Source organism: Eufriesea mexicana, unplaced genomic scaffold, assembly GCF_001483705.2.
Source record: "Eufriesea mexicana isolate 0111107269 unplaced genomic scaffold, ASM148370v2 scaffold484, whole genome shotgun sequence".
Lineage (NCBI taxonomy): Eukaryota > Metazoa > Arthropoda > Insecta > Hymenoptera > Apidae > Eufriesea > Eufriesea mexicana.
The window spans coordinates 190680-261044 of NW_016908637.1; the positions used below are offsets into that span (position 1 = coordinate 190680).

The following is a 70365-nucleotide window of genomic DNA, read 5'->3' on the forward strand; positions in this document are numbered from 1 at the left end:
GAAGATCGAGGAGCTCACTTCCGCACGAGCTCTGAGAGACACGGGTTCTCTCCTAACAGTTCTATACGAGATCTGAGAGACACGGGTTCTCTCCTCAACCACTTCCATACGAAAGTTGAGAGACGTCGGGTCTCTCTAAAACACTCCGTCTAACCGATTCAAATCAAGAACACGCCACGGTTCTTTTCGAAACGTCGACCGTCATAGATACGACTCTTTTCCGCTCGTGCAACTTAAACAGTTGCCCAATATTAATTTGGCGGGCAACACGTGTCGTAGTCGCGAGACGGCCTTACAATCCGTCGGAAATACGAGAATTTCGATCGCGACGCGACGCAACAGGCAATGTATCATCGAATCGTTCGTAGTCTTCTCTAAATTGGCCTACACCTCTCCGAATATGACGTATAGTGCAGAAAAGCATTGTGTTACAGAGTTCGATCTCGCAAATATGGAGATGAGCGTTAACGAAGTTCTTTTAGTCATTCGACACCTAGATGCATTAAAATACTCTGGCATCGATGGTATCTCTCCAATTTTTATTAATGTTAATCCGTGAAAGGTCGTTTTCGGCACTCCGGTCATCCCTTTGTTTAGGACTGTAAATCTAAAATTGAGAGCTCTATTTTATGTCCTTACTGTCAGCGTCCCTTGACTTTTCTACACTCGTTACCTAAGCCACCACTTGGGTAACCGTAACAAGCAGTTATATATCGCCATTCAAGACGACACGCACAAGGTCCTAGAATGTTTAAACAACCACCACCACCGAAATACGCTGAAGCTAGGATACACCCCAAATAGTACTCGTAACCAATCAGCATAGAGACGAAGATTATATAACCACCGACAGAGCAGTCACGAGATCAGATAAGAATAGTCATCCGCGAGTGCAGAATAGTTATCAGAGAGATCAGAAGAGTTATCCGAGAGTACTACCTAAAATACAGTCCACTATACACAACCTTCCTCAATGAACCGTTCGTCCATTAACCGTCGCCAAGTAAGATCGACCTAGTGTCGATATTCAATTAAAAACTGCAAATTTATCTTATCCAGACCATGATTATCCAGGTAATTGGAAGCAATTATCCAAGTAAATAATTATAGATTAATAATTATATCGATACTTGAAGCTTTTCCTAAGGTTGTTGACAAGCGGAAAGCTTTTATCAAAAACTTTATGTCTGTAAGTGAACATGGTTCTAGTCCGGGAAAATAATTTTCAACTCGTACGTTGTTCGTGCGGTTGAGGAAGGACTATGGTGGAGACTAAATTGGGTTGCGGTGTAGACTGATTTTAGGAAGGTATTTGATTTGGCTGATCTTTATGACTGTTCCGTCCCGGAGAGCGAGTTTATAACATAATTTTATTCTAAGGCTTACACTTTTGCCAGACCTAACGGTTTATTTTATATTTTATACCGCGACTGCAATTCCGGAGGTTCGATGTGCCTCAACGCCGTTCTAGCGGATTAAGCTTACAAAGGTAAAGCAAAATTAGGAATTTTACTAGTACCAGACGCGACAGATGGGACCCACTTGTGACAGACCCAACAAGCGACGGACGGACGGCACTTATAAATCACGTCATTGACCATCAGAAATCGGCTCCTTGACAGTTTCCTACTCCTTAGCCAAAGGTCCTTATGTCACACCCTCTGTCCAATTAAAACTCTTTACCTTTCCACCACCAACATCTATTTTACCCAATCAGAACTAAACTAGAGAAAACTCCGGACCGAACACGACGAGACAGGACATACAGCAAAATCGAGAAGTCAGTTCGTCTTCGGCACCAATCCTTCAAACATCTAAATTGCACATACAAACGCGTGTTCGAAACGGTACTCCGTTAACGTCTACATTATAACTATTCTACGCTTTTCTGTAAATAAACACTCTCTTTGACCACACACATTCTGCATTCTTATTATTGCAACTAGTCACGCAATATTAAATTGGCGCGTGATAAGCGTTCTTGGAAATCGAAGAGATTCGATACCGTAGGACGCTACAATGACCGTGGATTTCGAGGTAACTTTTTGATTTACAAGCTTCGAGATTATGTAGCTAATCTAAATATTAGGTAGGCTTCAGGCTTGGTGCATAGACAATAATTTGAAACTCGATATTTTTAAATGTTATTGTATTGCGATTTCCAGACGTCTAAATGTTATTTTATAACATTACATCCTCGATCGCTTGCCTTTGTCCTTAGTGTATGAATTTAGAGAACTCGAAGTTAGATATGACGTTAAACTCTCGTGCGTGAAGCACATTAAGAAAATGGTGAATATAATCGATATAAAGCGAATCGATCACTTGGTTTTAGAAATTGTGTTGTACCGCGTGGGGTTGAAAGATGAGCTCCATGCGGGTGTGGATAGGCTTTGATACTGTTGCTACCCTCTTCTCAGTGTGTCGCATCACTTACGAGGCACTGAGCACTTCGGTGGTGTAATAAAGCGCAGTTTCGTTTCGTATTTACAATTTATTACACTTTGATGAGTGTATGAATGATTTGTGTGTATAGTGTATCTTCTCCGCCTTTGCCGTTTTACGTCTTGTTTCGTCTTCCGTTTTCTTCCAGCTGCCGTTTTGCTGTCTTACGTCTTCTCCAACCGTCTTATGTGTTCTGTGTTACTTCTCACTACCGTCTTGATGTTTCCTGTCTGAGTTTTCGATGCAGTCCGATTCAACATTTTTGGCTACTGACTGTCGTCTCGTCTTGTCTAGTCTTGGTTTGCGGTGATTGGAGGAAAGTGATTGTAGGAGGAGGAAAATTAGAGTTTTTTCATTGGACAAGGAGTTTTGGCGGGCTCTTGGGTTAGGAGAGGGAAGCTGACAGGGAAGTTTCTCTTTTTGGTATTGTTTCGTTTTAGATTTATAGTTACGTCTGTTTAGCGTTTCCGTGGGTCAGTCGCACGTATGACCCGTCTGTTGGGTCCGGTCTCAAGTATTACCGTCCCTAGTCCTTGTCTTGATTTATAATTTGTCGATTCTAAAGAGGAACGGCTAGGCGCGTTTTCTACCTATTATTGCCGTCGCAACAAATTGCAATTTAGAAATTGCAAAGACATCCAAAATCCATCTACTATAAAAACACTTTACAGCTCGCTATTCAGATATGCAATATGCAAGTATAACATGGAATATACAAGCATCTCACTATCACGCTGAAAAGGATATTCAACCAGTACAAAATTTGCCGATTTTGATGAAATTTATGTGAGAGATAGTTCTCAAAGAAATATTTGACACATATTTTTTCCTCGGCCATTGTTCATATCGAGGGAGTGAAATTAGCCCTCAAAAACGGGAATCGAAATCATATTTTTTTTAATATCACGAAAATCATAAGGGTCAGAGTAAAATATTTTATTGAAAAAATATAGTATTTTATATATGCAATGTATCTGTGTAGAAATAATTGTGAAAAGTTAATTTGTTTGAATAATATATTAAAAATTCAACTTTTTTTATCGTTTCTCATCGCACATTATGAAATACATCATATTCACGTAAATGAATACACGTGATCTATAAGTTAAAATACTCAAAGCAAGCTAAAAACGTGCTTTTGGAATTTTTTATTCTATATCAATAAATAATAATTTGAACATAAGTCATTTTCTGACATTCCGTGCGATGAGAGAAGCATTCTGGTCACACGAGCATAGCAAACTTTTTCAATGTTTTGATTAATTGCTACTAATGTAGGATATGTTACTCAGTGTTTTTTAATTAGCCATCAGCGATACAACGTGCTGACTTGCCACGTGGTACCTGTTGTATCACTTGTAGCGTCCTATCGTATCGAATCCCTTCGATGTCCTAGAACGCTTATCACGCGCTAAATTAATTTTGCGTGACTAGTTGTAATAATAAGGATCCAGAGTGTGTGGTCAAAAAAGAGTACTTATTTATAGAAAAGTATAGAATAGTTATAATAGAGACGTTGAACGGAGTACCGTTTCGAACACGCGTTTATACGTGTAAGTAAGATGTTTCAAGGATCGGTGTCGAAGACGAACTGATTTCTCGATTTTGCTCTATGTCGTGTCTCGTCGTGATCTGTCCGGTGTTTTCTGCAGTTTAGTTCCGATTGGGTAAAATAAATGTTGGTGGTGGAAAAGTAAGGAGTTTTAATTGGACAGAGGGTGTGACGGAAGGACCTTTGACTAAGGAGTAGGAAAGTGTCAAGGAGCCGATTTTTGATGGTCAATGACGTGATTTATAAGTAGCTGTCCGTCCGTAGCTTGTTGGGTCTGTCACACGTGGGTCCCATTTATCGCGTATGGTACTTGTAAAATTCCTAAACTTTGCTTTACCTTTATAAACTTATTCCTAACGCCGCTAGAACGGCGTTGAGGCACATCTAACCTCCAGAATTGCAGTCGCAGTATAAAATATAAAATAAACCGTTAGGTCAGTTAAAAGTGTAAGCCTTAGAGTAAAAATCATGTTATAAACACGCTCTCCGGGACGGAACATCGCTGTTGTAAGGAGTATAGGCTTGCGCATAGGCACGGTCCAGTCTATATACTACCATCCATGTACTAGTGCAGGCCCATTGTTAGTCGAGTCTTGTGTTAACTTGGTTAAATGAATTTGGTTAAAAGAATCATATTGTTAGATATTGATTGCTGTTTGTGTCCGGTCGTTATTCGATGCAATGAAAGAATATTATCTAAAAAGCTAAGGTAAAAGGTAAAGGAAAATGTAAAATAGGATATTCCAATGGTCGAATTATTTTGCCAATTGATACCGGGCAGTTAGAAAATTGTAACGAACATTTCTGTGCCTTTTTGTGCCGCGGTAGTATTTATTAACGACACTGTCGTAAATATTTTGATAGAAAAGTACAATTGTATAATACATCATTTAGACTATATACACGTAAGCCTATGCTCCTTACAACTGTAATAGGAACTGCACCGCAATTCTGCACGCTATAGTGCGCTATGTCGCTAATGGCGAATTAAAAAACAATAAACAATATATCCTATACTAGTAACAATTATTAAAACATTGGAAAACATTGAAAAAGTTTACTGTGGCCGCAGATCGGATCGATCTGGCATGCTTCTCATGGCACGGAATAACTTAAAACCATCTGTGTTATAATTATTATTTATAATGATTTTATAATGAAAAACTAAAATACTCCAAAAACACGTGTTGATCCTTGAAACAGGAAATACCATATTGCCGACCCCGTACCTCAGGTAAAATACGATGGCACATTGACGCTTGTCCATCATATAGGTCAAGTACCTGGACTATGGGGCAATATTTCAGTTCGTTTTTCCGAAAAACCATTTTTAACCCTTACCCTTGCACCTGAAATTCGGAAATTCTATTATTTCTACCAAGGGTCCATATAAATGCTAGACCTGGTAGCACGCGGACAGTCTACTTACTATTCGAAACTATACACAATTTCCTCAAAGAGCCGTCCGTTAATTAATATATCAACTAATGGTCGTCAATTTTTGGTTATTTTGAATGCTTTTAAATTAATTTACAAAATTTAATTATTTAATTATCAAGCATTAGCATACAGATGTATGACTTAATAATGTATTAATAATAGGATGTAAACTGAGGATAAGAATAAAGCGTTGTTGATTAGGTTGGTATTAAATAACTTTTTATGTTTTTTAAGATTATGCTATCAATATAGTACTTTTTTTAAAATTAAAAAACAATGTTTTACTATTTCTGTTGCGACGGCAATAATGGAGGTTAGATTTGCCTTACCGTCTTTCTTGCGGATTAAGGATTTAAGGAAGGGTTTAAGGAAGACACAGACTACGGACAATACCATTACCTATGACCAGACCCTACAGACGAGACGCATGTGTGACTGATCCACCGAAAAGTTAGACCAAAATGCATGACCAAAACAATACCGAAGGAAAACTTCCCTGACATTTTCCCACTCCTAAGCCAAAGGTCCAAAACACCCTCGTCCGATCAGAAACTCTATCTTTCCTCCGCCCACACCACTCTAAACCAATCAACACAAAGCTTGAGGAGACACCAGACAAAACATGACTATTATTGCATGACAGAGTAGACAAGACGGATGTTAGTTAGAACTCGAAGATATCACATCAGATGAAAACTAGAATTCAATCAGTACACATTAGAAGACGTAAGACAGGAGGCGAAGATAACACACCAAAAGACACCAATTATCCAAATCGTAATCATCGGTGTAATAAAGTGTGTGTAAACAAAGGTACTCTTTATTATACACTCAAGTGCTCAATATCTCGATAAGTTCGGCATACTGAGAGAAAGCAACCACCAAGAGAAACCCACGACTGTCTTCGTGCAACAATTTTGATATTAAAAACTATAAAAAAAACTATTCAGTTTTTATCCTAAACATTTTTATGTCTTCTGTAGTTTTAAAGATACATATATAAAGACGAATTGTAACGGATGAAAAAAAGGATAGTTTACAATATTTCTTGAACACCTCGATAAATTCACAAAATTAAGAAAAAGGGTTAGGATTTTAGAATTAGCTAATGTCTCTTAGAATATTAAGAAGAATATTCGATGTAGAACATTTTGTTGCTTCAAATATTTACATATGGTTAAATACTTATTCGGAAGAGTAGGAGATGTCAAGTCAATATAGGCCCAATAATTATTCCTGTTGACGAAAAATCGGCTTTATTACCTGTGCATATTTGAGAAAAAGAGAGTTAAAGTTTATATATAACTCTATACTTAAAGTCCTGAAAGTCTTGAAACACTTTTTTCTAATATCCTATATGACGTTACACGTAGGCAATTGCGTGTCAGGAACAAAATGATAAATGTAGTATTTTATTTTATCACAACATATAGAAATATAACCAAATAATTTGTATCCATATAATTAAAAATTATTTATTTAAACTATTTAAATATGATGTATAAATACGGATATTGATATATCAAGGTTCCATGATACGATCATTTCTGGTGAAATTATCAAACTATTACATCCTCACCTTTCAATGGTATACGCTGTATACAGTGTATTTATTTTGAACAACTTTCTTTCCTTTGAAAGAATTGCTGGGTAGCCGTATTTTCCGAGGTATTAATTTGTGTATCCTTGAGAAGAAAACAAACAGGTTTGTAACTTGAATAACATAAAATATTTAAAATAAAGATATGCAGAAATTAAAAGTAAATTAGATCAAAGTTTCTAAGGTAATAATTCACTTTAGTGACTTTGCCCCAAATTAACTTCTTCTTTTTTAAAAAAGTATACATGCTATATTTTGTAATCAATAAAATAGAAATATAGCCTATATATGGACTGAAGAAGCCTGAAAAAGTAATGTGTTTTTGCCATTCCTTTGCAAGAAACAAAATTTGAAAAACTGCAAAATGCGTGGACCGATCTCAATGACTTTGAAGCGTCATTGAAAGTGTCAGTGAAATTCTGAATAACTTTTATTTGGACAATAATTGACGCTTAGGTTTAGTTTTGGAGATATTTGTAAAAATTATTGGTAACAAAATAACAAACATTGTTAGTGATATATAAAAGAAATAAAATTAATAAATATAATGGTATTTTATGAAGAATATACAAGTGAGAAAAGTTTTTAATTTGCATCATATGCATATTTTACATATATATGCAAAATTAATTACATATAAATATACAAAGAATATGCCATAAAGAAAAGGATATCTTAATTTATTTATTATAATAAATATTATTTTAATTTCACTTTACATGTATCACGCCTGATGCATAATCACATTGTGTATATGCCTTAATACGCAATGAATGTATTCTATGAATTTAATTATTCTATGAATTTTAATCTGATGATTTATAAAAGTCAATAAATTTGTATTGTTCGACATAATATATTACATGTTTTGCATAGTTATATCGCCATACTTCTTTAAAATACATATTCATTATCCATTTGTTTCTAAAATAAATTAATATTGTTTATGTTGGTTATCTTAGAAATATGAAATTACTTTTCTATTAATATCGTACCAATATCAGTAAACTATGCAATGATCAAATACTTTTTCAATTAAATAAAAAATCAACATTAGCTCCTTTTATTGTTTTGGCAACCATATTATACAAATTTAATTCACTTTGTATTAAAATTTAAAATAATTAAAAATTAAAATAATTAAATTGAGTTATAAATCTGAAGATTTATTATTTAATGCTTTAATTTATTAAAATTGTTCTATAACGCAGTTCGGCTCAATTTCTTTGAAAATTTGTGCACACACCAATAAAATTAACTGATTCGTAGAAAAAAATTTAGGTTGTCAACCCTGTTCGTAATAAGTTTCGACAGTTTGTAACTATGTTATTGAAAGCAACAGTATATAAATTGTGCAAGCAATGATAATTGTGACAGTAATATTTTTGTGTATTGCTTGCTTGTAATTAGTTTTGGATAATTAGTGTAAGATTCAATAAATTAGAAGAAATTATTTAACTTTCGTTACGAAATATAATAACGTAGTACATTTGTATATTAGAAATTGTTTGGACTATCATGAACGTTTCCTAGTGTACCTTGTATAACCAAATTTCCACATGTTTTTTTGTTTACTAAATTATTAGGTCGTAATAATTAAAAATTTTAATAATTACATTCGATGCAGTTTAAAAATAAATCGAAATGAGCAAAAAACGTAATCGACAACCAGATGCAAATGGAGAATTAAGTGAAGGTTCAACTGATTCTTGTAATGAACCTAATAGTGCAGGTTAGAATTAAATTTTTTTAGGAACTTGAGTTGTAAAATATTATTCGTTTTGGCATAAGAAAAAGTATATGTCCTAAGAGCTAAATTATAATAGTTAGTTTTATTATCAGAACTGGGAAATGACTTAAGGAACTAATTAACAAATTATGCTATAACAATGATTGTTCAGTAAACAGTTTATTAATAACTAAAGTAACTAAATTTTATATTGTAATAATTTAATATTCATTTTTATCCTACTTTTTTAATTTGTCTTATAAAATTAAAATTGTTTGCAAAAATTCATAATATTATAAATTAATTAATATATGTAATATAGTATTAACATATCGATTGCCATGTGAATTTTGTGTGCGTTATCTATTGCAGTATTTTAGCAAATTACATTACGATATAAATATATTTATATTACAATTGATATTAATAAAATGCATATTATAAAATGTAAGATAAACTTTTGTTCGAGCATTTTATGGTATATTTAATGTCTTACATTTTTAACATTAAAACTATAAAAAATGTTACAAAAATATTACAGATATATTTGTTAATTCAATTTCAATACTTTAATGAATTGTGGTGTCATTGGTCATCAATGAACATATATTATTGGCAAATTTAGTGTCTGTAAATGTGTTAAAATTTTGTTACCTTCTTTTTACTCATTTATTAGGAAATTTAACAAATTATGTTAATAATTGATAGTATGATCCAATTTTCATAAAAAAGAATGTTCTCTATAATATATTTGATTAATAAATCTGAAGAAATAACAATTACAAATGCAGCGTTAATGTTTATAGGTGATAAATGTCGACATGTTTCAAAAGCAGTGAATTTTAATAAAATTAAGAAATGTATTAATAAAGTGGGAGTTAATACAGAATGTTCAACATGTAAAAAGTGTAAAAATAATTTATCAAAAATTAATGGAGAGGTATAGATTTAAAACAATTCAATCATTTAATTTTAACTTTATTCAATAATAAAGGATATTTTCAAAATGAAAATACTTAAATCTTTAGGAATGTGAAACAAATCCAGCAATATTAATTTGTTTGCAATGTGGACATCAAGGTTGTGGAAGGGAAGAAAGTGGACATGCTTTAGAACATTATAAAAAACCACATAGTGACTGCCATTTTATGGTAGTTGATAGTCTTTATTGGAACGTCTGGTGTTTTCTATGTGAAACGAAGGTTAATATTGGATGTAGGTATGTATAAATATAAATTTACAATTATATACAAATATATAATATAAATAGAATAAAAGCATTTAAAAAACTAATCGTATATTCCATTTTATGTTATGTAACTCTTCTAATTTTTATAATAATTATTATGATTTCATAAAGAATACCTATTTACTATTTTTATGTAATAATAGGTGTTAATAATTCGAATAGTGGAAAGTATATAATATAACATTTTGATACAATTGATTGTTCAGTAAAGAGCTAAAAAATTAATATTGAATTTCATTGTTTATGCAACTCATATGTAGTATATTTGAAATATATTTCAAATATAATATGCACTATCAATTTAATTGTATACAAATATACACTATGAAGTTAATTGTATATAAATTAAAACATTGATTGCAGTTAATCATTATATTTTCTTGTAATAACAATAAATAAAGATAAGTAAGTTAGAAAGTATTGAGGAATATTTCATAAATAGTAATATATTTTAGAAATAAGTTTTAAGAATTATATATAGTTTGATATTAGTAATGAACTTGATAATGGAATTTAATTATTAAATAAATACATAAATAATTTATTTCTTTTATCTTAGATTTTAATATCTGTCTTAAATTTTAATTACAATATCAAAATTGTTTATAGCTACATGACAGAAATATTGCTTACAATTAGAAATAAAAAATCTGTAATATATGTTCTTTTGGCATTTTTTATAAATTAAATAATAGTCTTTAATTTTTAGGAAAAAGCTCCAAGAAACAGTGGATTTTATAAAAAAATCTACTACAAAAATAAGTTTATTGCAAACTAAGACATTAGAGACACTATCCCAAAAAGAAACCATAGATGTAGATAAGATAGAAAAAGAAAAAAATTTATGTAATCTGCCTAAAGTAGGGGTATGTATATTGATTCTTTTAGCTATTATTTTCATTAATTTCAAGAATTTGAAAAAGTCGTTTATAATGTATATTGATAAATATAAAGCATTTTACTACAGAATAAAGTTGTTAATATTCGTGGTTAATCATCTAATTACATGATATGCCAGTTTTAAAGTTCTTGATAGATCACCTGGTACAGAGAAAAACAGAAAAATATTTAAAACATTATTAAAACTTAGTATTTAAATATAAGATAATTACGTAATTAATTGGTATATAATCCATGATAAAAGTAACACTTGTACAAACAATGTTAATTTTCAAAATTTCCTTTTAATTACGAAGTTCTTTGATTTTTATCTATAATTATTATATATGTGTATTGAGTTAATTGCAGAATCATTACCTATTTTAGTTCCTCAGTCAGTCAATCTACTCCTTAATCTCTTACCCATCAAAATGTCCCATTGATATTTATCAATGGAATGTATGTCAAGCCAAGGGGGACAAGTTCCCTGTTTATTGATTATCGACATACCATATTATAGGTTTACGATATATCTATATTATTGTTTTACTACTTAGTAATTTCTTATTTGGTCCTCAAATATGTAAAATTTATGTGAGTATAAAGTAATTTTTAAATCTTGATTCTGGCTTTAATGGTATGTCGGATAAAAATTAATCAGTAAAAGAGTAGCAAATTCCTTACAAATGACAATACCAGATATTTATATTGTAAATCCAAGCAGTTAAGTTTAAATTAATAACTAAAAAATAAAATTCTATCTGTTTTGTAGTCTTCCTTTCGTTCGAAAGAAATAATGTTGTTTAATTTATAAATGTTATAATATACATTAACTTTTGTGTCTCTATTGTTACTGAAAGATCAGTAATGATGGAAAAATGATGATGAGCCTTTTAATGGTTTCATTTGCTATACAAATGAAGATAACTTAGTCCACTAGGTTTTTATCAGAATTTCGCAATTGTTTCTATTGTTTCCATTGTTTTCATTTTCATCTGAGAAAAGAAATGTTATTGGCACAGATTATAAAAATTATTGGATGTGTGCATAGCGAGTTCTTTTGTTAGTTCTGGTGATCTCATTTATTAAGATATTCTCCATGTCATAATTTTCAGGATTATTATATCATATATTGGTGTAATTGATATCTATTTTGCTGACTAATTTTTAAGTACAATAAATTGTGAAAAGGCTGTTATGATATTATTGAATGAAGAAATGGTCCAGACATCAATGATATCAAGATTTTAAAATTGTCAGATGGAGGGTAAAGTGAGCAAATGTTGAAGCAGACTAATTTATCTAAGGACTGTGTAAAATTCTTTGAAAGTTAAACGTAGATTGTCTATGTATCGTTTTGAGTATTTCTTTATTGAAACTTAGTTTTGACTTAGTTTTCCACAATCCTTAAAAGTGAAAAAGTGAATATGAGGGGATAAGTTGCCATTCAACTTGCTTTCAATTTAAGATTCTTTGAGCTTGATTGTTGTATTTCTTGCTATTTAATAATTTCTCTAATTGCTTGAGTTCATTTTTAACACTGGTAAAGCTTATTGAATTATTAGTAATTTAATCTTTCCTGGCAGATAAAAAATAGATAATTGGAAGGTCATATAAACTGAGGTTTGTCAATTCTACAGCGTATCACATTTAATTGAAAACACTGTAATATCTTAAAAACCATTGCAAATATGAAAAAATTGTTTTAATAGGATAGTGAGGAAGATTTCAAAATCAAGTTAATTTTTTTTTAAATGGTATCCAATGTCTCTTTATTCTTAATACGATAGCATGTGTTAAAACGAATTTAACAACTTTCATATTATATCATTCAGTAGACTTTTTAAATTGGATCTAGAAGTGTCAGATCAATATTTTGTTGAATCACTGCGTGACAGCATTAATTGACAGTATTGAAATATGTAGCATTTAACTAATTGACGAGCTGTTTGAGATTACCACATTCCTTGAGATCTCGCTAATTTATAGTCTTCTATAGCATTAAATGACTTTTTATAGCTCACTATTATATTTGTCTTGATAAACATTAATTTCTACTTAAACCAATTAATTTCATTTTAAAATTTCTTTACTATTTTACTTATAAAAAATTATGTAAACAAAATAATATTCTACTGTATATTTAAAATAATATTATTTATATTTACAATACTTTCTATGTTCAATTAGAGTATTTCTAATTAAACATGACACCCTGTATATGGATTATTTTTGAGCCGAAACAAATAAATATTTATATATAAGAGAATATAAGAGAATGGCTTAGTTTACTCTAATTGTATTGTTAATTTATTAGTTTTTGTTAGTTACTTTCTTGTGATTAAAAAGTTTAAGTTGAAATCCAAATAGAAGTTTCTGAATATTTATTAACTTCTATAAGTTTGTTTAATCTCAGATCATAATATCATGGGTTCAAAACATTTGTATATTGGAATATTAACAATATTCCAGATATTTTTAGTATCCCTTTAAAATTTCTAATCTTCATATTTATCAATTTATTGTCTAGTCAGATATTCCCACTTGTATAGAATTTCTCAACATCTCATTTTTCATTTTCTTATTGTAGCTAAATACATGATATGATTAATAAAAGATCTAACCATCTAATCAATTGTCAATATCTATTCTAACTTTGTTAAATTTCATTTCTAAGGATAACTGGTCTAATTTGTCAGAACTAGTATAACTTTGACTGTCAATGGAATAAGCATTATTTTAAATAAATGAATTTTACCTTAAATGCTAAATGAACAAATCTTGTTCTAAACAACAACCAAAATAATTATAATCAACATTATTTCTTTGGAATATTGGCTTTCATGCTGGGTACTTACTATTGTTGCCATGTATGACAATAGAAGATATCCTAAAGAATAGTTACTATTAATCGATATAACACAAAGGTTGGCTTTACTACAAAAGAATTTAGAATTCTGGTTTAGAACAAGTTAATTAAAGTACTATATCTTTTTACTGTCCTAAACTAGTAACTATTTACCATTTGGATAACTTATCAGATTGTAAGAGAAATTCGTATATATTAATTAGGCTCTGTTGTTGTTTTAATTCCAATTGTACAATGACTGTTAAATTAGAAACTTTTGTATAAATAATATACCATAAATAATGTGCAAATGACGCATTTGCTAAATTTGATATATAAAATCGATAACTTATCTAAAGTCATTTATGTTAGACATAGGTAAGATTAGGTTTAAAGAATATTTTTTGAAATTTTCAACTACACAATTCCATATTAAAGAAAGAGGTGATAAATCAAAACTTTTTATTACAATTGCACAGAGCTCATTTTCGTCAAATGCAACATTACAAATAACAGTTACAAAAAAAGTATTAAAAAATCGGACAATAAAAACAAAATTATTCATATCCACTAATCTGTCAATTTTATTTATAAAAATTATATCTAATGGCCCATGCGGTTTTAAGTGAATTAATTGCGAACACAGATAATTATTTTGTAACGTGAAAATTAATTCAAGAAAGAATTAAATTATCTCAGAAAAATAATTTAGAATCTTTCAAGGTTTATTTAAGTAATCTGAAATTCTGAAAAGCAATTACATTTATATTACATATATAGGTACCTAAATTGAAAAATTGAAACTAATCACGAATTAAAAAATTCAGTTTTCGAAATAACTACAACAAATATGGTTTAAAACAATATATGTATGCTATTATATCTCAAAATAGCATCATATCTTGTTTTATGTTAGAAACAATTTCGTACGAACAAGATCAACTACAGTGGTATCAATAGCATTTCGAAGATTTTCATTAGAAACGTTTTTAGCCAATCATAAAAGATGTAATTGTCAAGTATCTTAGCTCCGGTATCCTGACGTAACTTTATAACCGAAAAATTGATCAATGTTGTCGAATTATCAAAATGGTATTTCGTAGAATCTACTTAGAAAAGAAATATGGTATAAAATATGTGTAGACGTACAAACGAAATCAAAAGATGTAACATTATTAAGATTCATTAAGATAATAACGTGGAAATTTCTATTTGATGTTGCTGTATGTTTCACACAGTGTCCAATAAATATAAATACATTTATATAGAAACAATGTCCACACTGAAATAATATAATCTGAGAACCCTTTAGTTTTTATTTCAATTTCTTGGCGATAATGCACCGTAAATCAAGTGACTAAGTGTTTAAGCTAGAAATGCGTTTGTTCTTATTGATATTTTTCATTGATTTTTATCACTTTGAATAGAAATTGGCGGCGACATTTGTTGTTCATACCGGAAACACAAAGGAATCTAGAAAAGCATTTTCAGTAATATGTGAAGATTTTTTCAAGATATATGGACTAATAACAAAATGTTCTTTGTTATCATTTAACATTAAGAATTTTGTGTTTAACGTAATCTTTTGTACATGGTCGGTTACCATAAGTCACCACCATCGCATACGATATATTAATCACGAAAAACTGTTAATATGCGAAATAGTAAATAATTTTGACTTTCGAAGATTTTCTGTATTTGTTATTTTTACATTTATAAGTTACACGTCCATGAATTTCTGACGTCTTTTAAGATTTGGTTGACTCTACGTTTTGCATTCCTTTTTGTTTTTAATAACTGAGATACTGATTATTAAACGATGAATGCTGTAGATGTAAGAAGCAACTTTTCTTTAGTTATTATACACTAGTAATTTGGAATAAGTAAATTGTTACATATACCAGTGGATAATTTGTTTCTAGGTATGAATGTCGCTTTGGGACTAAAGAAGAACCTAAATGTTCCTTTGATTACGTTGTTTCAATGTAGACAAAAGTTTGTATTTGTTGGGAAGTGTCAGGGACATACAGTAATAACAGGTGATAAAGAGTTCGACGTTGTTGTGAAAAATATCTTTATTACAAAGTACTAGTCATCAAAAATCCAGTTAAATGTTGCAAAAGATGTTGCAAAATGCCAAATTGTAAATTACTTCTTTAACGCATTCTTATATACCTTTGGAATTAAAGTTGAACATCAATTACATATGTATTTAGAGAAAAATTACTCAGAATGTTACTGTTGGTAATATATTTCAAGGTCATTGAAACCTCTGTGATAACAAAACGGAACTAAATGAAGATTAATTTTTTTTAGAGGGTTTCAAATACAAGGTATTGAATTTGCATAACATTTAGCTCATTTTATATATTTTATATAAAATATACTTTTTTATATACATATGCAAAAATCTATCGAATATTCCATTTATATTCATCACGTACAGAACGAGTGTTTTATCTGAATTTTCTGGAATATCTTGAAAGAAAGTGATAGTGAGAAAAAAATGTTCTTACATTAATTGTTTGGTACAAAGGGATACATAATGTTGTTTAAGTATCTTCTTTTTGTGGAAAGTGATGGATGAGATACCAAGGTCCAGTTATTTTTTAAATGGAACGTTATATTTTTTTATAGATAGCAAGAAAGCGTATATTAACACTAGATTTACGAAACCCGTCAATTTGACGGATGGGTTGCTCCAATTATGCGATGGTAACAGATTTAGTTAACTTATATTAAGACTGTTAATATTGCAATTGCTCTTAAATTAAACTAATCGTTAAGAAAAGAAAAGACACGTGGTTTCCTTTACCTGTCAATTTGACAGGTGTCCGTAGAAATAGGTATACAGATAGCGTCAGTAAACCTAGTGTTAATACAAATTTAACGTGCTGTTAATAGTGCCATTTCATTCTGTAGAAAGTTATAAAATCATCGAAGAATTACTGCCATTGTCCTTCTGTTACTCGACTATATTTATATTGCAAACGATGGATACTTTTAATATCTTCGTTAAAAATTAATATTCACGAAGTAAAAGTTATTTCGTATTTATAGGAATGGCAAAGCGATGCAAATTAATTAGCTTTTGTCTAATCATAGTTATCCGTACGATAAGCTGGAAATTAAATATCGTTCTGTCGTTGATCAAAAAACTAAAAAATACCGTCGCGATTTTCTAATAAACAGCTTTCACGTGGCTAAATAACTCCACTCTTGGAGTTTCGTGCTTTACAATTTCTTCGATGTACATTTTAAAAAAAATTTCTTTTTAGCGTATCGACTCGATCGAACGTTAGCAGCAATTCAATACCTAATTTCGTTTTAACGAAATTAAACAACGGCACTTAAGACTTGGCTATCAATGGGCCAGCAGGATCATCGGGATCAGTGCGTGAACAATGGTTCCCATTAGTCCCTAGTCATGGGATCATAAGGACCATATACCGAGAGTATCAACGATATTCAGTCATTATTGAAAGCGGTCACCAACATGCGGATTGCACCTCACTCTAAAAGAGGATTTTTTTCCACCACCGAGGTCGTTTAGAGGATATTACTTCTTCTTCTTCGGGGTGACCAATTCACGAACCAAGGGTACGCTCTTTGTAAAATCAGATGCCAGTTAGGGAACGGCTGCGATTTGATAAACTCGCGACGTTTTCTAAAACCGTTGTGAGAAAAATTGCGGAGTTAGTATCTCTTAGTTTCTTCTAGACAGTTTCTTTAAACATCGTTTAACCTGATAACATTCGTTGTCGGTCACGAGTAGCTGCGTCTACAGACTCATCCGATTCTTTAATGTTCGAGAGAACCGATCGTCCCGACGATACTTTTCTAACGATCCAAAAGTCTGTCAAGCTTCTTGCCCGTGTATCGCAAATTGCTACGAGATAATCCATACAGATAAGAATCGTCGAACAAAAGTAGTTTGACGAAACGTATTTGAAACAGTTGTCCAATATTAATTTGGCAGGAAACATTTCAAGATTGCCAGACGGATTTACAACCCGTCAGAATTCGTCCAGAATTCAATTGTGGCACGACAGATATCATTTTTAGACCTTCCTTCAATATGTCCTTCATCGTTGAAACTGCCACTAATCGTGTAATAAATTCTTCTTTAACATTTTTGAAGGTTTTCTCGGTTATTTATGTACATATTATGTACAATGTATATTCATAATTCGATAACATTTTTGACAGGTGTTTGCTATACTGTATTTGTAAGATATCCCCATAGGAAGAAATCGCACTCTGATGAATCAGGTGATTGTGGGAGGCATGAAATACGATGTTAAATCCACCTATTTTTCAAATTTTGGTTTGGGTTTGGATTTATTTATAAGACCGTACTGGTCTAACGTAATGAGGCGAAGCATTGACGTGTTGAAACCATAAACTAACGTAGCAATACACTAGATAAATGTATTTACAAAAATTGTAAATATATCTGTAGATTAATAGCTTAATCGAAGGAATATGGTACAATTATTTTACGGTCGTGAATACTACATCGTACTATTTGAAAACTATGATATTAAACATTATTTTCACGAATTCGTTCAGGACTGCGTTTAGTCTACGTCCTATCATTTTGATAACAAATCAAGCCATTTGTAAGGGAAATACATTCGTCGGTAATCATTAAATTTTGAACAAAGTTTAAATCTTTGCCAATTTGTTCCAACATCTACGAAGTAAATTCAACACGGCAGTCGACAAGTCAAATGATTTTAAATCATTGCTTCTTAATATCTTGTGTATCGTCCACTTAAAAATTTTACTATCATCTTATAATGTTTGGATAGATATTCGTGGATTGTTTTCAACTGCTGTTAATACATTCATTTTCTGAGCATCTGATTTAATAGAACATTGCTCTTCTTCTCTTTTGTAACACTTCCAGTTTTAAATAATGTGACTAATTTCCTAATGCTTGGTTGGTATTGGTCTTCATTTATCCGGATGTCGTTTATAAAATTCTTCAATTTCTTCACGGTTCAACAAATAGCCATCACGTGGAAAAGGATTAGTTCAACTTCTTTTTTTTAAGGGTCCAAAACATGATTTTATGTTTCACAACGGTTTAACGATATTATAATAAAACTCTTTCGCGATTAAAAATTCAACGAGAAAGTGAATAAATTTCGTGCTTAATTTTCCGAAGCATCGAATAAAACTGAAATTTAATGAAAAATACTTAAAGTGTCCACATGCATGGTCGAGAGATGTAAACATTGACATAGAAACAATCGTAAGAAACGTAGATATAAACATTGCTCGGAGCAGCATTAGTCAAGTTATTACGGTAGCTGCTGAACGAACGCGTGCCACAAATGTTTACATGATTATCCGGTGATTTTACGACTTTTCGTTCAACGAAATGTAACAATGATAGAGCTTTCTGTCTTTAACCATAATAATATTTATTATGTATAAAATATAATTCAAAATCGCCTGTTCAAACTAACTCTCGTGACTAATTCTCTGAAACTATTCTCAACGACTCGCCAATACTGTGAAATGTTTCGATACTCGCCAATACCACAGGAATTACACTGTTAGCAGCTCATGGGATTCGTATTAATTTATGCTTTCTCATTACGTATAAAGAATATAGCATTCCAATGAAAAGAAATAACCTGTCGATATCTCATCAACGGCTTGCCCCTCAAAGAAGATATTTCCACTGCATTATGTCTCTTCGTATCAAACAATTTTTCTTTCAACATTCTTTTTCTACCTTTCGTCGTTTCCGAGATGTTCCATCGAGATAAAACAAGCACCTAGAATACAGGCTGGGTCACTTGAAACTTTCTACCTGGATACTTCGCTCGTTTTCAACAATAAAAAAAAAAAGAGAAATATCAGTCAAAAGTTGTTTGGTTCCAAGGGGAAAATAGATTGGTGGATAATAATTTTGTTACGAGTAACTATATATTCAAATATTTGACGTGTATAAATATCTGCAGTTTAATAATTATTTTTTAACCATTCTGAATCAGATGAAAGATTTCATGTACGGTGTCAAATAGGAGCCACAATTTGAACCAAATTTGATTAAATTTGATTAAATTTGCCATACATAAATGACATTGATTTTATACATCTCGTACAGGGTATAATATATCGCGAAATATTTGTGCTAATGTGTTTAGAAAATGTATCCTTTATTCTATTCTTCTATTCTACGGGATGAAGTATCAGATATTGTCATTTAGATTTACATGGTTATTATCATGCGTAGGGAAAAATGTTTCTCTTTATAAAGTTGCAATGATTATTGAAACATTTTTCGCTGTATAATAAATCTAGATGGCAATATCTAGTATTTCACTCTGTATAAGGAATATGTTGCGTCCAATCAAATTGAATTCCTTCAATTTTTGAGAACGCAGCACCCGCGTCAACTTAATATTGCGTGATTAGTTTATGTTTTTACGGATCGCGAGTAAGTAGATTATTTATTTGTGACTAGTTCGTGATTATTTATTGTAACTAAACCGTACAATAGTTAAACGTTAGCGGAGTATCGTTTTGGATACGCGTTCTACAGTATTTGTAAGATGTTTCGGTGATCGTTGTCGAATACGTATTAATTTTAGATTCCTGTAATGTCTCGTTGTGTCCTGTTCGGCGTTTCCTCGAGTTCGTTTTCATTGATTAAGAGGGGATATTATATTAACCCTTTGCACTCGACGATGTTTTCGTTACAGAAAAATAGTAATTCGAAGATTTTCTGTCATAAAGTCGAGGATATTTTTAAAATGGCAAATAAGAAATCGCATGGAAATTAAAATGTAGAATTATTTTACTTCGACATTGCACGCATCGTTAGGTAATTTTGAATTTGATATATTAATTAACATCGATCTTAAGAATGTAATTAAATGGTGACTGAGAGGCGTCTCTCGTGAGACATCGAGAGCATCATCTTAATTCCTCTTATATTTCTCTTTTCATTTCGAGTGCATTTTCATGCTTATCGGATAATAATAATAAAGCATCGAGTGCATTTATTTGATTTTCATTTTCTTACTGCCGATACATACAGGAAATGGTTTTCTTAAAAGTTTCCAATATAATAAATATTAATTGTTTTACAATTATAACAGGATACTTGCGACCACACTTGTGCGATTTATTAGCAAAACTATACGAATCAATATTTCGTAGAACAGATCATTATTCTCTGAAATTGAGTGTTTAACACTCGTATGAATATAGAAAAAATAATTAGCCTGGTCACGAATCCGTGCCTTATTTATTGCAATATTTATGCATGTAAATCTTTAACGTATCATATACCTGTTTCACGCATTTGTTAAAGAATTCCAGAATATTAATTTTGTTTTAAATAATTTTCAGTTTAATAAAATAATATACTTTTGCTACGATATTTTTGATATTGTAGATAACCTTTACAAGATAGCCGATATATAGGTCTTAAAAGACCCACCGATTATAATCCACCGGAATGTGATTTCATTAAAATAACTTCTTCGCTATTCATATATTTAATATCTATTACGAAATATCGTTGCTTACACGTATTCTTTCTACATCGATTCGTACCGTCCTATACTAATTAGTGAAGAAATGAATTAAAAACCAGTGATCTGACTAATCGAACAGAAAAATTTGTTGACCACGCCATTCTATAAGCTTTTATTTGAATTAAAAGCAATTTAACGAAATGTCTCTGTAGATTGTAAACACTCCGAAGTGCGTAATTATTTATTCAGAAAATAATTGGAAGTTATTAAAAATGCGCATAAATATTGAATATTATCAACATCATAGATTAGTATGCAACATAGTCGAAAAATCATCAAATTATCGTAACATGAAAGAAAAAATGTATACAGAGCGTGTCTGAAAGTTAGGTATAAGCGGATACCGGATGATTTCGTATGAAAAAATATGACAAAAATATAGAGTAATATTTTTCTCGTTCGAAATTCAGTTTTCGAGAAAATCGAGCTTGAAAATCTGCTTTGCATATACAACTAACATACTACTTGTCGAATGACGTAGCGCTATAACACATAAAAACGTATGTGGAAGAAACACATACACATGCGAGCGCGGTATGTACAAGTTACTAGATTTGAAAAAAAGCGCGACAAAATATTTTACCAAAAATATTTATCGTGACAATTACAGAATTTGGATAAGATGCATTTGAAAATCAAAAGAGTTAAAACATAATATCTAGTATATATAAACGCGTTTGTAATTAAACGAATAGAACTTTGTACATAGCAATGCGAATGCAATTCTCTGTATAACAATCAGTTTGAACAATTTTATAAAGATATAGTAAAATATTCTTTATAAGATACTATATCGTGTTTGTTTTACTGTATTCTATCGGTAGTAAATGCTTCATAAACATCGGTTATAAATATTGTAATCGTTGCATGATCTCTTCCATGAGAACCATATCTTACAATTAACTGTGTATACTAAGCTGTTTTTCAAAATCGACTTTTTCAAAAACTAAGTCCGAATAAAAAAATATATCGTATATCTTTTTCATATTCTTTTATAAGGAATAATTCTTTATTTTAGTTTTATTTACTAATTTCAGTTTAAGCGGTATAATTTAGTTATCTTTAATCGAACCTGGTTATTATATGATAAGGTGTTAATGATAAGACGTGAAAAATATTTATTTTCAGAAATAAAAAGGTTTATCTATTCGCATATAAATTCATATAATTGTCCATATAAAACTTCTGTTGAAATGTCAGTCCTTTGCAAAATAGTTCTTACAAAAACATTAATAAAATACTTATTTATTTGTTTGACTGCTTTTGTGACATAATCTATGTGACATGTCTTATGGGATATTATAAACTTATCTATACCCCATAAATTCATTAACAATTCGGTAAGCAAAGTTACTATGAGATAATTTCAATTGTCCGAGTGTCACCCAAATAAGGATTAAGGCTTATGTAATATATGAAATATTAAAGAAACCTACTATTTATTCGCGAGAAGAAAACGGGCGAATGTTTACATCTCCACTTGAGTTACAGTTCACTACCCTGTTCATTGTCATGGTATTGGTCGTTATTGATCGAAGACGGTGATAAAATAACCGCTGTTGATCTTCGTCTTTGGCTTCTTGTACGAGGCTCTATGTACGTTCTATATATAATAATGATGATGAAATATGTATATTACGTGAGTTCTTCAAAACAGACAACATTCTAAAGTTGGAAAACGCAAATTCTGAATGAAAATTTTCAAGAATTTAAAAATTATATTAACATATTGTATGTGAAAAATTGTGATTGTTCATTTGTGAAAGATACTTTTTTAAAGCGTTAAGGTAAACAGATTACGAGATGCTTAGAAAATTGTGAAATGTATCAGTTCCAGTATTCGTACTATGACCTGAACGCAATTCATTGAGTTTGCTAGAGTTTCTAGTAATAGAAATTGAAAAAATATCGAAATATGTAATTTATAAAAGTATATTTCAAATAATTTGTTTACAGCGATGAACAGGAGTGATTAAACATGATAAGAACTGTTAAAAGAAATATCGTATAAGATGATTAAAATTACATCATTGCCAATTACTTGCTTATTATCGTAGTAAACGTAATAAACTTTTTAAATTATTGCAACGTTTTCCCCTTCAATTGCGATAATAAAAATTCGCGAATCACAATTTGATTCTGATTCTGATTTGAATAAAACTTTATGGAATTGCACAATAGGTAAAGATACTATGTATATTTTTAGTTACTACAATTCAAGTTTTCGAGATAAAACCTTGTTTCTAAGGTCGTAAGATTAATCCAAAATACCAACTCGAAGAAGCTATAAATAGAAAGAAAAAGATACTTTTGTTTAAGGAAAATTTACACTCGTTATCGAATGAGCATTTTCGTAATCAATCATTCATTTCTTGAATTCAAATTACAGCAGCTGATGTATATATTTAGATATGTATGTGTATGTCGTATATAAACTTTGTCTGTTGTTCAATTCTTTCAATTCTACAAAGTTTCATACAGATCGGATCTCCTTTATAAAAGTATAAAATTGTAGTTTACGAATTTTTATTATTTCAACCAACGAGAAATGCATTTTAACAATTTCAACAACTTCGTGAATAATTATGATCCTAAACAAAGAATTGGTAATGTTGATTTTAATCACTTTGTCTTTATTCGATACTCCTTTTGACAATTTCTGTCGCGCGTTCAGTTTTGTTCGACAGTGTATACTGTAGTATGAAAACTAATATGTGCATTTTATTAATGTATGAAATTCATATTATTTTAGGGTTTAAGGAATTTGGGAAATACCTGCTTTTTTAACGCTGTTCTACAATGTTTAGCGCAAACACCTTTCTTAGTAAAAGTTCTCGATAATCTAAGTTCTCCTGGACAAAAGTTCATTTTACCGGGAGGCAAGCATAAACTTGCTAACAGCTCGGAAGAAATTGTTCTAGTAAGTTTATTTTAATAATATATCGTTAATATATATTAATAATATAATCTCCAAAATCTATCTAAATATGAATTACAATTTAGATCAAACTGTAAACACGGTTAGATCATACGTATCGTTTATTTTAACGATAACGTTTAATTTTCGATAAACGTAATTATTATAAAGAAAAATAAGTATACAATGGGCTAAATTATATTCGTTTAATACATTAAAATAGATTTAAGTTGTGTCAAATAATATTTGTAGAAATACTTTAATATATACTTTGTCATATTTAAATTAATCATCGTTCTTAATATTTTCACAAACTATAATTCTTTCGTTAAATTATAGTTAGTTAATATTAGCACAAGATTACGTGCTTTTCTAAAATTAATTGTCTAAGACACTCTGAATGAATCATTTAATCCTGCTATCGGAATTTATTTACGCAATTTATTTATATAACGCAAAAGATATTTCAAACTGAAATTGCTATTTAACACTTTTATCAAATTACGAGCATCGTATTGAGCTTTTTAATTGTAGTATATCATACTTGATCATATGGTGTGAAAAAGTATCGAATGTTGAGTAAAATACTATTATACGTTATTAATTATCGAGATATTCTTCGATTGATTTTTACTTTAGATAATACCTAAAATGTTGTCCGTTATAATCGATTCAAGTACATAGGTGATGGATTAATATTATCGATACATAGACAAGTGTTCCCAGAATTATAGATTTCGTGTTCTAACCATAATATCCTTCGTCTCTTTAGGTATAATACATAGGTACCACAGGATAACATTTATTTTTTATATGTCCCCAAAGGAAATAATTATGTGGCGTGATGTAATGAAAGTGTACCGTCCTGGAACAAAGATAGGCTTGGAAGATCTCGTTATGGTCTCTCAACGATCAAATCCTAAATACCAGAATGACATGTCCATTGAAATTTTCTAGCATGTCATGTCGTCATTGCGTATCGTTAGGAAGCTTTCTGTTTATTGCTTCGATTGGTCTCAGGTACGCAAAACAGTGTAACCCTAATTCGACAAAGTTAGGCAACGTCACTTGAGATTTGGCTAACGAAGGATCTGCAGGGAGTCAACACGAGTCCGCATGCGTGATACCCTTAGACCTTGGCGAACTGAGGGACCATAAACGGATATTTTCCAGACACGATCATTTTCAATAAGTCATCAACGCGCGGGTAATCTCCATGCACGTCACCTCTTAGGGACGCTTCCTCTTATTAAAGTGACCGATTCGCCGATCAAGCAAACGCCCTTGGTCTCATTTAACCGATCAGAGTACCTTTAGCCCTTTAGCGAACTCCCGATTTTCTTCAGTTCGATCGTTGTCTGATTATCTAGCATTCGACTACCTTTAATTTTCTCGTTAACCGTTGCTACCGTTTGTGTTCGACTCGGCTGTAGTCTAACGTTCGACGCTATCTTGAACCTTCACCTACAATATCGTGTGAGAAACGTAGTACATCGATCGGGCCAAACGTAAACAACAAGTGTGAGACGTGATACGCCAATCGGACCAAACGTAAACATAACATCTGAGAGACGCGGTATGTCGGTTCGAGCTACACGCGACAAACAGTTCCTAATATTCTTGGCCGCATTCGGACGCGTTGATATATTTTCTTGAAAAGTATTAGAAAGATACCTTTAAAAATGTCTTTAAAAAGAATATTAAGCGTCGATGAGGATATTGAAAGTTCTGCTAACATCGCAAATAGCGATTTGGTAGATATTATAAATAGCGATAGTGATAGTGATATTTTATCACCTGTACGAAAACGTTGCAGACGACTGATTATCGAAGATGATACCGACGATGATGTCTACATCGATGATCAACAATCAGAGCATTGGATTTGGAAAGAAGAAAGTAATAAACCAAAAGTATGGAATTATACGGAGACTCCTGGCATAAAAGTGGCAACTTTAAATCAGTTAGGTGCAAATGAAACAGAATTGGATATTTTTAATATAATATTTGATAATACGTTTTGGGAAAATATAGTAACGGAGACAAATCGGTACGCAGAACAAATAATAAACATTAAAAATGAAAGACGACCAATAGACGAAAGTTGGTTTCCCGTAGATTCTGGGGAAATAAAAATATATCTCGCATTATGCATAATAATGGCTCAAGTTAAGAAACCAATAATTCAAATGAATTGGTCGAAGAGGGCCGTTATCGAAACGCCGATATTCAGAAAAACGATGCCATTGAAAAGATTTCTGCAAATAACTAAATGTTTGCATTTTGCAAATAGCAATACAATCGACAATACAGATAAATTACGGAAAATAAAACCTGTGACAAATTTTTTAAATCAGAAATTTAAAGAAGCGTATACAATGCAGGAAGACATTACGATCGATGAATCGCTAATGAGATATAAAGGGCGTTTATTTTATAAACAATTTAATCTATCAAAAAGGGCGAGATTCGGTATTAAATTTTATAAATTATGCGAGTCAGCATCCGGTTATTGCTATGACTTCAAAATATATACAGGTATTGACAAAAGAAATTCTAATGACAGTGTATCGGAAAACGTTGTGAAAGAGCTATTACAGTCAGTGTTACATAAAGGACATACTTTGTACTTAAACGATTGGTACTCTTCACCAAAGCTGTTTATAACTTTGCTTAACAATAAAACTAATGCCATTGGGACGGTACGTTTGAACAGAGAGAATATGCCAAAAGATTTTGTTAAAGAAAAATTACAAAGGGGAGAATGTATAATGAGGAGCTGCAGTGGAATACTGGCATTAAAATGGAGCGATAAACGAAACGTTTATATTATTTCTACGAAACACGAAACAGCAGAAATGACAGAAGAAGGCAGAAATCAATTCGATCCCACTCTGAAACCAAAATCTGTCATCGAGTACAACAAAGGAATAATTGGAATTGATCGGCAGGACCAAATGCTAGCGTGCTTCCCCGTAATGAGGAAATGTATGGAAGGATACCAAAAAGTTTTCTTTTACGTATTTGATATTGCGCTGTTTAACTGCTATGTTTTGTTTAACAAGCTAAATACTGGAAAGCAACAGAGTTACGCCGAATATAGAATCGAAATAGCAGAATCGTTAGTGAAAAATATCCCGTTTCCAGAATATAAACAAAAAGGACGATTATCGAGCGGAGATTTACCAGAAAGACTGCACGCGAAATATTGGGGTCATTTTCCCAAACATATAGACCCAACACTATCGAAATCGAAGCCAGCGAGATCCTGTAAAGTTTGCACAAAACATACAAAACGTAGCGAAACAACGTGGGAGTGCAAAAGATGTAAAGTTGCGTTACATGTGCCGATATGCTTCGAGAGATACCATACGATCGAAGATTATTAATTTCCTGGAAATTTTTTCCAACACGTCAATAATTTAAAATATATGCTTCTTTAGAAATTGTAATGTTATAATAAAATGTTATTGATTTATTATTCCCTTTGAGATAATAAATCTTTCTTGTTCGATAAACAATTGGTAGTAATTATCTATCAAATATCTTGGAAAATAAAATTAGCTGTACCTTACACATGAATTTACATATGAAAAGACATGTGCAACTTGGAATGCTCAGTCAAAGCGTGGAATGGCTCGACGTGTGACCGACTTTGCGATCGTTTATTGCACGCTATTCGAATTTAAATCGTACGTGGTTAACCGAAGAAAATCTCGATAATTATTACTTTTTCATCCTGTATATCTTAACAGTTTTTTACTTGATATTCAATATTTCTTATTCATCTGTCAAATGTTATATGCTACAGTTAAAAAGCTAAAGATGATTTTGATATCCCGATAAAAAAAGTGCAATAATTGAAAATTAATTATTATATTGCAAGTTCTTTTTGATACCAAAACAACATTTGTTTCTTTAATATTGTTAGTACCGTTTAATAACATTTGTATTTATTGATTATGTACAATTCTATCGTGCATATATCTGTATATGGTATCTGGTTTAAATCAACCTGTTAGCATTTAGAAGTTTGGTCGTACAATTTCCACAGGATTTACATTAATTAATCCCGATAATATGTATATTAAGTCTGAAAGTTCGTACCTGGAGAACAGCATATGTAAAAGATACAAGTAAAATATAGTTCTAATTTTTATAGAGTTTTGAAAGTCACCGCAGTTTGAAATAATTCTCCATCTTTCATATCGTTCAAGATATTTTATCGTTTTTGTTTAAATCGAACACTTTGTATATACATGGATAAACATAAATTTATATTTTACACGGATAATGCTCTACCGATGAAAGTTTGAGCATTTAGTAAAAATATAATAATTTTAGACAAGAAATAAGTGTAGGGGACATGAATTGAGAAAGAAAGTTATTAAATTCTAAAATGTATTTATTTGAAGCTAAAGTGAAATTAAAAGTAAAGTAATACTACGACTAACAATTCCACTGACTCTGTTTACATTGCTGTCCTGTTCGACTGTATGACTGTACCACTGTATGTTCCTTCGACTGTTCTGTATCATTCTCTTATTCTTCTTCTCTGACTATTCGACTGCGTAAATTTTCATCTCTATGACTGCCCTCGCTAAGTAAATCAGTCTCCTTTTATTCGCTCACACGCACACACACACTCATACAAATCATGCCAAACATCTCATGTACATTTTGAGAACTCATTCGTCTTTATTATGTAATCTAACAAACATTCGCTCGACCCGTTTGTCCTTCGTGTCGATAATAATAGTTTAGATTTATCCGTCATTCGTACCAGCATTTATCTTAAATATTCTCACCACTACATAAATTTTATGTTCACTTTAATAACAAAACAAAAGAATTATAGTCAAATACGTCTACGTCGATGTTCTTGAAATAATTAATCTTGAAATATTAATTAATTAATAAAATTAATTTCATTATATATTTATTAGCATGATATTACTGTTATATGAAACGTCCCAATAGAATCTTAAATATGTTTGTTTCTGTATGAAAAATATTAAGCATACGATATTGAATGGCTCTAAAGAAGGAATAGCATATGAAATAAAATTTGTTTGAATAAAGGTAATTATATTCAAACGTGCAAAATGCAAATAAACATTAAGGAAGTGATCAGTTTCAAAGTAATTAATCATAATATTGAGATACTGTGCACATATTTACACGAATTTGCTGTTTATGTTAATGTATATTTAAAGTGATTGCTATCAGAGACCATACTTTGTGTAAAATAAGTAATAAGGAATTCTAATGCTTTCTCAGTTTTCGCTGGTGTAACAACAGTATAAGCTCTATTTTTAGAGGTGTTAGAGAAAGTAGTTGTTATTGTTATTTAGTCATTATTGTTTCGAGATTCTGGTAACTAATCACTTTTTAAAAGTCCGCATTTACATTCTATATAACACAGGATTACATGATTTATACAGGACCATATACAGATGTGCCAGGATTCGATGATTTCGAATTACATAGGTTATTCAAGTGCTATTAACGACATATTTTTCAGCCACCCATAGAGGGTACTTTAGAAGGTTGGGGTTTGAGTTTTACCTCAATTTTATGTAAGACTCTTTTAAAAATGCAAAATACCGATGGTCATCAATCTTACCTTCCATCAGAGTTATTAGATTCTTTTAAAAAGAAAACAATGCAATGTATGGATGGAGGGCAACATGACTCGCATGAACTTCTTAGGCATCTTTTAGAAATAGTACGAAACGAAGATCTCAGGGTGAGTATGGCTACTTTGTTTAATTTTGTATATAATATTTTCAACGTTTACTTCGTTTAAGGAATGAAACTAGAAAATATGAGAAAAAAGAACTCAAGTTGCTGCATAGCAAATAATTTCATAATTGAATATAATTATTAAATAATAATCAAATAATAATGTTACATTAACAAGTAATATTGTTACGAATTTCTTATTTATTCTTAAACGGTAGAATAGTGCTTCGCTTTAAAATCTATCCCGAATACTATGCTAGTTATGCGATAGCAGATCTTAATAGGCGAGGGATCATACTTTTTGGAGTTGTCATACGAAATTGTTAATAACTCGATATTGAGTTTATTTGCATTAAAGATGTTAATAATATGAAGATAGATATAAGATAATAATAATTTTTATCACTTGTATTAAATTTTCTATTCTACAAATTTACTACTTCCTCGTCGTATAGTTTTTTCATTATAACGAAAAAGAATCTATGTATACTAAAAAAAGGTGTAACCGGTAAACGATAAAGAAATATCTACTTTTTGAAATGCGTGATACATAGTGTATCCATACATAGGCAGAATTTTTCAACTACTTGCGACAACCCGACAAAAAAATGTTTTGAACACAAGTTACTGTATTTTCTGTATTATTTAGAATTCCGGAAAAAATTTGTTTTTCCAAAATTTTGATCAAATTCGTTTTTTCAAATAACACCGTATATTTTTTATTTAATATTATCGTACCGTAATCTATGCCTTGTTGAATTAATAGTAGTGGTATGCTTCTAGCATACCATGATCTTCGCATAATCTTGAAGGCAGAGATAAAAATTGCAACAAAAAATGAGACAATCAGCACGAATGGGTGATAACTTGTGTCTATTATTAAAACTTCAAAATTACACTCACATCAGGAACGCCGAGTAAATGTTGTATTACTAGAAACTTATCCAAGAACTGATCTACGAACTGTCGACAATTCGCAATGAATTGCCCTATTGCTTAGCTACTGCGATTACCACCGGATTTCTCATCGCTTCATTTTTTCTATGCGGTCATCTGCAGTCGATAGTTTAAATAATAATTGAATAATAATATTTAAGGTTATTTAATAATAGCATTTAAATGCTCCATATTTTGTATTGGAATAGCATAAACTATTGACTGTAGATAACACCATAGAAAAAAATCAAGTGCTGACAAATCCGAGGATCATGGTGCATTATGGCTCATTAAGCAATAGGACCATATGTGGCTCGTTTGTAAAGTGCTAAGCTAAGCTGTCACAAGTTAACATTTTTTCTTTGTTGCGAATTGTCGACTTCTGAAATAAGTTTCTAGCAATACATTTATTCGAGGATTCTGATGCGAATGTAATGTCGAGTCTTAATAATAAGCAGAAGTTTTCATTCATTAACGCTGATTGTCACGTTTTGCTGTAATTTTCATTTCTTTGCCTGCAAAATCATGCGAAGGTCATGGTATGCTAGGTCGTTGAATTCGGCTAGATATGAGCTATAATAATATTAGGTCTAAAGTGCTATTTGAAAAAACGAATTTGACCTACAAAATTTTTGAAAGAAAAAAAATATATATATAAAAAGAAAAACTTTTTTCAGAATTGTATAGAAAACAGAAAATACCAAAAACTTGTGTTAAAAGTATTTTTTTGCCAGATTATTGCAAATTCTCGAAAAGTCGTACCTAACGATCCATGGACACCCTGTATAAGTTAAAAATGACTTCTAATATAAAAAGTTTGGAATATTAGATTTCTGTTTATTCTTACTTATTTTCAGACATGCTAATACGTGTTTCATCGCTATTAAGTTTATGTTAATAATAATACTAATACACTTAGTATACATTTGAATATAGTTAGCAATTAAAATAACGTTAAATCAAAAGTTTTTTGCGAATATTATGAAAAGTAAGGCTGTAAGGGGGTTAACTTTGTTATGTATATGTATATTGAGAACTCATTGTCAGCTATTGGCATCTACCAAGAGTTGTGGATTCTTGCCCCGATTGATGGTGGTGGACCGTCCCGGACTAATAAGTCATATTATTTCAATCACGAGAAAATGAACGTCGTTAAAATAGGCAACTAGTGCGTTCAGATGAAATTATCTAGCCCACTTGTTTAATTATTTATGCAGCAATTATCTTTTTCGGTTTTTGAACAATTAAAATGCCAGCTTTGTCCACATTCTAAATATTTGACAGTGACATTGTAATATTTCATCGATAAATTTCCAAACTTTGAAAAGAAATGAAATCTACATTTTGTTTGTAGTAAGTCCGTATCCTAAAATACAACAGGAGCTATTTCACGCATGACAATTTATGAAAATATCCTGCTCATTTCATCGAAATAGTCTAATAAACGTTATACTTGTTTTTAACTGTCATTTGATCCACAACCACGAAACAATTAATGATTTTGGTATTAGGTAATCTAAATAGACTAAAAAATAAGGTAAAAGTTTATTTTAATGCCTTTGTCCTAAATTTGTTTATTTCTTATCGGTTTCTCTTTTCTTTTTTTTTCTTTCTTCAAAAAATGCTATATTGTAGCATCGTAAAAGGAATTGCAGAATACGTTGATTGATCCCGATGATTTTGAAGTATGTTACAGAGGACGAAATTCTGAACAACCGTTATTTGAACAATAATTGTCGTTCGACCTTAGTTTTCGAGATATTTGCAAAAATTGTTGGTAGTGCTACATTAATGTCTTTCTTCGCATTAAACAATATTTAAAATGCGTTTTTTCTACATATTTTAATTCAGTTGCAATTTTCTTTTCATTTTACTTTACCATTTTCTTCATTTTTCCATGTCCCTAATTCCTCTTACAAACATATGCTAGACCATGTCTTTTCGTTCATGTTCAGTACTTTTACCAATTATTTGATCGCTGTAATTCGTGTAATAACTTATAAGGCTTCTCTCTCGACGTATTTCTATTTATTTACAAATTTACTAACAAATTATTAACAAATTTCTCTTGGATCCTTCTTGCCTCGTATATTTACCATCATAAATTGTAGGAATTATGTATTCACGGAATTCAGACTGTTTTAAAAAACGGATTCGAATGGCTAACACGATTGCGGCTGATCTGGTTATCGAGAACGGACGAATCAAAAAGAAAAATTCTGAAAAATTCTGAAAAGGAAAAATTTCAAAATTTAAAAAAACGACGATACTTTGGAGTTTAATATTTTCTATTTAATTTAATTTCATTTCTTTATTTACCTTTCAAGTTTAGAAAAAGAAATAAATAAACGCATTGGATTTTGAAATACAGGTAGCCCTCCTACAACACGGCATCCTATAACACGGTTTCGCTCTAACACGATAAGAAAATTGCAAAAACCTTTGTACAACACTGTACTTCTACATGAGCAGTGACGACAAAGAAATTTATTAAATTAAGGTTTCGTTAAATTAAAATAATATCTTTGCTTTTCTTTCCTTTTGTGTTGTACATACGTTTATATTTTTAATAAAAATTAAGTTGTTTATGTAGAATTAAAAAAAAAATTGTTTTTAGTAAGTTTTCGAAACGTAACCTTTTTGTACTGGCTCTGGGTCTCATACAACACGGTTTCACACAACACGACATTTTCTAGGAACCTATCTACCGTGTTATAGGAGGGTTACCTGTACACGATAAAGGCATATTTACCAGACATTTCATGTCAAATTTGAAGTTAGTTTGTCGAAATGATGTTTGTATGTTTATATCCATACGTCCTCATACTTAATCGATTTGCTATTTCAGAACTGTACAGTACACGATTCTTGAAAATTGTTAACGAAGTAAATTCAGTATAAATGGAGAAAATTTCAAGTAACCACGAGTACTCGAAGTAATAAGTTTCTTGCTTGTTATGTTCATGTCTTTAGACGTGTATTATTTCGCGAATTTTACGAATTTCATTAAATAATTTTGTACGCAGATTTTTCGTATCTATCTTTTTTTTGTGAGGATTAGTAGAAGACCCCTTGAGATTTTGCTTTTTGCGCGTCTTTGGTACAAAACGAAACAAATTAACCGTGTTGTAGGAGGGTCGACTGTATTTGTCATTGTTTTCATCATACGAATTTAATTACACGTTATCACACGAATGCGGTATGTTTAGTTATATATTTCAGGTTGGTACTTTTTTATTAATAACTTTGATAGAAAGTTTGTGGAGCTTTTATATATTATCTGTTGCTAAATGACAGTCGAGAGACAATATACATATATCGAAATCATTTCTCTACACAAAAATCAAATAATATTGTAGAGACATGGTTGGTGGTAAAATAATATAGTGTCTATTTATTAAATAACAAATAATAATGAATTAAATTAGCACTGTGCGGTGACAATTAGGCTTCGAATTTATAACTACTACTACTTAAGATTACAACACAATTACAACTGTTACAACTAAAACACAACTAGACGACTAACAACTTCTTTCTTCACAACTCTACTACGAACTGCGAACTGCCCCGACATACATACTTTCAACATACTTTCAACATACTGCAACATACTGCCCGCTTCACGCCCTTGTATCCCTATTTAAAACCATACACTCTATCCTCTTTCATACCTATTCTCTCTTTCCCACGCACTCCTTGCAGCCTTGCCCTCAGTTGGTCATGTAGCCCAAACACTCAAACGCATTACTAAAGACGTTCTTCACTTTCATCCGATACATTCATAAACATCCCATGCACATGATCCTAGAGCGTCCACGGTTATTCGTCCTTCCGCACGCACTGCAGATAATACGCTCGACCCACGTATCCTGCGATACCACAACATAGTCGCTATATGTTCGTAACAATATTATTATATTATCAGTAATTATGTATCCATTATATTTGTATGAATGTTATCTAATTATATTTGATTAAATTATTTATCTTATTACATTTAATGTTAATTTTTTCAAAAATGTATAATCGTTACCGTTTCTAGTAATATTTATCAGTGAATGCGAAAACATTGTTTCTTTTAGAGATATCAAAGTATAATTCTGAAAGAAGTAGGTTTGAACGAAAAGACTAATCCAGGAGCTGTAGAGGAAAGTGTTAAATCTCGTGCAAAGTTTTATGGAAATCAGGCTAGTTCGAGATTACTCGGAGCAGAACCTGTTTTTCGTGGGGCTTTAGTTTCCACGTTAGAATGTCTGGAGTGTCATCATACTTCACAGAGTACAGAACTCTTCTTAGATCTCAGTTTACCTGTTATGGCAGATAAACCACAACCACCAGCTTTAAAGTAAGAATTATTCGCTAAAATAATTAAGAAAACGTGTAATGACTTAGAAAAACATGAATGTCTCATTTAACCTTATTGTCCTAAAATATTCTATGTGCTTTTAGAAATTAGAATATGAACATTATATTTCATCTAAATGTTTTATGTGGCATCTGATCGTATGATTCTTCGTTAATGTCTACACGTTGAAAATATGAATAAATAAACAAAGCGATTAGAAAGGTCTTATTGTAACAGAATTTAACGACATCTTTAGTTTAATTGTATCTATATGAAATATATTTTATATATCATTCGAAGAGTTTTCACATATAAATAAGCTGCAAAAATTCTTTGTTTGTATTTATTAAGAAATTGTTTTTACTTAAAGAATCTTCAATTGTATTATAAACTATATTAGCCACCTACTATCTTAATTTTTCAGCAGCTATAACTACGTGAGAAGAAATTGTAGTAACATTTGTACAGTTAATATAAAGGGCAAATCTTATATTTTCACATTCCTAGATTGAATATCTACTTAAATGTTTTTATAGAAAGAGACAAAGACGGTTTTCCATTTAAAAAATTATAAAAATTTAGTTTCCTTAAAATATTCTTTTCGGGGTCCAAATTACTAAAAATATTAACAATAATTTAACATATAGCAACATTCAGGACTGACGTTTTGTACATGACTAAAAATTGGATACATTCAATATTGTATTACAATATAATTTACTAGTCTGCGTTGATAAATCTGAATACTAATTGAAAAAAAAAAAAAAAAAAAAGAAATGGTTACTTTTCAACTTTATTTGAGTCTTATGAGCATCGCAGAGAATTCAGATGAATTTATTAGAATGGAGAAGTGAAATAATATTTATATTGTAATAACTCTGAAAAAGAAAAGGATACGTTACGCCATGTATAAACACAATAACTGTAAATTTTCAAAGAAAATAGTCAATTATGGCTTTTTTTATTTCGAAATGAATAATCCTGTCTAAAATAACTTGTACTTAGAAGCAGCAAAAATATTTTAATCGATAAGGATAAAGAGATGAATATATCTCATATCGGCAAACATGATTAAATGAGACAATTCATTGCATTAATAAAAATAAGTAGTAGAGTAAAAAAAATGAATATCAGTTCTTATTAAATTTGTTATAATTGTAGCAGTTAGAATTTTATAAATTACTAAGGCGATTAAAATATGTTGCTATTATTAGCCTAAACATGCTTTCAATCACATTATATCTAAAATATAAATCTAATCGTATAATGTTTTGCATGATTTACTAATTAACGAATAATAAAAATTCTAACTGAGCAATTTCGTTACCTATATATTTATATAAGAAGGAAGAACAATGGGTTTGAGGACACATTTGATATAATGGGAAATAATATTTCACATGTACCTTCAAAACATCAATTAAAGAAGGAAAAGAAAGCTGCCCGCAAAAATCGAAAAAGTAAAAAACAAGAAATTCATAACCACGATGATAATTTTGTATCCGATAAAAGTAACAGTGTCGAAGAAAATAACGGTGTACGTGAATCAGGTAATAGTGCAATCTGTATTTTTAGAGATTAAAATCTGTAATTTTCAATTTTTCAAGATTATATTTTTCAGGTTTTAAATTATCTTTTAAAAATTACGTTTATTTTAATTTATTTTATCTTTACCTATAATTGAAAACACATGCTTGCAAGAATTGCTGCTTTCTTTTTTCTTTAATGTCATGATAGAATATAAGCTTATAAACTCGGTGATCATTTTTTTTTATAGAAGAACACGATGCAGATGTGGAAGATAATACGGAGATAGAGGGTCTTGCTCCAGAAGTTGGTGAATCAGGTTATAGCTCAGAAAAACACTCTACTTTAGCAAGTCCAGCTTCTCCTTCGACCGAAGCAATGAAAACAAATGAAGCTACGAGTGAAGTACCATTAGATAATTATTTACAATTTAGTACAACAGATAATCTTTCCTTAGTACAACTACTGAATCGTTTTGATACAAATTCGTTACCCAGGTATTATCAATTATGATCGAACAAACAAACTCGTCTTTGTTAAATAAGATTTTCAATTCGACAATTTATTTTCTTCACAGTCCCAATTCAACAAATGCATGTACAACAAACTCACCACACGCAAAAGCTGTGGATACGTTAGATAGTTCCGAAAGTTTGGAAAATGAAAGTGGAATACAAACTGGATGTCCTATGTCTACTTCTTTAGCAATGACCTCAGATTTAACGAGTCCAGAAGTTCCAACTGTCAGTTTTAATTCTGTTGTATCGAAAGAAAGTACAAGTTCTATGACTACTTTAATGAACGGTAAAACTATGGAAAATACTGCACTGTCAACGCTTGACCTCGCTTTAACGGAATTTGCTAACTGTATCGAACAAGAAGAGTCTACCTGTAATCAACAATGGTATCGTTCAAATTTATTTTGCTTCTAAATTTCAGTATTTTACGTCTAGATTCGTTTCTAGTATTCGTTTGATCTTTGATATAATTAAGCATAGGGAAGCTTATTTTAATTTTATTATTTTTATCACGTGAATGTCTATAAAAATAATGGATATCAAGGAAATGTTTTGGAACAAAGTAGCACCAAGGAGAGTTGTCTAATTAATGTACATATAATTTAACTAAAATTTTGTACACAACTTGAAACTAAAGCTAACAGTTTATAATTTTTGGTATAAATAACTTTATGTGATATTTAATGTGAAAATATTTATGTCAACATTTTTTTGTACTATTGGAAATAACAAAGGTATTACGTGTGTTCAAGATAAAAAGAACACTCTATATATATATTCGAGAAAAGCATACATGCATCGATATCCGCTCTACATTAAACAATGATAACTTTATTTCCAGAATATTATATCAAATACACGTAAATATAGAAAATTAACACACTTTTCGAATGAAATTACAATACGACATGCATAAGACAACAAGCAATACAGAGAGAAATAGAAAGTAGTATTCACACAGTAACTTAGTTTTTTAACAAACACTTGTTATGGCAATATACTTTCTTTTTCTAACGTATTTTTCAAATCGCGAAGATTTCATTTTTTCTTGTATATGTTTAGACGGTTTGATTTCAGGGAGTCTCCAGTGGAAATGCTTTCAAGATACATACGGTGTATACAATATCCTAGATCTACTTTTATCAATTTTTTCGATGTGTTCTATAAATAGAAATAAGACCATGGTTCCATGTAACAAAAATTCCAGAAATGCTTTAAAAAAATTACAAAAAATATATTGTTGATCTTAAGAAAACAAGTTATGATGTTCACCCTAACGGTCGATTTTTGAGACATTCACGCTGATCTGGCAAAAAAAAATGTTTCAGAAGTCATTTAGTATTTCGTTGAAAATAGATGAGAATGTGATAAGATTGAAGGCACCTTAACTTTTTTAAATAGTACTATGTATTTTTGACTGCATAACATTATAGGTGATGGAGAAACGAATTTAGAGACCTATTACATAATGACTTTTGAATGACCTTTAGCTCCATAATTCACAATAATTGAGAAAATAATTTGAAAAATGATCATTCAAAGATCATTGTGTAGCAGGGCTCTGAAATCGTTTCTTTATCGATTATAAAGCTGCGAAGACAAAAATACAATTTAAACAAATACAAAAAATATAAAAAGGCAAGGTGATCTGAATCTCTTATCGAATATAAAACTTTTTCGAAATTTTTATTATTGCGCATTATTTTCATCAAAGTATATCTTTTATTCGAAACCTTTTTTTGTCAACTCAGTGTAAATACCTGAAAAATCGTGGCGACCGTTAGGATGAGCTGTATATACGTATGAAACGGGATATACCCTGTATTTGCACGTAGGGATATATTTGATTGGGATACAAAGATTAAGAGATATTATTTTATTCTAAAATATATATATTTATTACGAGTTAAATAAGACTAAAAGTAAAGTACAACTAAAAGATTAGACTAATAACTAATCTATGATTACGCGACCGACCGACACTCTCACGTACTTCCTTTGACTTATTGTCAGCACACTAAAATCTGCCTCAGAACTGCCTAAGAACTGTTTACTATCTCTCATCTTCGAGGAAAACCCACGTTCCCATGCAATCGCTTTCGATCCTTAAAAATATCCTACATACATGTGAAACGGGAAAGATGTAATCATCTTTTCTAGTTCAAAAGTATCTATACGAAATTAATTAATTACAAAATATAATGTTACAATGTCGCTACGAATTGTTCTAATTCAGGGCGTTGCTGTGTCGTACAAGTTATTATAATAAAATTAATAGTGTTACGGAATAAATTAAACCGTTCGGTTCATTGGAAATCTTTTCCTTTTCTGAATTATTTTTGTAATCTTTTGTTGGCGAGATGTTTTCTTTTTAACGTTTTAATTATATAACGAATGGGTAATGAAAATAAAATTAAAGTATAAGCGACACTCGGTTGCTTAATTCGTAATTTGTCAATTAATGATATATAATAGTTTTCAGAAAAGTGATTACGTTTTATAATTATATAGCCGAAGTAAGAAGGGTACTGCTTCTTTTCTTTTTTCTTTTTGATTCATTTAGTATGTGTATTATTACTAATTACTTATTTTTTATTTAGTTATTAGTATTATTTTTGTTACGTGTATTGTTATAATTCCATTAAAACTTTTTATTACATTTCTTTTATTCATTGAAGTTTAATTCTCGTGCGATTTATCGATGGAAAATAATTTTTAATGTCCGATGTGTCACTTATCAATGGGAATTTGAACTTTTATACTTTTAATATATTTATACTATAAGTTCTCGAAACATAAAATTAAAATTTCCGTTAGGGGATAACTCGTTGCTTAGAGTTAACTGAACGTATTGACGCGTAAATATTTATATATGTTAATTATAGCATTAATTGTGGAAAAATGTGATCACTTATCTCGAAAATACTGTAATTTATCAAATCAACGTTTTTGACCCAGTAGTGTATGGACTAATAGATTCATTTTTTGAACTTGAACTTTATTGATAATATCCTCGTTGAAGCAATTATTAATCATATGTGCAGAACGAGACTCGAAAAACACAGTCTCTACTACGCTGGAGAGTACTTTGACTCTAAAATTCCGCAGACTAGGGACTGGATCTGACTTAATCTCAACTCTTAACGACTCTTACTAAACCCGCTCTTAAAAGAGTTTTACAAAAAATTCCCAACAACTAACTAACGAACTCGTAACGAACTGCCAACACTTGAAGTAACGAACTAAACTCCAAACCTGGCCCTTTTAAGCTCGTTTGGAAGGCAAGGGCCTCTCCCGAAGGAGGAGAAAACTCCCTCCACGCCAAGCTCACCCTCGGTTTACGACAGGGAAAGCCGGGAGAAAGCCCAGGGAAAGCTCATGTGGCCTGGCCCCGATCTCCTATGACCCATCTGGCAGCTAGATCCTAACTGGTCCTCTAAACCTGGTCAAGTGTTCCCCACAGGAACACTTCGACCATTGTACCTTAACACGTTGAGTGCTACGTCAGTCCCTAGGCACTGACAGTAGACTTTTCGTTTGGACGGTGTGGATTCTAGGGACTGACAGCGAATTTTTCGTTTGATCATCATCGGTGCGTAAGACTGGCATTGTCAAGGGTTAAATTATCAATGACAATTAATATATTGTAAAAATTTAATTCCCTCTGCTAAAGTAAATCTTTACACTTCCGTGGCTTTTTTCGACTGATCGTTTCTTGGTGATCGCCTTTTTGCCTTTCTGGCATTCCCCACCCCATTATCTTCTGTTTATAATTTGTATATTTGTGCATTGGCTGTACCATTCTCACAGTCCAAACGACAAAGTGAAACAAAGTAATCTTCTGCCCATACCCTTCGGTATACTTGAGCGCTCGGCATCAAGCGTTAGCCATCTAGCTGCCGCCTGAGCGGAAAGTATAGCAAAATCAGCGCCGCACTCAACGTGTTAATAATACCTAAAAATATCCTACAGAATTTTCATATCATTTCTAGTGAACGTTTTTCTCGTAAATGACAAGTGTATGGGAAAGCTATAAGAGCAAATTACATTGTTTTTTTTTCCCATAAACAACATGATCGGTTATAATATTCTTCTTTCAGTTTTCAGAGACTTGAAAACAGCATAGGTGACCTGCAATTTTTTAAAAAGAAAATGATATTTCAGTTTCTTTTGTGTGAAATAAGCTTGAAATGAGTTCATTAAGCGAATGAAATACAATAACGTATAAAATCGTGCAAGATTGAAATTATAAAGAAAGTTTCAACGTTTCCTAGCACGAGTTACCTGTGTCACCGTGTAGATTTATCAATGAGAAATAGTTGTAAATATAACATTACAAATGTTTCAATTATTTCGCTTATTTTGGATTTTGAGGATCTTTATGTTAATTTGCCCACAAGTAAGGTATAGCATAGACTTACACCTTTTACATTCATCGGATAGCAATGCAAAGAAAGGGCTATACTTATCATTCATGAGAAAAGTGCTGGTTACTAGAAATATATTGTATTTAATATATTATATAAGATACTCCTAGTTAAATTGTACAAAATTTGCAATTGTAATTAGCGATGTTTTTCGTAGTCAAAGCATTTGTTGCCAGTTCTCCATAGTTTAAACTATATATTTTCGAAAATTAACTTTTGCAAAATTTAGTTTAAGATTCCATGAATTTTAAAGATATTCACTGTCAATATTTGGAAAATCGTGTAAATTAGAATGACAGTTTCTTTCTTCCTTGTTATTCATGTTCAGATTTAATGTACATTTTGTATACATACAAAATACAATGAGAATAAACAATAGTATTTTCATTCATGATTTTGTTTGCGAATATGAAAAATAAAGAATGAAAATTCTTTATGCGTAAAGCATATTTACGCTTTGAGTATTTTAAGCAGTGTTCACAGAAATACACAGGCTAAGCTGTTGTTGGCGGTCAAATGGAAGTTTTACTTCAACTATTAGTATATGTACAAAAAGTAATTTTTACGCGTGAAACATAATCCTGCAAGATCGTATGGAAACTGTGAATTGTGAGCACGTTCATATAATGCAAGTTCGTATAACGTTAATTTTAATGGTTTCTTAAGTGGTCACTCACGCGTAAATGCAAACTTTAGCCATTCTTATTAAATCTGTTTTAAGTCAATGTTATATCTAACGCTATGACTCATTTTCGCAGTTTATTCAACTATTCTTTCGTAATACAAAATTATATTTTTAACCATTTTTATTGACTTTTCAAGTTGTTATCACGCTGACAGTAAACACGCGTTTAAACACTGGTGTAAGTGAACACAGTTCTCAGAGTTGGCAGAAGGAAAAAAATTCAGAAAATTTGTATTCAGTATGTTTATCACTATCGCACGAATCAAAATAACTATTGTAAGAATATATGAGATTAGGCGAGTTCCCGTTACCGATAAGGCGGCGTGAGTGAGAAGCACGTAGCAATGATAAACGGGGTCTGAAATCGAAGCGGCGATCCCCTTGATCCGCGATCAATGAACAAAGGTGGATGAAGGGCGTTGAGAGGAGTTATTGAGAGACAGTTTTTAGGAGAGTATTTAGCGGCCAATTCTTATTGAATATCAGTAAACCCCTCTTACACTATTTTGTGATGGAAATTGGTAGAATAGCGATAACTTAAATTAAATACTCTAAAATTTTTTCATTCTCTATTGTGATTTTTTAAGAAAAGAAAGCGATGCACTCATCCTAAAAATATTATTTTGATTTCAGCGAGGTTTATTAGTGTATGTGGAATAATTGATTTCAGTTGAAAACTATGGTAGTTGAAAGGAATTAGATTTCGAGGAAAATGTATTTAGAATTTTGAATGTGGGACATCATTAGTTATAATACTAATCAATCCAGGCAGTATATTCTTAAATATGTATACTTTCAAATTATGAAATAAAACATAAATCAGTCTTTTTGAGTTCTCACATGAGAACGACCTTTCGAACACCATATTTCTTGCAAGAATTAACATATTTTCTTAAGAAATTTAGTTCAATCAATCTAATTTTTATAATTTGTTGTTTCTTAATTGAAAGTATAACATTTTCGTTTATATTATATTAAAACATTGTAAGATGCTACAAAGATGCTATAAAATATTACCGATGCTATTTGCACTCAACTTTTAATTACAAATGATTGATATATTAATTTGCAAGTTTGAACGATTTAAAACTTAATATATTTATTTTAATAATAGGAAGCCAAGAAGAAAAATAGAAGACTTTCACAATGATGCTAACGATGGAATCAATAATATTACATCTGGAGTTTCGAAAATAACTTTTAGTAATAGTCTTCAGCAATCACCTACCCGATATGCAACTAAGGAAAGAGAATGTTCGATACAATCGTGTTTGAATCAGTTCGCAGCTCTAGAATTAATGAATGGTAGCAACGAAGTTAGTTGCGAAGCATGTACTGCCAGAGAAAAGAAGGTATAGTGAATTCAACGATATAAGATTTGTATGCTAAAGACAGATTAAAAAGTGATCTATATTTAATAGCATAAATAGGAATTTCATGAAAGATGAAACTTTTTTCTTTTACGATTTAAACAAATAAACATGTTAGTAATTGATAACATTTTATAATCTACGATATTGATTCACATTTGGAATATCAAGCATTTAATATTTAAATATTTAAAAAAAATTATAGGAAAATTGCTATTTTAAATTAATTAGTAAAACGAAATGACTTTTTCATGGTGTTAGGTGAAACAGAATTGTAAGATGGTATGCACTCCGAGTACGAAACAATACCTGATCTCTCGCGTACCCGCTATTCTGATTCTTCATTTAAAACGATTTCAAGCACAACGAGTTGATTTTCGAAAAGTAACAAGGCATGTTTCATTTCCAATATTGCTCGATCTAGCACCTATCTGTAAGAATCATAAAAAAGCTAGAATTTACGCACTTTACGGTGTTGTTGAACATAGCGGAACCATTCACGGTGGGCATTATGTTGCGTATGTAAAGGTAATTATATAAATATTAAGAATTTACTATGGTTTATTACAGATCAATATATCGTATTGTTCAAGTGACATAATATCGCGAATATGGTGGAATTAGTCGAGTATGAATACATGATTGTATAGATAAAATCAATCAGACTGAATAATTAATAAACACCATAATGTTTTAATTACGATTTTACTACGATTCCGTTTTAATGACACAGATATTTGAAATCGAAGCACTTCAGTCTTGTAATCAAACAGATAATTTAACTAAATTGCATTTACTACGAGGAATTGATTCGTAAAATAAATATTAACGTATAAAGCTATTAAAGTAGTCTCGATGTAAATGAATCCTTCCTATGTTTTCGTGTTAAAGTAAAAATATTAAGAAACCCTAAGAAGAAGCGCACGGAATTTTTCAAATAAGATAGATATCCTTTGTTTGTTTTCTTTAGTTTTCTTCTTTTTAAAAGAATTTTCTTCGCGTATATGCAATTTTTTATGATTTATTACTATTTATTGAACGGAATATTTAAAATAAAATATTATATACATTAAATAGAAAAATATGCAGCTTCTAATCAATTATACATTTCTTTTAGTCGCGATTACCACTGAAACCAGATGATTCTCGATGGTCGTTTCTGCCAAAAGATGTTAACGTTATGCAAGAGAATTCATGTTCTTCGAGTTCTGACTCTGAGACCGATGAAGCCGCTGCAGCTTCTTCAGCCACGGTGGAACCACCCCCTGGCAAATGGTATCACGTTTCGGATTCCAGGTACATTTTCTTTCGTAATATGTATTACGCAAAATATGCCAAGTCACTAGGTCGAACCGTAATTTGTTAGTATATCAGAGGGTGCGAATATACGCAAAAGAAATATGGAATCATAAACACACAAGTATTGCTTTGCAAAATTAAAGTTAATATATCTTTTTAAACTTTAAATTAATAGTCAAATAAATCCAGACAACCCAAAGAAAAAAGAAGGAAAAAAAAGAAAAAATATATGCGATATAACAGAGACCTAAAATCAGTCATGCAAAGGTAGGAATATTCCGATTTTCAAAGTAACAGTTTAAGATATTTCGAAATAATATAAAGGATTCGAGTATCGAGCAGTGCCATTCTATGTTGATTTTGAATGTTTCATGTATATCTCGTTAGTTCTCATATAAATTGATTTTCAACAATAGATATTCCTACTCGATAAATAGGCAATGCAATTATGGCTGAAATGTTTCTCTTTTCGTTAATATTGTAGTATTGGCGAATGGACCGAGCGATTGTCGACGCATATGATGAGTGTTCGAAAGAGTGCTAAGAGTGGATCGAAAAAATGTTTATATTACATTATCAGTGGCGCGTGAAAAACGAATGACTTTCTAGATCGCGTTTGAAATTTTTGGATGCTTGACAATATGTAGTATGAATGGATATAAAAAGGGACGCTAACAAGAAGAGTGCATGTTCTTCGGGTCACCGATTTTATTGAAACTTTTTAGGTTTGTAAATTTCGTCATTTCGTCATGCAGTCCAAGAATATACATCATTATACCCGCCACTACTCAATAGTTTTTGAGATATTCACAATTAGTTTTAAAGTTTTAAAGTTTTAAAGTTTTAAAGTTTTATTACATCTTCAACTGCAGATTTATTTCCAATGGTTTTAAAATGGCGCTGTGGCCTAACGGCAACACCCGAAAGTTCCTGTGCTGTAGGTCACAGGGGTTCGATTCCTGCCTGTCTCTAGTTGTGATGTGTTTTCTTCAATTTATTTTTTATTTTGTATTCATTTCTCGCCTGTGAAAACAATATTAATAAACAATTGTAAATCAAATTTCTTAATAAAAATATTTATTTTTTACAATTTCTTATGCTAGTATATATTTGTTACGAAATAATAAGAATATAATGCAAGCAAAACAGTTTTCTATAGCAATCTTATTTTCTACAGAAGGAACGCAAAAATATAAATAGTCATTACATACAGGAAATACAAAAAAATATCGAGAAGAAGCTTGAAATTTGAAATGATCCGACTGATATTGAATATTTGAAATAATTTTTGCCTCGGTATAGACGGAGTGTTTGCCAGGATGTAATTAATACTTATATGAGCGATAGGTTTTGTATTTCCTGTATGTAATGATTATTTATATTTTTGTATTTCTATTTTGTAATAAATATATACCAGCATAAGAAATCTTAGAAAATATATCTTTTTATTAAGAAATTTGATTTACAATTACCTATTTACAATGTTTTCAGAGGCGAAAAATTAATACAAAGTAAAAAATAAATTGAAAAAAAAGACTCAACGAGAGACGAGTAATCGAAACCTGGACTTTCAGCATAGCAACATTCGGGTTTCGCCATTAGGCCACAACACTATATAAAAACCATAGAAAATAAATCAGTAGTTACAGAGGTAATAAAACTTTAATCGTAAATATCTTAAAAACTATTGAGTAGTGGCGGGTATAATGGTATATATTCTTGAACTGCATGACGAAATCTACAAACCTACAAAGTTTCAATTAGATCGGTGACCCGAAGGACTTGCACTCTCCTTGTAAGTTGTATTAGCGTATTTTACATAATAATTATCATTGAGAAAAGAGAGAAAGCTCCATCTGCGTCTCATCTACATAGTTTTTCAGTATTGTCAGTTTTTCAACTTACCGCTCAAGCGAAATTTTTGAATTTTTGGTTTAGTTAACTGTGGAGGAGTCTTTGAAGTTCTTAACTCGATTGATGGAAGGAATTAAGAAAATTTTAGAAGTAGATAGTGCGAGTTAAATGATGGTAGATAGAAAAGATTATTATACTTTGATTATAACATATTGATTGTGTCTATAAGGAGTAGTGATAAAAGTTTCACGAAGAGCAAAGAAAAGGAAATGATTCATATCGATTCCGTGTAAAAAGAGGTAGCTGAAACGTCAAGAAGAGCAATTTTAATGAAATATTTGGTAATCATCTCATCCTCGATCGAGTAGTTTATTGGAAGTATGTGCGATCAACAAATTCCGTTACGCCCTTCGTCTAGAATATCGTGTGAGAACCGTATCACATCGATCGGGCCAAACATAAACATCACGGGTCAGGCTTGTGGATAATTGTTGTCGATACCTTTTCGTCTCACTCTCAGTTACGTGATATTCTTGGTCGCATTCGCGTATTCAAATATATTTTCTTAAACATATTAGAAAGATATTTCTAATAATGTCTTTAGAAAGAAAATTTAGCGACGATGATTACAGTGAGAGTAGTTCTAGCATTGCACAGAGTGATTTCATAGATATTTTTGATAGTGACAGTGAAAGTAGTGATATTTTGTCACCTGTACGAAAACGTTGCAAACAACTGGTTATCGAAGATGATATCGACGACGATGTCTACATCGATGATCAACAATCAGAGCATTGGATTTGGAAAGAAGAAAGTAATAAACCAAAAGACTGGAATTATACGGAGACTCCTGGCATAAAAGAGGCAATTTTAAATCAGTTAGGTGCAAACGAGAAAGAATTGGACATTTTTTATATAATATTTGATAATACGTTTTGGGAAAATATCGTAACGGAGACAAATCGATACGCGGAACAAATAATAAACAATAAAAACAGGAGACGAAAAATAGACGAAACTTGGTTTCCCGTTGATTCTGGCGAAATAAAAATATATTTCGCATTATGTATAATAATGGCTCAAGTTAAGAAAGCAACAATTCAAATGAATTGGTCTAAGAGGGCCGTTATCGAAACGCCGATATTCAGAAAAACAATGCCACTGAAAAGATTTCTGCAAATAACTAGATGTTTGCATTTTACGAACAACAATACAGCCGACAATACAGATAAATTACGGAAAATAAAACCCGTGACAAATTTTTTAAATCAGAGATTTAAAGAAGCGTATAGAATGCAAGAAGACATTACTATCGATGAATCGCTAATAAAATATAAAGGACGTGTACCTCATAAGCAATTTCATCCATGGAAAAGGGTGAGATTCGGTATTAAATTTTATAAATTATGCGAGTCAGCATCTGGTTATTGCTATGACTTTAAAATATATATAGGTAATGGCAAAAGAAATTCTAATGACAGTGTATCCGAAAACGTTGTCAAAGAGCTATTACAGTCAGTGTTACATAAAGGACATACTTTGTACTTAAACGATTGGTACTCTTCACCAAAGCTGTTTATAACTTTGCTTAACAATAAAACTAATGCCATTGGGACGGTACGTTTGAACAGAGAGAATATGCCAAAAGATTTTGTTAAAGAAAAATTACAAAGGGGAGAATGTATAATGAGAAGCTGCAATGGAATACTGGCATTAAAATGGAGCGATAAACGAAACGTTTATATTATTTCTACGAAACACGAAACAGCAGAAATGACAGAAGAAGGCAGAAATCAATTTGATCCCACTCTGAAACCAAAATCTGTGATCGAGTACAACAAAGGAATGATTGGAATTGATCGGCAAGACCAAATGCTAGCGTGCTTCCCTGTTATGAGGAAATGTACGAAAGGATACCGAAAAGTTTTCTTTTACGTGTTTGATATTGCGCTGTTTAACTGCTATATTTTGTTCAACAAGTTAAATACTGGAAAACAACCGAGTTACGCTGAATATAGAATCGAAATAGCCGAATCGTTACTGAAAAATATCCCGTTACCGGAATATAATCGACGAGGACGATTATCAACCGAAGATTTACCGCAGAGACTGCACGCGCAACATTTAGGTCATTTTCCCAAACATATAAACTCAACACCATCGAAATCAAATCCATCGAGAGTCTGTAAAGTTTGTTCGAAACATAAAAAACGTAGCGAAACAACGTGGGAGTGCAAAAGATGTAAAGTTGCGTTACATGTACCGATATGCTTCGAAAGATATCATACGATCGAAGATTATTAATTTTCTCTAAACGTTTTCAAAACGTTAATTGGAAATAAGCATTCATTCTTGAATTCAATGATGTTGATCTACTGTTCATTTCAAGATAATAAATCTTTTTTGTTCACTGACAAATCGTTTGTAATTATTTATCAAACATCGTATAAAATTATATCAGTTGTACCTTAGACGTGTATTTACATATCATAATGCGATTAGAACAAGTTGGAATGCACGGCCGCAGCGTGAAATGGCTCAACGCGTAACGCCGAGGTGTTGATTGTGGCACGTGCCGTCGAAATCGTAGGGCAACGTGTCAATTTTTCAACAACGACTCCTTTAGTCCCTCTTTTACAATCTCGTTATAAAAAAAAGATTCTGGATGGAGTAAATTGGGTTCTGCTATTGCTACGTTATCGACAATGGGTTACGAAAAGTTAAAATTCTTTCAAATGTTCAAATGTTAAATAGAATTAAGAGATACTAGTTAGGGATAATTAAGGAACTAATTTGAAATTGAAAATTAATCAACGATACTTTCTTCAAAAGTAATTCGTATATTGTTAGAGATAAGGTGTAATGACATGTCAATTGTTCTGATCTTCGAAAATATTTCAAATGAATTTTTTACAAAACAAAGTCTCGCATGAAGAAATTTTAGACTTATTTTTTCACCCAGAGACAGCTGCTTATAGATTGCGATATCAGCTACGAAAGACTTTGTAGAAATTACTCACTGCATATATTTTTGTATGACAATAAAAACAATCCATCAAAAACTTGTTATCGAGAAAAAGCTTAAAATTTCCATACGGGGTTTAGTGAATACCTGTTAAATTAAAATAAATTTATGTCTAATTTTATTGCTGTTATGTGTGATTATTATACCGATTACTTATTATTATACAGTTAATTTGAGTAAAACTTTAATTTTAATTTAATACAAATATTATTATACGTTTATATTGTAGACATGATTTAACTCTACCTTTTTTCCTTTTAGAGTAACGGAAGTCGACGAAACAACTGTGTTACAGAGGCAAGCGTATCTTCTCTTTTATGAAAGAATTCTTTGAGCACTGTGGCGAGTCGTTGAGTGGAACACGGGTAATTCGAATTTTAAAATAGCGAATCATTAATTAAATAAAAAGTAACGGAAGAAGTCTTGAAAAACTATAAATCTATAATTATTTAGGCTAATGAGGAAAAAATTCGAATTTGTTTCTGGAGTTTGCAATTTTATCACAAAACATTATAACTGCCGGATATATTCATTATAGGTATCGAATGAAAATTTTTACCAAAATCATTTTTTATCTTGGCTTATTATATCGAAGGAGCATAATGTAGTTTTTATTTTTGAATTAGCTCAAAATTTTATTTTCCTCGCTATTTAGAATATACATGATTGCAGAACATTTATTTCATTTGGTTTACTTGGTACTGATGGTTAACCAAGATTATAAAAATTTAGTAGCACCAATTTATCAGAAAAGTTCCAGAATGTTAAAATTTTAATAAACTATCGGAAGTAGCTTTAGTAAGAATTGAATTTATTTAAAATAGATAAATGGTAAAATTCATTCAGAATTAATATTTTAATAATTAAACAAATAAATAAATAAATGAATGAATGAATGAATAAACGATATAGAGAATTCACTTTGACAAAATTGTTTTAGATACTATTATAACGAATGAAAGAAAAGGTCTGAATTTTATAACTATATTATAAAGTTTCCGTTAGTTTTCGTTTTTAGTTTACGAAACGATTCATATTACTTTATATTTCAGCGAATCATAAAATTGATTGAAGTATATTTAAATACATGTGCAAAATAAAATGGACTAATCGTTAAATTTGCACATATTTTATATAATTAATGTATAATACCTTACCATTACTACTTATTTTTTTTTAGAGAAACAAAATTTTATCCAGTTTGATGTTAAAGCTATGTTATAATGATTTATTTTAAGTGTAGTCAAATTCTAGATTGAAGTTTAATTGTTCAAAATCATGTATTTATGTTTTAATTGCATTTATAATAATAAATTACAATTATCTATAATTATTTCAAATTTGTTATGCACTTATTTTATTAATAATTTCTATCTATGTGATTATATTTATGTATGAGTCGATAGTGTTCAAAATTTAAAATATGATCATTAGATAAGGAAAATCGTTCTTTTTATTGCAAGCCATAAGTAGTATTAAGTGAAATTAATGCTTATTATTAAGATACATTACAAAATGTTGTATATCTGTTGTACACTATAAAATGTTGTATATCTGTATTTAAATTCAGTAAAGTCGCTCCTTTCACTTTCTTTTAACGAATTTACATAAACAGTTCCAAATCGTCTTGATCAAGCGTTAGCGAATTCTTAAATTAATTTCCTCTTCGATGAAAATTTGAATTTCTGTATTTGATATTTGTAATTAAATTCTCATTAAAATGTAATCTTTGATCAGTTAAATTTTTTCCAATTAAAATCGGCTTAAACACGATTTTATTTAACTATTAATATCGTTGAAAAATAAGTAACAAGGAAAAGTAATTTGAAGTAACACGCAATTAAATATAGCTCGAGTGAGTTATTTTTGTTGTAAGAAGATATAATCAAAAATATATAAATTTTAGTTTTCATTAGTTACTGTAATAATACGTAATATACTGGTATATCATGCACGTGTCTTACTTGTTCTTATTAATGGTAACAGGGTCACTTTCTTTCTCCATGAAATTTAACCAACTCTTTTAGCTAACTCATTATGATGCGTACAATTTATGTGCAAAGTAGGAAGTTTCAGCACAGAGCAATCTAAAATGTATAAAATAGACAATTAGCCTTGTAAGAGACTCAACAAGAAGAAATACATTGTAACATGACAAATGTATTTATGGAAATATCAAAAATATTTTAAAAGAAAAAAAGAAAAATATTTTATTTCAGTAGGTATTTCAGTAGGTATTGCAGTAGGTATAGCTCGAAGTTCCATTTTCGGAATACTCTAATATCCGAATATTCTATTATTCGAACAGCGTTCTGTGAGAATATTTACAAACTGTATACGTACACATAATTTCCTATGTTTGACCGAACGTATCTTAAACAGAACAACTTATTATGAGGTTAACAGCGTACACTATTATAATGGTACAAAACGAAAACGTATAATTTTGCATATCGAAACTATGAAATAATTAAAGCCCGTTAATGCGATTGAATTCGAAGCACTCGAAAGAGGACTTGGCTGAGGCACAGACAGAATGTAATTCAATACGATTATTTATATTCAAATATTTATGTGACTTTGCAACCAAACGGATATGGGATCCATAACTATGTAAATAAACTGTTAATTTTGTTTTCTTTATGCAAAGAATTTAAGTCCTCTTTTCAAATCTATGAAGCCTTTCTTTGTTAAAAATATGTTTCTGTTTGAAGAAATGAAATTCAATGTAAAAAAGTGTTTATTCTATTATCCAAATAATTTTGTCCCCCTATTATTTTAAATACTCGAGATTTCGCTGTATTTGAGACTTTAAGGTTCTATGTACCCAGAGTTCAATATGATGCTCGCTTTAGAGATTTATTGTTCATCCAAAGAAAATTATCATAAGAAAGTTCATATTATCGATGAACTTTAAGAGTCCTATTAAACATATGAATATCTATATAGATTTTTAAGAAGTTTGAGTGTCTTATATATTGGAAGATGCGTGGAAAATAGTTGTTTAAACGTTTTTTCTCAATAATCCAATAATAAATAGGAAGTAATCTTAGGAGTAAAGGTCTAGATATCACATGTATGATGTGCATTAGGGACCTATAGATTAAGAACTAATAAGACATTCTGTTGTTTTAAGATTTAACATGTATGAATATAACTCGTATAACTTGTAACAGATGTAAGATCTCGTAACATGGTGTAAGAACAAAAATTAACCAAGATTAGAAATAAGATTAGCTAAGAATAGAATAAGATATTATCCGTTGAACATAGAGAATGACATGTTCTAAGAACAATCTTATAACATCAAACAAAATTCAAACGTTACAAAAAGGCAAGGTACGTAGATGACGTAGTTACATCTATCATTTCGATCATTCTTGAACTACACTCTGTTAATATTTATATCAAGAATTTGTACCATAATTTGTTTTAATTATCATAATAAATGTTTCATACCGTTAAATACAATGAAATCGTTATTGGACGATCTACATTTGAATATTATCCAAATAGCAGATACATTTCCCTGTTTTTACTATCAAGACAGTTTTTATTATCAACACAAAAACGTAGTTCATATATTTATTATTATTATTATTATTGTAGTAAGAAACTGAAGGGGAATACATGGTTTAGCATAATAAATGTTAAATTGGAAAGAGTATGGTGGAAACTTTTTCGTTTCGTGAACGAAGTTAACGAAGCTGACAAGATCCATGAAGAGGAAACAATATTACTGTTGTAATAATCGACGATGAAATTCGATTTCTTCTACGAACTATTTATGTTATCAGATGATGAATTTAGATAATTCGAGAAATAAAAAGAATGTAATTTAGTACAAATTCTTTACATGAAGAAGTTTATGCGATTTAACAGTAAAAAATATATAGGACCCATAAATAATTAAAAAAGATATTACATTAACATTATTATTTAATATATTTTACATTTTGCAATTGTTATTATATTATTGTTGTTATAATTTTTTGTAATATCGAGTAAGGATAATAAAGAAATACGAGAGTTCTACTAGTCGAAAATTCTCTTATTCGAATAGTCATATCGTCCTATTAATTTAGATATTACAAGTTTCAATGTGACAGTTAATTGTTACTTGTTAAATAGACGACTCCGACAATGAAAATCTTAGTTTACTTCTTAATCAAATATTCGAGTGAAAGCTATTATATTTTACTGATTAAGTAGTTAAAAAAATTCAAATACGTAATTATATTTGAAAAGACATCTTAATATCACTATGAGGAGGCCTGGGAATTTATCACAGAAAATATATCCAAATTTTGTTCAGTATTAAAAGCCGAAATTCAAAGAATTAACTCTATTCAAGATACTCTTCTCAGGTACAAGCATTTGGTTTGGAATCTATTTACAGAAACCAGTAATATACTGAAAAAGAAGGAATATGGGAATCCTATGACTGAATACTATGATACAATTGCAATGATAACAAATTTCTGGCAAATATAAAAATAATTTAGGAAAAAATTATTTCACAATATCAAGTTGTGATTTTGATAACGATGATGATTCCATTAGTAAGGACAAGAACCAAAAGATTACGATGATTTTAATGATAGTAAGGAAAAATAGGATCAAGATATATGTTATTATTATACATCATTATAATGATATTACTTTAAACATTATGAAAATATTAGAAATAATAAAGCACGTTTAAAAAAATATCTTTTTTTTAATTTTAATTTTAATTATAATTATAATTAAAATAAAATATTTATTGCACATGCGAAAAGAAAGTAAAGAATCTATTAAGACCATTTGAAGAGTTTTATCACCATCAAAAATAATTTGCATATAATTCGTATTTGTATTGTAAAAAATGGTTATTATTTTATGACCATCTGCATAATTTGTTAATCATTCACATGATTGGCAAATCTTTTATATTTAACTTGGAACTTTATCTTGGAATTTTCTTTTGACTCTTACAGCTTTATGAATTATAAAATAAAATCAATAAGTAACTGTATTTTGGGGGATTGATTTTATCTTTTTCGACTATATTTGAGCATCGATAAAATTTGTTTTGAACGATTAAAATGTATTTTTACTAACAGGACACGAGAAATTTTTACTAAAGGAATAAAGTTAGGAAGACTTTAATCACTGAAAGACGCACCATTTCATATTACTGTCTTAAATTTTGCGTTTATAAACTTTCATGAAATATTGATTGCAGGCTTTCGTATATCACCCTTTAAAGTAAATATACAAGTTTTCTTTTTATTATGATGTCCATTGATATTTGAATAAAAATAGAGAAATCTTAAAACGGTGATATTTGGCTCCATATTTTAACTTGAAAATTAATAGTTTGCGTTAGTGCTGGTATTAATGCATACATTGGTATTAATAGTAATTACAAAGCGTAGAAACTACAAAAGGAATAATACGATTCAAAGGAGCACTGGTATTATTAATGGAATGTCATAAGCAACGAGCGACGAATCAACATTGTATTGAAATTGAATTTTTTATTAACTGCCTTCGATTCATATGGTATACAACACTAGAATTCTTTTGTAATATGCTAGTAATGCATATGTGTAATAGATACATACTGATACTGTATATAAATATCTGTTCCGTCGTGGAACAAAGAAGACCCGTTACGGTCTTCCAACAGCCAGCTCTTAGGGTCAAACAATTCGGTATAGGAATTTTCCGCTCCATGCCTTCAGCATGTTTGACTGCTTTACCTTTCCTCTTTGACTTCCCGTGTCGCGGAACACGAGAATCCTGAAATCCCTAATTTAACGAAATTAGGCGACGGCTCTTAAGACTTGGCTGACAATAGGCCTGAGGGCTCTACGTGGTCCGCACACGTTGGAAGCCTCAGGCCCTCGCTAGGGGTAACAAACGATCGATGGGGTCACCAGCGCGCGGGTGGACCCCTGGTACCCCACCTTGGAGGAGAGGGTTTCCTCCACTATCGTTTACTTTTTGGGGGAACCTTCTCTTTCTCCAAGGTCACCGATTCGCGAACCAAGAGAACGCCCTTGGTCAAAAACAGCCAATTACATTTGGTGAGCTCCCGATTTTTCCTAAGGCCGATCTTAGGAAGATCGAGGAACTCACTTCCTTTCAAGACTTCAAAGACATCGGTTCTTTCCAAACACTTCCGTTCGAGATCTCAGAGACATCAGTTCTCTCCAAATCAACAATACGCCACGTTCTTTCCGAAACGTCGAAGACACGATTCCTTTACGCTCCTGCAACTTAAACAGTTGCCCAAAATTAATTTTGGCGGGCAACATTTGCGAGGTCGCGAGACGGATTTACGACCCGTCGGAATTACGAGATTCGATCGCGACGCGACAAAACAATATCATTGAATTATTTTCTAACGTAATTTTCAGAGTTTTCTCTTATTACATAGATGCTGAGTTACTTCGATTATCGATTACATGAAAATATATTTCAAATAAAAATTATTTTGTACCAAGAGGAACATATAATTTAATAATTACTTGTTTTATTTCGCTTCTTATCGAGATATAAATATAAATCTCTTTTCACTCGAATTATTTGACACAGACTCAGGTAGGTTACTTTACCTTTGAAACTTGAATTCGAAGTAGTGTAACTCTTCGAGTCGGAGTTGACCTCTGTGAGTCGTATTTTTCCCTTGCTGCCTCTGTAATTCAAAGTAATTATGTGCAGCTGAGAGAAACGATATAGCGAGGTCATGAAATCGGTTTGGCTTTAAAGTTTATGTGATCCAAGATCGAAACATGTAAGGTTTTAGATACGATTATTTTATTTTATAATATTATGATAAAAAATTTTGATAAGGTGTTCAAGCTGTTAACAGATTTTCCATTTTCCGTTTTATATGCATATTGAGTACATGTATGTACACACAATAAATAACACTTTTATAAATTGAATTTTTCTTTCTTTTAACTGTACCTTGCAAAAATATCAATCATCCTATAAAGCCTCTGGTTGTCGAATCTTCCGTTGGAATTACACCTCTCTTACTTGAAACCTTTTACAAGTTAACACGCTTATGATTCGAAAATTTTAGCTTTCTTTTAAGATTCAAGTTATCGAGCTTATTATCGTTTAACACGGATTTCATTTATTAAAGGGAGCAAATGTAAACGTTCGAATACTTTTGTGTATAAGTATATATTAAACTAATTGCTATAAATAACAGGATGGCACAAATTACACAATTTTACAAGTAACATGTAATATTTATACACTTGCGAATAAAGATTAATATGCTCGAGTTATAATTATTATGAAATAAAACATTAAAACAGAAACTTGTAAATTCTTTATAAATCTAAAGTTTGAAATTTTTATGGGACCAATTTTAATGGTTTATTAAAAATGTAGCAAAATATTCAACAAAATATAACGTCTCAATTGTACGGTATAGTTTTTTTTAAATTTAGCGAATAACACTCGTCTTCTTAGCTTAAATGTGACGTAAATAATAACAATTTAAGTATAACGGTGAAAATAAATAAAATATATATTACTACGTTTTCATCTCATTAAGCACCAATATTAGTATTTCCATAAGAAGCTGCATGTCTTCCATAACTAAAAAATAAAAACTCTGAAATTAGTCGTTTTTCGCTTTTTCGATTACAGTCGCGTTATTACATTGTTCTTTAACAGTAGAATAACCTGTTAATTTCAAATCTGATATAAATATTGTTTATAATATTTTACATCGTATCAAGAGGAGGGTTTCAGAACATTTATTATTTATTATGAAAAAATCATTTTATTTTACAACAAAATTAAATTAGAACTATAAATTACTTATCGATCACGATATACATATCTATATAAGAATATAGAAATTTCAGTTATTACAACATAGTCAAATTTTAATATCTTAAAATTTATTGCACAAAGTTATATGTATATTACATGTAGGTCATTTTTACTCGAAAATTTTATTTTTATTATTAAATTACAAAATATTGATATGAACATATGAAGTACAAATTATACGGTATTATACGGTATAGAAACTCTAAATTATATACTATATGTGCACGTTTTATGTAACATAATGGGTCGCAAAGAAAATGATATTTCTTTTATTTCCTATTCAGGTAGCATTACATACTGCGATAATATTATAAGACACTATATAAAACCACAGGAAATCCATTTTCTGTGTATATTATTGTTTAGTTATTCTTTAATGCATCATCGGAGATAATAATTCTAGAAAGTTCAAAGTTACGTGAAAATACGTTCTATTAACCGAGATGAAGCTAGAAGATAGCCACAGTTAAACAGGCAAGGAGAGAAAATTGTGTAAAATCATTAACATTAATCGTGCGATACAAAAATATTAGGTATCGCGGTTTAAAGAGTCAAAAGGAAAGAAATCAAATGAAAGCGAAATTAAGGTAATTAAAAATTTGAAAGATAAACAGTGCTGTAACAGAAATCTCTAAGACATTAGGAAGTAGTCGATAAGTTATTTATAATTATTAGAAAAGCCATTCGAAAGTGAAAACTATTGAAAAGAGAATCCAGGATTGCATCTTAAGGAAAACTTGCAATTTAACCTTGACAGCAAGACAAATTACAATAGGACTTGATACAGAAAAAGGCATAAGAAGAATAATAAAACGTTGAAAGCACTTAAGACGACGTAAAATAATCAAAGAACCTCCATTATCCAGTAGCCATAAAGATTAGGGTTTGCCGAATAATGATTATATCGGCGTAAAAAATGCAAAGAAAATAATTTTCTCCGACGAGTCACGTTTTAATTTAGATGGAATCAATGATTTACACGACTGAAGGAAAGATAAAATCACGCTTCAAAGGCGACAAAGGGATGACAGTGGCATAATGATTTAGTCGGCAGTAGGCTATTTTGGCGAAACAAATATGCAGACTATTTTGGTAAAAATAAATATCGTAGGATGCCAGAAACAGGTTTTATTTTGTCCTCGGCTGCCTTCTTTTATCGAAGGAATGAAAGAAGGGATGTTGGGTCTGCGTGAACGGTTTGAGGCACTGAAAACGAACACCAAACTCGGAAACTGATTAAACGCAAGAAAATAATATCGAAGTAACGTAATTTTAACATGAAGGAAACGCGCTTCTATTCGTCTAATTCTCCGATACCAAATGACTCATGTCCGTGCCGGTCACAAACTGTATTCACTCAGGACTCCCTGTGTGTCGTCGAGGGCTCTGCTTTTATACCCTTTGCAAAGCTCGATGGCGTGCTTTTATCGATCGCTAATCGGCTGATATGATTCAGCCGTGAAAATTACGTCACCTTGCCGATTCGCTCCCTGTGACGATCACGTTTCCGTTCACCTGCGTTTCACCACTCCGTAAAGAACTTAGTGGAACTTAGCTTTGCTTCTAAATCAGTTGATTTTCGATTCGTTTTCAAGAATAATATCCTGCATACGTTATTATTGGATGGTTTGCAATTTGTTTTCCTAAACTATCATCTTACGATATTAAGATAGGCAATTGTCGAAACGGTGCAGGGAATATATGCAGAGGACATAGCGAAACGAAGATTCATTTTTCAACGCGACAATTTAGCCGTATACGCTGCAAAAACAGTCCAGATTTTGTTTGAAAGGATGGAAAAATGAAAACTATGCATTGAAGAAAAGTGCAAGTATATAAAACAAACAAGCATTAAAAAGGCGGTTAATAAACGGTATTTTTGTTCAACTTTCGAATTCTTAGAAATATAAATAACGACGGTGAGTTAAAAATATTACTCGAAGTAAACAATAGCACTAACTGTATGTAGATAAAGAAAATTCATTATTTTGCCAAGGATTTATACGGTTATAAGGTTTCATGTAGTATCTTATAACATTGTAGGGGAGTGTAAATACAAGAAATGTATTCGTGCATGATCAAACAGCGAACAAAAATTTCATTTTTCTTTCAAATATTTCGATAAAATCCATTACAGTCTAAACTAAATAAATTTGATACTATCAACTGACAATCAATATCGTAAATGAAAAGTTCAATTCTAATCTCCAGAGATCGACATAGCGTTTAACAATGAAGAAGGGGTTCTCGTGCAAGTATTAGAAGTGATTTATAATAATACATTTTTAAATGAAATTATAATAAAATTTCTGGCTAAAAAATTACAAGTTACATCGATTTAGATTTTTCGAAGCACCAACAGATATTCTTAAGATCTAAGAAAAATTTGTATTGAAATTATTTTTATTTATTTTTTTTCTTTTCATTTCCTTTACTTTTTTGTTAGAAAGAAGAATAAGAAATCTTATAGTTACTAATTTTTATTAGGATTATAGTACGTATTTCGAAAAAAAGAAAGAGGGCAAAAAATTAAAGAAGTTTGTAACGTTTAAAGAGAAAATACGCTATTTCGCAAATATATTGTAAATATAAAAATAAAATCTAAATTTTTCGTATAATCCTTGAAGAAATTTAATAGACGAATTGAATGTTAATGAGTTTTGTTCGAAATTGATTAATTGACTAGTTTTCGAATTTACAAATTATTCAGCGTAATGGGGGAAAAAAGCGTAACGTTCACGTTTCCTTGTATTTTCGTTACATTTCTTTAACTCTCGAACATGCGAATTAATCGATTCGCTGTAACGTGTTCCAAATATTATATTATATAATTATTTTCATATGCCGAATCGTTTGTTTTACCGTCTTGCGTAGTGCCGCATGCATTTCATATGTGTATGTACACCGATAAAACGATCGATTCGGTCATCTTCAACATTCCATTTCGTCAATGATCGTGCGAATGACAATCGTATTATGCAAAAAACGAAGCGTAATTAAATTCGATAATAAAATTATAATGGTAAGCTGTGTTGCAAATTACTTGCCACTTACCTTTTCGGAATGCAATTACGTGATCCTTCCTTTTTCGAGTCGCAATCATCAGTGACTGCGATATGAATGTCAAAAATATCGAAGCATCAAACGCGTAAGAGAAAGTGAATTGGCGATTGTTGCGCCGCCAAACGTCGATCACGGTTACAAGTGGTGTTGTTAAAAACTAATTATTAATCTAGCAACAAAAATTACAAAGTTAAAGGAAATAATGATGGGTATAATAAAAGTGTCTCACGTGGAAAGTGTCGCCTTAATTACGTCGATGTTTCAACTTAAAATTCTCGATGGCATATCTTTGATCTAAGCAAAATGAAAATATTTCGATGTATTCGTTACACGAGAATTCTTATAGAAATTAAGAAAATGAAAAATTATTTCTTTTCCGTGATCTTAGAACTAGAGAAATTATATAACTTACTTTCCGAATTATCTGCTTTACATATGAGTCACACCTTTAACCAGTCAGCTGTCCTTAACGACTATATCCGTCATGCGTAAAAGTTAGTTACCATTTGCTATTTCAATTTCAATTTTAGCGAAAACTAGAATATATTCGTAAATTTCAATATGTTAAGAATCTTTGAAGGTAAAGACGAAATAAAACAAACAAATAAAAAGTATAAATAATTTGACATGAATTCATGCATCCCCGTATGCACTGGCTGAAAAGCAATTAGCTTAGCACTAAAGCCTGAGACTGATTTATTATAGCGTTCGATCAAGGATAGTCGGCCACAGGACCGATGCATGGCGCTGATCACCACTCAACATCACCATTTTCAATTTTTCACTTTTATAGATATTTCATTTTTCCTGAGTTTTTCGATTATTATGTACATTTATGGTAAGTGGATGAGTAAATATTAGTAATAAAATTGTTCATTTTAAACAATAAAGCCGTCTTTTTGATTCAATATTTTAAAAGCGTCATTTATTCTGTGTTTCCTGACTACACCAATCATCGTTTCATTCTCGCGATACATATAGGTGTGTGCTTTGAAAAGAGGTCGCCACAGCTGACTGATTAATTCGTTTATTTTCGTGTAAAACATAGGAGTATTTAGTATGTATTCATATATAATATATACGTATAATATACGAAATAAAATGAGAAAACAATTTAACTGTAATAAAAAAACGAGCATTTTTATTCAAAATAAATACATTTTATTTTCTCGTTAACTAAAGATGGTTAATAATGCATTTGCAAAGAAAGAAGCGATTTCGTTTATTATTTTATATAAGAGGTTTTACTCTTTTCATTTAAAACAAATCTATTACATTATTTTGACCCGCATGGGAAAGTTACTTTCGTAATTAAAATTTCTCCGTTATTGTCTGATAAATCGCGAGAAAACATGTTTAAAAAAGGTATTTGCTTCAATTTCGAGAAAACTAATACTTTAAAAAATTAAATAAAAATGAAAACATTGAATACTTAAATAAGTACTTACCAAAAGAGGTTATGACTTAGGTAAAAATTATTTTACAATGAACTGGATTACAATTTCCTAGATTCACGAGTATAATTGAATCCTAAAATACTAATAGCCGTTAAAATTTAGTTGTAATAGTCTTTAAAATTTAAATTTCTTAATTTCTCGATCTCGGTTTTGAAGAAAATACCGACTTTCTTTTACGTTCTTCTATTTTTTATAATTTGTTTAACTTTTTAATATAAAGTAATACTCGATTTGTCGTCGATAGACGTTCATGTAGAAGATATACACGGTGTCCTATTTAAGTTCACACTGTAAAAAAGCATCACAAAGAAAATGAGGTGACGAATACTTTTTACCATTATTCAGTATTGTAAGAATGTATATAGGAATAGCATCTGGAGTGCGTGAGGAAGGATGAGTGACCGTGTGGAAGGATCGTGTGAACGGGATGCTTATGGAAGTATCGGTTACGAGTGAAGAGAGTTAGGTATACGTCTAAATGTTTGGGGTACGTGACCCACTGAGTGTTTGGGCTACGAAGAATGCGTGGGAAAGCGTGATTGGGAAAGAGAGCATGGGTATAGATGAGGACAGCATGAATGGTTTAAATAAGGGTACAAGGGCGCGGGCGAGAGAGTCGTTAGACAGAGTTTAAAGAGTTCCTTTCAGAGAGTTTTGCGTTTAGAGAATTTCGGTCCGTTCTGATTATTAGAATATTATTACTAGAGCAATTTGCAATTTCAGGAGTGGGATTGGTTCTTTACAAATTCAGAAGTGGGATTCGAACCTTACGTTTCCACCAGAGTCGGATTAGAACCTTACGTTTCCACCAGAGTGGATCTTACGAGTACGGGTTATGCGAATTACGGATTCCATGTTGGCCCTTGCTTTTCTTTCTTACGACGGCGAAGCGATTCTATTACGTGTGAGTTAGAGCAACGCAGTTCCGCAGTTCCGCAGTTCCGCAGTACACTTAGAAACGCAACGAAGTGACAATCGGAAGGGAACGGGACCATGCCGGTCGAGATGCTACAGACAGAAGAACGTCCGCAGTTGCAAATTACGGAAAGAGAATTATTGCTCAAAATGACTGAAGTGGCCCAAAGAGAGGCGCGTCTTCTTAGGAAAGAACTGGAACTGGAACTGGAACTGGAACTCCTGAGGTCGAGCGACCACAGCGTGGAAGGAAGCCGTCAAGCGACGTCCTCTACCGCCGTTACCTGGAGGGACGTGAAAAATGTTATTAGGGATTACGACGGCTCCGACAATTGTGACCTTTGGATACGGCAAATAGAAAAGGTTATTCACAATTATGCTTTAGACTACTACGGGGCAAAGGCGCTCATATGTGCGAAACTGGAGGAGAGGGCGCTGAGGTGGTATAACACGCAGGAGGACTACATGGATTTGAGCCACGTAGAATTGCTCGCGCGGATCCAAAAGATGCTTGGAGCGTACCTGGGAATCGGGAGAAATATTCGCGGATTATCTCCACGACAAGATCTTTTTTAGCGGCCGAGCCCTACTGTCCGAACGTGAAATCATTGATTACGTAATGCAAGATATTCCCCATGAAAATTTAAGAAACCAGGCAAAGATCCAACGCTTCCAAACGACGGACAAGATGCTGCAGGCCTTCGAGAACGTAACGTTGCCCAGCGAGCCAGCACGACGAAAGGCGGCACCCCCAGAACGAGACCCGACGACCACAAAGACGACCGAGGCAGGGCGATGGAAGAGGTCACCTCTCCCGGAACTGTACACACCCAAAGAGAGAAAGAGGAAGCTGCTATCAATGCGGCAAATTCGGACATAGGAGACCGGACTGCCCGGAAGGAAGGAACGAGGTGAGCAACGTGTCCGGGGACCCGGCTGAACACCACATAGAATATATGAAATCTCGTGAATTAACAGAAAATAGGAAAGAATAAAATAAGGAGAACATGTTATTTTTGGAGCGAAATGTTAAATGGCATGTTAAAGGTTTTGAAGACGAGGACTTGTACGCTCCGGGCGCAATCGACGTGTCAAATTACTTTTATTTAGAAAAGGATGATCCTCCCGTCCCTGCTTCAAGAAGACTCAGGAGAGTAGTAACTCCAAGACCATCCGCAGGAGTCAGCAGGAGTCAGCCATGTCCCAAAAAGAAAGGGACCAATTAAGCGAAAAAGATCTCCGACGTAATTCTGAGTGAAATTAAAGAATGTATAGAGGAGAGAGGATTTTATTCACCTGATGCCTCTCGATTCAGTGAGACACTCAGATACGTACCCCAAACATTTAGACGTATACCTAACTCTCTTCACTCATAACCGATACTTCCATAAGCATCCCGTTCACACGGTCACTCATCCTTCCACACGCACTCCAGATACTATTCCTATATACATTCTTACAGTATTTTTATATTTTATAGTTAAAAGTACTAAAAAAAAAAAAAAAAAAAAAAAACAGATTGAATAGGACATCCTGTATGCGTGTATTTGTCCAGATCGTAACCTCTTTTTATTAATGTAAGTACATATTTATACGTACTATGGAAAGAGAGAGATAAACAATTATAATAGATATCCTGAAATTATCAACGTGACCATTAAAATAAAAAATAACCTAAAGTGCTGAATTTGGTTTTCTGGCTTATAACTTATTATCTCAAATTTGCGTACACAACGTAATTCTTAAAATATAACGTGGAAATATATTTGAAACATTCTAAATACTTTTAACGATCTATATTACAAAATGGAAAATTTTGATATTCCGTTTGATAATTTCCTCTTTAATCCGATTTAGAAAATACATTTAAGTTACGAAGCGTAAATTTAATTTACGTTTATACCGGCAAGGTTCTATCCTTTCCGCTTTTCTGGACGAATTTCGATATACGATAAAATCGTGTTAATTACACGTAGAACAGCTTTGCTGTTTTCACGAAAATTAAGGTCGATTTATGTTATCCGTTCAGGCTCGGAACGTTTAAGGAACGGTACACGGTTCGAGCAAACATCCTTGTAGATCGATCCTTTAAGGATCGAATTATTTTCGAAAAATCGGTCAGAAACTCCCGAGACTCCTGAGTTTTGTATTATTTATTTAAAAGGTGCTTGTGATAAAAATATCCTGATCAACGTTATAAAAAAGTTAATACTTTATAAAATACGAATACACACGGTTTTACATAAACGCGGAGAATAAAATACAGAGCGTGTTAACACGAGATGAAGGAAATTTTATGTAAAAGCGAAACCGTGTTAACAGGGCATGGTCGTTAAGGGATTAAGCTATAAATGTTTTTATATCTTCTTATTAGTATTCTAGTAAATATTCAAATATTTACAGATTTCGCATATCTGCAATCACGTAACGCATATTTGCGCGAATAACTTTATTTTCAACTTTAAAAAATGATAAAACTATGGAAAGATCAAGATCGACGGATCAGTATGTGAAATCAATTTTAAAAATCACCACGGGTCTCGACAAATTCAACCAAATTTTGATAATTTCACTTACGAAAAACTATCAAACTTTCTCAAAAAGATTATATAAATTTATTTAAATAACGTAAACTTGAAAAACACAACTTCTATACTTCGTATGTATTTCTGTAACACGATGTACTTCGCACACGTGTTATTTTGTATACGTAACTGCAATGTTAATGTTAAAAAATCTGACTTTCATTTCGAGTTATTTTTCATAACGTGGCCCATCTGTAATATTTAATACGTGGCCAGTGGTAGAAAACGAGTTTGACATGCTTAATGTTATAATATATAGGATCGCAAATCAGTTCAGGCACGTTTCGTTTCCAGCATATGAAAGCCGACGTTTTCGGCAAGAATATCTCCATCTAACGAAAGTGTTTGAACCTACACGTTCATATAATGCGTACATACTTGGGAGAAAAATCGTGAACGAGAGAGGCACGAGACGCGACGATCTATAACGATAATAACCTCTGCAACATTTTATAGTCTCCGTGAAAACTGTATTTTGTCCTTTAACGGAATTTTCGATTTTTCTCGTAGAAACGTCGAGGCTGTGCATTGAACCTGAAGTATTGGGAGAACTTTTCTCTTTCTTAACACTAGAACTACCGATCTGTAATGAGCATCTAAATATGACACGCATTATCGATGATAATTAAAGCGGTATGAAAATCAATTTTGCCAAAAGCAACTGCCTTTTTAACAAACTAAAACAGGTCGTTTTGACTTATTTTACCTTTGGTAGTTCTAGCGTTGACGACGATTTTTAATTCTTTACCCCTCTTCGTCTAAAAATAATACGGCATCGAGCTTCCAAGAATAAATGTAAACACATCTTCAATCGATGGTTACTCTGTGAAAGATGTCTTAAGACTAACATCGAACACGGACCAAACGCGAATGATAGAAATACTCTGTGCATTCGTCTGAACGGATAATACGAATCGATCTTTATTCTCGCCAATTAATAAAAGTGAGCGAAGCGTGAGAATTAAAAAAGTGTCTGGTTATTTATTGAACAAAATAATATTTCATCGTTCGATATTAGCTGGAATATTCGAATTTTCATTTGTTTTTATCTTTTCGTCGATGTTGCGTTCAAACGATAAAATTGAGTCGAGCTCGGGCAGTTTTGGAGAGGGTACCTCGCAACAGTCTCGTTCATTCGATCTCACTGATCCACCGGATCCGTTTAATTAACCTTCAATCAATGTTCTATTATAATGTTCGATAAATGACGTTACTGTCCAGTGAATTGACGAAGAGAGTATTTAAACTGTTACACTTATATCCTACTTATAGCATATTAAATATAGCGACAGGATTTCAAATACTTAAAACAATGATTTATAGTTTTACACGTAGACGATTAATATCAACAAAATGTTCAAGTAAAAAAACGTTCAAGTTCCGCGATGTCTTCTGTAACGGAAAATTTGAAATCGGTAGTATCTAATTATAAATGAGAGATTGGGAAAAAATAAGGAATGTCGCAAATTTTATGAACAAAATCGACAAATTCGACTGTATTCATAGTCCGAAGTTTCTTATTTAATAAATCAGAAAAAGAAACGTGCAGATCCAAATAACATAGTTCCAATTGTAGACCATTGTCAAAATGTACATCCGAAATGTACACTAAAAGGATATTTCCTGTAGTTTCCTCTTTCTTTTCACATCATCTATAAAACGATAAGCATAACGCTTGGTCATTTATCGCTCACAGGAATGTATAATATACAAAATTCTGTAATTCGATAAAGATAGCGTTGCAAGTAGATTATAGCAGAATTTTAGTTCGCTACATTTACATTTCTCTGATTATTCATTGAACAGAGATATTTGGATAGTTCAACGTCGAATACGTCGTAAATCGTTAACCGTGTACGAATAAAGCCATATATCGTTAATTTAGGTATTTGAAATTAGACAAAAATTTATCAGTTCGGTTGCTCTTCTTGCAAGACGAATAAAATTTAGTCACGTTTAAAAGAAGTATTAATTATACAACGAATATTCCTTTAATTCTCTTCACAATATTCTTGTTCGTTTCGCTGAATATTACGGTAATTTTCAAATATTTAAAATCACTTTAAAATCTGTTAATTATACATATATATATATACTATATATTCATTTAATAAATATAAATTAAATAAACGTACGAAATGATTTTTACTCCATTATTGTGGATACATTTTCAAAATAGCAACACAGATTTCTATTGGATCGGTTTCAAATGGGTGAAGTAGCATAGCAGTTCTCACATGTTCTTCGGGGAAAATATTCGCCAAATGGTAATGTATTTTTGTTCTGGTATCGAGGAATTCTCTTAGCATATCCGATGGAATAGCCGAGTATAAAGGAGACGTAACGACATTTAACTGTGGATCCGAAGCACCCAACCGCTGATTTGATCCCGATGGTAAAGCCATATTTGAATTATTTGGTAACCAAGCTTGATACGAATCTGGTGCCGAAGCGATACGCGTTACGTGCGGATGACACTGTCCTCCTTCCGAGTGTTCCCAACTGAACAATCAAACACAAATCATTTTTTATCTACTTACGACACGTGAAATAATAATCCATAGTAATTTTCATCTAACTCATTGCACACTGGTCTAGCGATATCGCGTCATTTTGTTATCGGTACCATACTTGCCTGGTACTGTACTGGTAGCGACGAGAAGATGGACCGCAAAGCAGCACAGGAACAAGAAAGTTCAATTTAAAATGAGAAAGAAAACAGAATGCACGATAAAAATTGTCATAAAATGCATCGCGTTAAGATAAAATGAGTAAAATCATGATTGCTAATTGCTTACTCGTCATAAACGTAAACAATTTTCAAAATTATCGAAATATATTCCTCTTTTGCTGCAATAAGAAGAATTCGCAAAGAAGGTCCGATTCGGACGAATTTTTTAGGGTTGCAAGATAGATGAAGATAATACGCGCGTACGTATGGCCTTTAACTTTGAAATAGTTACCGGTTACAAAAATTTTTAACAAAAAGTTGGCCGATTTTCGATTGATAATAATTAAAAGAAAATACTTTAATTTACGAAAAATTTTCACTCGTTTCTATAGTAGTTAAAGGTTAAAAAATTAACGCTAATTCTGTGACTATGTGTCAGTGGCGTGCATAGATGTGATATTTCCGGTGAATCATGGGTGCGTTATATTTTTACGATCGTCCTATGATCAATGAGACCTGTATTCCTTCCACTAGCCATCTTCTTATCTCTGCGTAGTAAATTGACAGTCGGAAGGAATGCGGGTCTGACTGGTCATGGTGTAATAGATCTACTACTGGATGACAAGAGTGGACGAAGAGAAAGCACCAGCGTAGATATAAGATTAGCGCTAACTATTTAACACAAGATAAGAAGAACGTGCCGTTGTAACAGATTTTACTACTCGTCAGGAGTATAGATTTCAAAGGCATGAAAAGTGGAAGTCAGATGTAACAAACGGAGTAACCTTCTTGTCCTTGTGCTGCCTGAGTACCAACCCGCTAACTAGTAAATATGCATGTTACTGCCAGAATTCGAAAACAGTCGATGAAAAAGCTAGATTTTACTAGTCAGAGCTAGTTTTAACTAAGCCCTCTCGTCGATACTAGTTTTCACGAGTTAGTTCTAGAATTGAAGAATAGAATCTAGAGTGTGGTTAGTTAAAACTACATTCCACTGGATAAAGCGTAACAATCGTCACAAAGGGAATTGCACTTCAAGGCGCGATGATTTTACGAAAAGAAGGGAAACTTTCGTAATTTAAAATGCCGTGGGAATATGCCACGTTCTAACAAATAAAATATCAAAAAATTGTTACCTTTTTCTGTACATCCCGGTTATTACTCGATTACTATCCTAGATTTTAACGGTCAGGTTAATGCTATCGCAAGTAAGTTAGAATTGTTAATGACTAAATGATTTTTACGCGATACCGATATAGACTGATAACATTCGGTCAATTTTAGAATCGACAAATTAAAGTTAGTATCGATCAGAGACCTTAGTTGAAAATAATTTCGACTATACTAAAATATTAGTTTCAACTGATTTCGGATTTTTATTGTAACATGTATATACATATTTTTATCGTTTATAGGCAACTGTCATCGTTTTCTCGTTTTCGTTTTATCATTGATTCTAGCATTTAATAAGTATATGATACGCTATTTTGCAAAACTGTAAGCTTTCACTATACTTTTTCGCAAATATTAATTCCTCGAAATAGCTAAGGCCTATCCGACGTGCACCGAGTTGATTACTATACCATTTGACGTATTAAATATAAAAATGAACGTTATAAAAATAATGGAAAATGCAGAAACTTACTTCATGCCAACCCTGTATGCCGATTCGTTACTAGAATGTCTAGTTAGAGGTCTATGCTGTACCGTGGAAGACGTTATCGCAGGTTGCTGCGATAACGAGCTTGTCTGCGATGCCTGCTGGTACTGTCTCAATTGATGAAGTCGAGGATCAAAGACGGGATTCAAAGTCAATTGTCTCTGTAGCTTCTTATGTATATTGGGCGGTTCTGTTTCTGGTTTATTCAATCTTC

At 31.5% G+C, this 70365-nt stretch overlaps 2 protein-coding genes across 2 annotated transcripts in view; one reads left to right on the plus strand and one right to left on the minus strand.

Annotated features, from left to right (window-relative positions):
• Window positions 1-8670: 8670 nt before the first annotated feature.
• Window positions 8671-50362, plus strand: Usp16-45 (ubiquitin specific protease 16/45). Its single transcript, XM_017897239.1, has 14 exons — window positions 8671-8769; window positions 9573-9706; window positions 9795-9985; window positions 10725-10881; window positions 24057-24224; window positions 29746-29970; window positions 34988-35250; window positions 36595-36800; window positions 37028-37274; window positions 37355-37681; window positions 43522-43759; window positions 44039-44305; window positions 44895-45073; window positions 50217-50362. The coding sequence occupies exons 1-14, from the start codon at window positions 8682-8684 to the stop codon at window positions 50287-50289; spliced, it is 2763 nt and encodes a 920-aa protein (XP_017752728.1). The 5' UTR covers window positions 8671-8681; the 3' UTR covers window positions 50290-50362.
• A 17611-nt stretch (window positions 50363-67973) lies between these two features.
• Regnase-1 (zinc finger CCCH-type containing protein regnase 1) overlaps window positions 67974-70365 on the minus strand; it is a 91982-nt gene continuing 89590 nt past the window's right edge. Inside the window, exons 7-8 of the mRNA XM_017897263.1 lie at window positions 70137-70365; window positions 67974-68322 (exon numbers count right to left, since the gene is read on the minus strand). The exon at window positions 70137-70365 is cut by the window's right edge and continues 27 nt beyond it. Of these exons, the coding sequence (XP_017752752.1) occupies window positions 67974-68322; window positions 70137-70365 (578 nt within the window). The remainder of the gene's footprint in view (window positions 68323-70136) is intronic.

What these genes read in the sequence shown, in the direction of transcription:
- Usp16-45 (XM_017897239.1), top strand. Translation starts at nt 8,682, where the DNA reads ATGAGCAAAAAACGTAATCGACAACCAGATGCAAATGGAGAATTAAGT. An exon ending in GTAATCTGCCTAAAGTAGGG is followed by an intron (nt 10,882 to 24,056) that starts GTATGTATATTG and finishes ATATTATTTTAG; the next exon opens with GGTTTAAGGAATTTGGGAAA. An exon ending in GATACAAATTCGTTACCCAG is followed by an intron (nt 37,275 to 37,354) that starts GTATTATCAATT and finishes TTTTCTTCACAG; the next exon opens with TCCCAATTCAACAAATGCAT.